Source organism: Zingiber officinale, chromosome 7B (genome assembly GCF_018446385.1).
Source record: "Zingiber officinale cultivar Zhangliang chromosome 7B, Zo_v1.1, whole genome shotgun sequence".
NCBI lineage: Eukaryota > Viridiplantae > Streptophyta > Magnoliopsida > Zingiberales > Zingiberaceae > Zingiber > Zingiber officinale.
Window position 1 is genome coordinate 63,383,992 of NC_055999.1, and position 71,130 is coordinate 63,455,121.

The 71,130-nt window shown below is 38.1% G+C and overlaps 1 protein-coding gene across 5 annotated transcripts; it reads left to right on the forward strand.

Moving 5' to 3' along the window:
* The first annotated feature begins 1,429 nt into the window (after nt 1-1,429).
* On the forward strand, nt 1,430-23,687 carry LOC122005887 (villin-2-like). Of its 5 annotated transcripts, XM_042561126.1 has the most exons (25): nt 1,453-1,612; nt 1,708-1,762; nt 1,855-1,917; nt 7,583-7,649; nt 7,774-7,873; nt 9,652-9,717; nt 9,793-10,029; nt 10,107-10,284; nt 10,380-10,512; nt 12,574-12,733; nt 12,814-12,979; nt 13,057-13,157; nt 13,235-13,393; nt 14,136-14,204; nt 14,277-14,345; nt 14,482-14,619; nt 16,478-16,606; nt 17,952-18,099; nt 18,229-18,239; nt 18,337-18,477; nt 18,541-18,666; nt 19,427-19,492; nt 21,554-22,034; nt 22,887-23,116; nt 23,230-23,687. In XM_042561126.1, exons 4-25 carry the CDS (start codon nt 7,594-7,596, stop codon nt 23,341-23,343), a joined length of 3,078 nt encoding a protein of 1,025 aa, XP_042417060.1. In that variant the 5' UTR covers nt 1,453-1,612; nt 1,708-1,762; nt 1,855-1,917; nt 7,583-7,593; the 3' UTR covers nt 23,344-23,687. The 5 variants fall into 5 exon arrangements, with proteins under 5 accessions (XP_042417062.1, XP_042417060.1, XP_042417059.1 ...); XM_042561128.1 differs by lacking the exons at nt 1,708-1,762; nt 1,855-1,917 and having other exon boundaries at nt 1,430-1,612; nt 7,774-7,835; nt 9,707-9,717; XM_042561125.1 differs by lacking the exons at nt 1,708-1,762; nt 1,855-1,917.
* The last annotated feature ends 47,443 nt before the right edge of the window (nt 23,688-71,130 follow it).

Consider the following 71,130-nt stretch of genomic DNA (forward strand, 5'->3'; position numbering starts at 1 on the left):
AATTCCCTTATTAATATTTGCCTATTTTCAGTATTTTACATTGATTGACTCAGCAAGACTTTCTCTCGATCTTCGGTTCTTCAGACCTCTTGATCTAACTGCAAGTGTTGGGTCCTCTCGACCCACTTGGTTTTTCTACTTGGATTCCATGATTTGCTAAGACTTCTCCTACCTAGCCTCCAACTAGGTTTTTCTCAATTGAGTAAATAACCTGCATACTTAGTCAACTTGTTAGATCACAACAAGACTTAACTTGAATCTTTAACAACATCAAAACTTAGATTTGATTATAGTGTAACTTGCACCAACACGAATCTTGGTAAATGCTTTCCTCATGAACCAGTCACTATTCCAATGGTTAGTCATCATCCATGATTTATTTTTTCTGTGTTGATCTTTGGACGAATTGTGGGGGCGCTAGGGTGAGGTAAATTGAGTTTGATTGTATTTAAATTTATTTATTTTTTTATGAAATATGTTAAAACTTAATTCTGAGTATCAATTGGTTGATTTTCTCCTCTTTCGTTTGCCCTTGTTTTTCAAACCATCAAACTTTTTGCCACATTGGAGAAATCTTCACAGACAACTCGTCTTTGAATATTTATATATATATATTTTTATTTTTTTAATGATAAATAAATGTCTTAACATTTTAAATATTTATTATCGTTATTGTTATCAGTATTAATGGATAACTTTTGATTGAGCTTTAAGTTAATTTAATTATATTTTTATTAAATGATAAATAAATGTTTTAACATTCTAAATATTTATATTAAAAAAAAGAAAATTTAATTTATATTATAATCACTCTTAAATATCTTGGAATCATCTCGACGATTATATTTTAATCATCTTTGTAATTTTAACACTCTTCGAATTTCTATAAGAATGTAGAGAATTGAGTTTGATTGTATTTAAATTTATTTATTTTTTATGACAAAATATTCAAATTTAATTTTATCGAACTTAAATTTTTTTATTAAATTAAACTAATAACGTTATTATTGTCCCATAAATGATTTAGTACATAAAACTTATATATTTATGGGTAATTTAAAATTTAAAAAACTATGAACCGGTGTTTGGCTCAGCCAACCAATCCCCGGTCCAATTTCAAAAACAGTTAGTGGGCCGGCGGTGAGTCCACTTCTCTTACCGGTGATCCATTTCTGGGTGACCGCAGGGCCCGGGCGGTCACTGGTTGGCGATTCGATTCCCTTAGCTGGCGTGGTCACGGTAGCAAAAGTTCACCGGCCGCCAGCTCGGAGAGCGGTTGACTCCTCCTCTAATCCGACGTTACTCCCGTCTCACACCCCAGCTACAAACCCACACAATACCCATCTCTCTCACACATGCTGGCCAGGGCCCACTCTTGAAGTTTTACCGAGCATGGGCCCCGCTCGGACGGCCGAAAGGGAAGCAGAGACTTCACGATCACACTGCCTTAACTGGCCGCCGCCACCCTCGGTTCCATTTCTATCGTATCATTCACATCGCGGAGGAAAAGGCGATCAGAACTCGCAGCAGCTTTTTGATCTTCCTTTCTCTCTCGATCCGTCGCACGCATCTCCTCGCCCGGCAGAAGATCTTCTTCTTGCTTGTTCCTCAGGTGCTCGATGATTCTATGATTCTTCTTCTTCGTCTTTTTTACTTTGTTATGCTTTCTTAGTAGTATAGTTGCTTTCGGAACCTATCTGGTTGCAGTTGGGCGAAGTTGTTCATGTTGGAAGTGGATGTGGATTCGTGTTAACGTCTGATGGTTCGCTTTCTTGTTTAGTTCGTCACTGAGATTCCTTGGTGGATTTGTTATTTTTTCTGGGGCTTATTGTTAATTAGAATTCGGATTTGCAGTTGGTATCATTGATTATTGGATGTGGAGGAAAAGAGATGACTTATACGAGTGATCCAGCAACGGTTAAGAACAGATCAAATAACTTGATTTTGTAGATATTTTATGTTGCCTTTTGTTTATATTAGTGAATTTTAGAAGATTATCATGTGAAAAATGACTGCTATTTTGTTCTAGACTCTTAGTTTGATGATATTTTTTATTTGGAGATTACTTCAGTTGAATGATCTCTTGTGTCCTTCAGTTTTGAACTCGTTTTTTTTTTTTTTGCATGTGGTTGTTGTTGATTGTTGCTCCTTAAGAGGAAAAAATAAAATTTTGACTGACAAAAAGTGAAACCTAGTTTGGCGCTCATGTAGATGCTCTTCAGTGTTTGTAAATTAAATTAAACAATACCAAAATCCTTAACGTTTTAGATTTCAGTGGGCTAGCAAGGCAGATGAATGCAGCTGCAAATGCAAGTCTGAATATGGTTAAGGAAAAAGTTTAGAATTTATGATCGGGTGAGGGAAAATAATAAGCTCGATGAAGGAGCTATCGAGAAGAACATTGACTCCAAAAAGAAATGAGCAAATGTTTGAAAACAATGACATACGTTCAAGACTAGAAAAGTTTTAATGATGAAAGAGATCTGATGCAGGAGGGGATCCAAATTGGATTTTTTTTTTAAGTAGTTATCTGTTAATTAAGTTTAGTTTATTTATTTTTAATTATATTTAATTTTGTCCTAAATCTTAAGGAACCAAGTCTTGTTAGTTAATTTATCCTAAATCTTAGAGAATAAGTCTTGTTAGTTAATATATCATAAATCTTAGGGAATAAATTTAATTGGTTATTTTTTTCCATTTAGATTTTTTTGAGAGTTTTGAAAGCTATATAAACCTATGCTTAGATGATGTTTAGGACAAGTTATTTTGATATTGAATCAATTGGTTTTGTTTAAGTCACATTATGACTACATCTCTTTTTCTTTGCACTCTTGATTTCATAATAGGTTTAAGCCTAATTTAGGCTATTCCTTTTTTTTGTGTGTTACTTTTCTCTTGTTTTCTTATTAATCCCTTTGCAACTTCACGCCCTAGAATAATATACATATTATGCTCGGTGTCAGCTAGTATCATAGCTCATTAAAATCCAATGGAGGGTCATCGTGGACGTGGTCGTGGTTGCAACAGGAAGGTTCCGAATGAGGAAGCCCAGCACCGTGATCGTAATATCCAAGATGTAATGATAATTGAGGATTTGCAAAAGCAAGTTCCGGAATTAACCTAGTGTTTGGCAGCACGAGATTTGGAAGATCGTGAGTCTTTGATCGTACTCTGACTCTACTTTTGAGAATTCATATCACCATCGTACTCGAGAGGAACAATATGGGGACTTTGGTTTCCGAGTTGATTTTCTTGAATTTTTTTGGCGCATTACAAGCAGAAGGCTTCATTGATTGGCTTAACGAAGTAGAGAGGATTTTTGAGTATAAGGAAGTACCTGATCACGTCAAAGTAAAATTGGTCGTTATCAAGTTCAAAGGTCAAGCCTCAGCATGGTGGGAGCAACTTCGGCGATCACGAGAGAGACAAGGTAAATCCAAAATCACCGATTGGGAAATATTGAAAAAATTGATGAGAACCCACTTTCTTCCCTTTAGTTACGCGCAAACGTTGTTTCAACGACTCCATACATTAAGGCATGGGGCTAGAACCGTCGACGACTATACAGAGGAATTCTATCAGCTTATTGCTAGGAATGATCTATCTGAGACCGAGGAGCAAATGACAGTGCGATATTTAGGGGGATTACGACAACCCTTACAAGTTTCCCTAGGCCTCCACTCACTCTAGACTGTTTTAGAGGCTTATCAGCGAGCTTTGACAGTTGAAAAACAGTTAAACCGTAGACCAACAAATAAGAGTGATCAAAACAATCGAGTTGTTCGCCCTTAGGAGTTGCACCCTTCTCAGGAGCTGCCACAAGATGACTCTAAGACCTCTATCAAGTGTTTTCAATGTGGTAAACAGGGGCTTCGAGCTTCAGATTATAAAAGATCCTTAAATTAAAAAAACAAAACCTTATTGGTTGAGGAAGACATAGAGGATGCACCCGAATAGATTGATGAGCCGATTTACGACGATGATATCAATGACGAGATTCTTAATGGAGATGGTCATAAGACTCTCGTCGTATGCAAGAGGCTACTGGTCCTAAGGAAGAATCGGAAGATAATTGGCTGAGAACTAGCATTTTTCACACAACTTGCACAATTGCAGACAAACTTTGCAAGATGATTATTGATAGTGGAAGCTGTGAAAATATTGTAACTAAAGAAGTTGTGCAAAAGCTGTAGTTGAAGACTAATCGTCATCTAAAACCCTACAAGTTGTCATGGCTGAGCAAAGGGAGTGAGGTAACCATAGATAGGTGTCTTATAACTTTTTCTGTTGGCAACAAGTATTATGATCGAGCATGGTGTGATGTTGTGTCAATGGACGCATGTCATGTATTGTTGGGATGACCTTGGCAATATGATCGTAGCGTCATCCACAATGGACGAAAGAACACTTACACACTCAGCATCAAAGGGAGGAACATCGTATTTGCTCCTCTACGAGAAGGAACCCCTTCAAATTTGGTAACCAATAATTCTACACTACTTTCTATGTCCAGATTTTTGAACGTAATGAAGCACGAAGACATGATCTATGCTTTGTTTTCTTACAAAAGCGATGAAATCGAGCTAGACTCGGATCTCTCGCTGAGGTACAACAACTCTTATCTATCTGACTTTGCTGATTTGATGGCTGAAGACCTTCCTCCAAGACTTCCCCCTATGAGAGACATTCAACATCAGATTGATCTCGTCCTGGGGTCAAGCTTACCTAACTAGATGATATACCGTCTTTTAGCCCTAAGGATGTCGAAGAACTATAATCACAAGTTGTGGAGTTATTGAGACGAGGGTATATTTGTAAGAGTATGAGCCCTTGTGCAATCCTTACCCTACTCGTGCTAAAAAAAGACGATTTGTGGTGCATGTGTATTGATAGCAGAGCTATCAACAAAATCACGATGAAATATATATTTCCGATTCCTTGCTTAGATGACATGTTGGATCAACTTTCCGGTTTAAAGATCTTCTTCAAGATCGATCTTAGGAGTGGATACCACAAGCCCGGAGATGAATGGAAGATCGCTTTTAAGAGACAACATGGGTTGTATGAGTGGATGGTCATGCCTTTCGGACTGTCCAATGGACCCAGTACATTCGTGAGATTTATGCATCAGGTCTTGCGACCTTTCATGGGAAGATTCGTAGTTGTATACTTTGACGACATCCTCATTTATAGTCCGACACGGGCTTTGCACCTTGATCACCTTGGTACTGTTTTTGAGAAGCTAAAGGTTGAACACTTGTTCATCGACAACAGGAAGTGTTCTTTCTTCACAACCTCAGTTTCGTTTCTTGGATTTATAGTGTCTCCCTTACCAATTCCCGAAGCCCCTTGGTGCAAGGTTAACATGAATTTCGTATTGGATTTACCCCACACCAAATGGATCACAGATTCTATTCTAGTGGTGGTGGATGATTCTCCAAGATGACTCACTTTGTGGTGTGCAGATAAATCATAGATGGTGTTCAGATTGCCACCTTCTTCTTCATAGAGATTGTTCATTTACATGGTATTCCATCGTGATACTAAATTTGTCAGTCAATTTTAAAAGACTTTATGGGGAAAGCTAGGGACAAAGCTAAACTTCAACAGCGCCTATCACTCTTAGATGAATGGTCAGACCGAGGTAGTGAACCAAAGCTTAGGAAATTTTTTGAGATGTCTCACAGGAACCAAACCGAAGTAATGGGATCTGGTTTTCAAGCAGAATTCGCATACAACATATCAAAAAATAGGACCACTGGTTTGAGTTCTTTCGAAGTTGTTTATGGACGAAACTCATCCGGCATACTAGATTTCATCCCTATTTCACATCTAGGACAAGCTAACCCTAAGGCTGAGGAGATGGCCGAGCATCTTCGAGTCATTCATGAGCAAGTTAAGCAGACTATTCAGGAAAGCAACACCGAGTACAAGATCAGGGCAGATCGACATCAATGTTAAGTTCCTTTTGACGTTGGTGATATGGTTTAAGTTGTATTAACTCGTCATCGTTTCCTTGTTGGTGAATACAACAAACTCAAAGATCGGAAGATTAGACCTTGTGTGATGCTAGAAACGATTAATGACAATACCTACAGGTTGTGACTTTTTAGTCATTTAAAATCTTCTGATGTTTTTAATGTAAAACACCTAAGTCATTGTACTCTGGAGTCGGATTCACCTACCATAAACTCGAGAACGAGTTCTCTTCAACTATACAGGAGGGGATCCAAATTTGGATTTTTTTTAAGTAGTTATCCATTAATTAAGTTTAGTTTATTTTTTTAATTATGTTTAATTTTGTCCTATCTTAGGGAACCAAGTCTTGTTAGTTAATTTATCCTAAATCTTAGAGAATAAGTCTTGTTAGTTAATTTATCCTAAATCTTAGGGAATAAGTTTAATTGGTTATTTTTTTTCCATTTAGATTTTTTTGAGAGTTTTGAGAGCTATATAAACCTATGCTTAGATGATGCTTAGGATTAAGTTATTTTGATATTGAATCAATTGGTTTTGTTTAAGCAACGTTACGGCTACATCTCTTTTTTTTGCGCTCTTGATTTCATAATAGCTTTAAGCCTAATTTAGGCTATTCCTTTCGTTTTGTGTTACTTTTCTCTTGTTTTCTTATTAATCCCTCCGTAACTTCACGTCCTAGAATAATATACATATTCTGTTTGGTGTCAAGATTCTTGTTCTCTGAGAGCCTGAAAAACAATGTACTAAGTAGAACGAGAGATTAAGGCAAGTATGGCCACATTCTAAGGTCGTAGGGGCTATAAGGTTATTCTCACTTGTGGGCAAAACTTAATGTATGGATGCCAGCTTGAGAAACTGTTTGAGCATGCCTTAAGCTCAAAACTTATGTTTATCTTCCACTTAGAGATATCATTTGAGTCTTTGCTTCATACTCAAACATGCTTATTATTTTATTGCTTGTATTTGAATTTAACTGTTTTGTATAGTTGATTTCCTAAGGAGATCCAATATTCAAACCACAAGAAAAGGACCCACAGGTTTTTTTCTTGACTACTCTATTATGGAGGACATATAGGATGTCCAAAAGGTTTCCTTATGATGTCAAATTCCCATCATTTGTAGCTTAAGGTCATGAATAATAATCTGTTGGAAGTTTACGAGATCTTCTCATAGCTATAAGAGCATATCGAGATTCTTCTTTAGAAGAGGATCACCCAAGTTAGAATTGGGATGGGATGATATAATTTATTGTAATTGCTGCCTCCAAAGATGTGACATTGGGTTGAGAGTTTGTGCCACAAATAAAGCTAGACAATTTTAAAAATAAACTGGTCAAGTAAAATAAACAGGTTAACGGTATAAATTTCATATTTCTACTTGATATAGGATATAATTTTGTTGCTTGTACTTTGATATTTCTAGCTTATCTAGTCTAACTTTGCTTGAAACTTAGAGACAATGACCTATCTGGTACTACCCCAGATAATCTTGTAATCTTGTAAGGGATTGAGTTTATGATTATAGTCATGTATAATTGCCAATCATGTTTTACATGCTCCGTATTTGACTTTTTAATCTGTAATTGCACCTTCTCAAATAACAGGTTGCTGCACTATGTCTAGTTCCACAAAAATTCTTGATCCTGCATTTCAGGGAGCTGGTCAAAGGGTGTATCCTTTCCTATTGTGCATTACAATGCACCAGCATAACATTTAAAGTAGTTTAGCTGATTTTCTAAGTTTTTCTTCTTATATTTTTTTTTTGGCTACTTGTCATATACTTGACATAACATAGTGGGCTGGAATTATGGCGTATTGAGAATTTTCAGCCTGTACCACTTCTGAAGTCTGATTATGGTAAATTTTATTCAGGAGATTCATACATAATCTTACAGGTACTATTTCTATATATTTTTTCTTTTCTTGGTTGAGTGACATCTATGCTGGCGAGAAAATAGCATATTACCTATAGAACATGGTAGGAAACTATTGCCATCTTTATTTAGTATTTTCATCATGGCTCTAGTTAGTTATATTTTGTCATTAAATATATTTTACTTTAACATATGCTGATTAAGAGTCTATTTCAGTACATCTGAGGGATGATTTCCTATTAACCTATAAAGCCATTTAGATTACTTTCTGTATTACATCAATGCAAACATTCTTAGTGATGTTAGGCTTCATTGTAGTCAACTTTTGCCTTGGATAATAAATCCTTTAGTTTCACATAAACTCCCACTATTTAGCTCATGTTAGGTTTCCAGTACACTGTCTTGTTTCTAGAGAGAAGTCCAGTGCTCTAGTGAATCTATCCCTGCCTTGAAATATCAGGATCATTTGACTTAGGACAATATATAAGACATCACTTTACTGTAAAGTGGTCCATAGAATGCATAATTACTTGAAATTCATCTGTCCTTTGACTTGACTACATGTCTAACTTGTTAAACTTGGTTAAAAGCCTAATTAGCATGGCAAACCCTAACAACTATGTAGTAATTCATAATTGACAACTATGCATTCTAACTTGTTAAAAGCCTATTTAGTCCTCCAAATGGGATTTGCAACTAAGGGATGTTGGGTTTCTCGGCTGTCCGCCGTAGGTTCTTCCTGATTTACCGCAGTGGCCGGTAGGAAACTTCCGTGGGGTCGACCAGTCACCCTAGACTCGATATTACCTGGCCCGGTTAATCATTTTTGCCCTCTCAGGACGGTGCGATGGTTAAGGCATGAGGTGTTGCCACATTAGGTCATGGAGTCGAAACTCGGCGCGTCCGAGCATGCCTTCCCTCATGCCTTGACCATTGCACTAATGGCTAGTAGCCACCCATGATTTACCTCCTCTGTGTTGGTCTAGGGACGGGTTGGCGGGGGCACTGGGGCAAATGAATCACCTTTTTTTGCCACAGAGGGACGGGTTGGCGGGGGCACTGGAGCAAATGAATCACCTTTTTTTGCCACATTGTTAAAAGCCTATTTAGGCTGGCCATTGAAGTTGCAACTATTCTTGAGGTCGCTTCTTCTTCGCAGGTTGGTCTTGCTCTGTACTACATTTCTCTTTCATATTCTTTACAAGAGAGGGGTTCCTTTGGCATCAATAACTTCTTCATAAGATACTGTGCACATCTGTCTCGTGTGCTTGTTGTGCTAATAGAGTGTGCTTGTTGTGCTAATAGAGAGGTGGTTTCTTGCTATCAAATTATGCCAATATTAATCAAAATTCTTGAGCCTATCAATTATGAGGACTTGAAAGTGCGGATTGATAATAGTCCACAGTACAATGAGAACATTAGTCACTTAGGAAGGCTTTGCAAAATGGTGAATTTTAAGTTCTGTGATTTAGCTTTTACTTTTCATGATTTTCTATATTATGAACACTTGATTACTCTCCAGATATTTCTTTAACAAACCTGATCTGTGAATTACAGAAACATGATTATAAAACTTAATGCTTTCTCTGACAAAATAGAAATAATGAGAGAAGGTGCAATCCAGGGTTTGAGAGGACTAAATAGCATATACTTACATATATGGCCTTTAACTTTGTTCACTACTATTTGAAAGCTTAATGGAGATTGTGTGTATATCTTGATTGATGCCTTACAGTATTGGTATTTTTCCTGTTTTCTTTTCGCACTTTCAGCAAACAAGTTTTTTGTTTTGTGTGCAGACAATTTCTAAAGGTGGTGCATATTCATATGACATTCACTTTTGGATTGGAAAAGATTCTAGTCAAGTATGTGCCTTTGACTTTCTGGTTAAAAATATCTTGTTAGTTGCTCATAAGATTGAATTTATGAATTATGCTTAGGATGAAGCAGGGACTGCTGCTATCAAGGCCGTCGAGCTGGATGCAGTACTTGGAGGTCGTGCTGTTCAGCACAGAGAACCTCAAGGCCATGAGTCTGACAAGTTCTTGTCATATTTCAAACCATGCATTATTCCATTAGAAGGAGGCTTTGCTTCTGGATTTAGAAAGCCGGAAGAAGAGAACTTCCAAACACGATTATATATCTGCAGAGGAAAACGTGTGGTCAGAATGAAACAGGTGATAATGCTATTTCCCTACCCTTCCACAGGTTTTAATGTTCAGACTAGTAAGGCATGTTGCTCCAAAATTGGTAGGTACCTTTTGCTCGTTCATCTTTGAATCATGATGACGTCTTTATACTGGACATGGAGAAGAAAATCTATCAATTTAATGGTGCTAATTCTAATATCCAAGAAAGAGCAAAAGCATTAGAAGTAGTTCAACATTTGAAAGAACAGTATCATGATGGGAAATGTGACGTTGCAATAATTGGTGAGACAAAAAAATTTATGTTGAATATCACACTTAGTTATGTGTTTCAGTATGATGTTTTTTCTTAATGTACTACTCTGCATGTACCAAGTCAGAAGATGGAAAACTTCAATCAGATTCAGACTCTGGTGAATTTTGGGTGCTATTTGGTGGTTTTGCACCGATAGCCAAGAAGCATTCTACTGAAGATGACTTTGCCCTGGAAATTGTTCCTGCAAAACTCTATAGGTGAATTAACTTACTTTGCTATGGTTGAATTATTGAAAAAAAAAATTCTTTATTTTATTTTATTAAGTACAATTTTTGTCAGAATCAGAAAAGAATTCCTTTTCCTTGTTTGATAAGTTGTTTCTATCAGTTTCATCTCTCTTTGACTTGCCAGCTTATTTTCCAATTAGACTAAGTTTCTGACCAAGAGAATGCAAGTACCTGTTCTATATAGTAAATTGCTATATAGTAAATGTGGAAGTCAGTTTCAAACTGGATCAAACCTCCTATTCTACACAAAAAGAATGAGAACATACAATTGCATTATAAGTAATAAAACATGGATATAACTAGAATATTCAAATACTCAGTATGATTTAGCTGAGCCGTAGCTTTGTACTTTAAGATATAGTACATATGATAGAAGGATAAGCTGATTCCAACCTCACAATTCTTTGACACGACAATTTTTCCTGTGACGAATGAAAGAGTCCAGCTCAAAGCTTTCGTCTCAGATGGTATAATATGATGAAACTGAATTTTCCCCTGGATTCTCTGGTCATATAAATATTTTCCCTTGTGGGTGCCAAAGTGAGCAAAGACTGGGAAGTGGTATATGTTTGCACTCCTAACAGTATGTAGATGTTCTGGTTTGGAAGAACACTTAGCATATGAATCATACCTTATCTTGGTTTATGTGATGGAATGACTATGACATTAATTACTGTGGCTTACCAAATATTAAAACCTCAAACAGCACATAATTCTCATGAGTTCCCAGTATTGGTACTATGCATAAATATAACAAATAATCCACATTTCCACCTGTCCCAAACAAGGCTTGAAATCTCATTCTGTGCAACAGTTGTGTTCCTTGGCATAATGAGACAGCTTTGTGCAGTATTAAAGCATGCTGAGACATGGTGCAAAAGGCTTTGAGGAGGGGAAAGAAATGGAGAGGAGGAAAAAGATTAGGAAGAAGAGAAAAGGGGAGACGAGAGGGAAGTCATTTGCATTCAAAATTCTAGCCTTTGTTGCAAATAGAGGAACAAGAAATCATGTTCACTGATGGGGAATGAAATGAGTTGTGTTAGGGAAGGATTCAGTAATTGCACTCCTTCATCAATTGAAGAGTAGTTATCTCGTCTTCTTAGTGAGACCAAAACCGTGCCTCCTGAGCAACATGAAATTTTTTGGTCCTTGTTCATACTTCATTGTCTCTTTTCTTTGTTTAGTACCTTATTATTTCTTCTATAATGTTCTTTTCCTCACAAGGGATTCACCGCTTGTCTATGTTGCTTGTGGAGGAGGAAATCTTTGTTTGGGAACTGCTGAGAAATAAAGAGAGGTATTTCAGCTTTTGCATGCCGGCTGTTGGGTTGAACAAAAAATTCTCACACTCGTCGACAAGCACACAAATGCATTTTAAACATTGATCCCAATTGCTCCATTTTGAATCTATTGCAAAATTCTATCATATCAAACCTCAATCCAATATTACATGAGTTTATCGATCTGCAGGATTGTAACAAGAACAGAAACTGGATTACCTCTAGTTCTTCATGCAGAAATTGAATGTAGAAATTTTATAACAAGCTCAAAGTAGTTCAGACTTTGTTTGGTATGATGTTATACTAGGATATTATTCATTTTATTTGAAATGCAGGTGTAACAGGTTGTACACTGTTTTTTAGTTGATTAGGACCTGTTTTACAATAGCTGCATGTGGAAAAATATGTTGATCATGTTCATGCAGAAATTCATTACTGGTCAGTAACTGCCTTTTGTTTCTTAAACTTAAATCTGCAAAACTTTGCTATATTATGATACTGTTGTCATTTGACATTTGTGACAAAATTGTACACTGATATTCTATTTTAGCCGTCAAAGGTCTGGTTATATGGTTAACAATTGTTGCTTTGACTTGTAATCTGCATTGGTATGTATATAGGTTGCCAAGGTGGCCTTCTTAACATTTCTGCTTCCATGTTGTCAAGCTCATGTGAAGTAGTTTTTCAGTCTAGAAAGGAAAAGATAATTTACAAACAATAACAATGACTGATGATTATATTTTTATGGCAGTATAAACGATGGCCAGTTAAAGCTAGAAGATAACAATCCTTCCAGAGCAAATTTGGAGAATAATGAATGCTATTTACTGGATTGTGGAGCTGAGATATTCATTTGGGTTGGTCGGGTAACTCAAGTTGATGAGAGAAAAGCTGCAAGCAAAGCTGCTGAGGTAAAAGTTGAATTCTTTTTCTTCTTTTTTAATTATGTGTTTTCTGTTTGTAAATTTTGTTTTAATGAATATTCTTTTAGGAGTTGATTATAAATCAAAATAGATCAAAGGCGACACGAATAACCCAAGTTATTCAAGGTTATGAGACACATTCATTTAAATCCCACTTTGAATCATGGCCAGCGGGCTCAGGATCTGGAGCAGAAACCCCTGGTGGAGAGGAGGCCCGAGGAAAAGTAGCTGGTGGTCAACTCTCTATTTCTAATCTTTAATATTTATTTGGTCCAGATTTGTGATCGTTTTATCTTTGATTATGCTGGTAGCTTTGCTAAAGCAGCAAGGTGTTGATGTTAAGGGAACATCCAAAGGACCAGTTTTAGGTGAGGAAATTCCCCCATTAATTGAAGGAGCAGAAAAACTCGAGGTGCACATAACATTAATTTGATCTTCTATTATCATATTGTCATTGGGCTTCAATTTTGTGAAAAAAAATGATTCAAGGTCTGGCTTATTAATGGTGGTGCAAAAAACCAAATTCCAAAAGAAGAGATTGGTAAATTCTACAGTGGAGATTGTTATATTGTACTCTGTACTTATCGTGCTGGTGAGAAAAAAGACGAATACTACCTGTGTTGTTGGATAGGAAAGGACAGTGTTCAGGTACGTTGAGAAAGTACCATTATGGATATCTGTGTAAGGTTGGAATTTATGAATCTGAATTTTCCATTTCTTTCTTTCTGAGTAGATTCACAGTTTTCATGAAGTCAATCAATATTAGATGATTGGAAGTGGTTAGAAGTGATTTGCATTCTTGACCATCTTTAAGTGCATACAAGATTATTTAATATTTCTTCCAATTGACTTACATGTCTTAATCTTTTCAAAGTTCATCGTCACAACAAAGCGCTACTCTTTTTATGTCAACTACTTGGTCATTTATTTATATTTTTGAGTTTTGTTAGATGATAAAATGAGAAAATGGACAAAATTATATGAAAGTGTTGAACAACAATTAGTTAGTTCTACAGTTATAGAAGGTGAACCAATTGAAGATGAAGGTGTGAGGGGTAGGGGGAGATCTAAGAAAATCCTACTTAACATGATTCAAAAGATTCAGCATTCAGAACAATTAGAGTTGAATGTGTGAGTTCCCAATACTTACTCGATTTAATTATTGAAACCTGCCAGTAGCTTTTCTGATCCAGTTTATGCGTTTAATGATCTTTTTTTGACACTTTACTATGTGTGTGGATCACAAGTTCCGGGGATTACAATGTATTTTTTGGTTCAATCTTGTGTTTCTTGCTTTTCTGATTCTAGTGCTTGCAGTTCCATACATTTAATTCAGCTTATTGATTTGCTTTTATTCAATGAATTTTACAATGAAATTTTTCTGTGCCAGGATGATCGTGCAACAGCAACTCGGTTGTCTAACTCAATTTGCAGCTCATTGAAAGGACGACCTGTTCAGGTACCCAGTTAACTTGGTTGTACCTTTGCATGTGACAAAAGAAAAGGCTTGATGAGTTGTTTTCTCCTGCAGGGCTTTGTCTTTCAAGGCAAAGAGCCACCTCAGTTTATTGCACTTTTTCAGCCTATGGTTGTCCTAAAGGTATTGCTTGATTGCCTTATTTTGCTTCCCATTTGCCAACCAACTATTTTCAATGAAGATTAATCTTGATTGTTTTGATATAGTGCTTGGTTAGATCAGTTTTTTTGTATTCTTCATTTCGACTTGTCTTGCTTAGGGTGGAATCAGCTCTGGCTACAAAAAGCTTTTAACAGAGAAAAACATCAATGATGAAACTTACACTTCAGACAGCATTGCACTTATTCAAGTATCTGGTACATCAGCCCATAACAGTAAATCAATTCAAGTTGATGCGGTATGCTTGTGTGGCTTTTCTTTCATTGGATTTCTTCTCAAGTTCTTATTTCAAAAATACTGTTACTTTTGAAAAATAATTAAAGCTTACTTTGCCTAAAACTCGACATGTAAAACATGGAAATGGAAAGAGTTAGAAATAGAGAATTTGTTTGTTTTATAGGAAAACTGCATGGGAACATTGTACATTTTAGAGTTTCAAGCACAAATCCTTGGTGTACTTTCTTTTATATCATTCCACTCAAGGGTTCCATGAAACAATAAGTGAGATCTTGTCTCACATTAAGGTTGCCAAGGATTTGTGACATGGAGATAATTTTGTTTTGCCTGTAATCCAATCCTATGTTTCCTGCAGCCTCTTGCATTTAGACCGACTTTGTTTTTTCCCAGATTCATATCCTCGTAAGCCTACTAGAACAACAACAACAACCAAGTTTTATCCCACTGGGTGAGGTCGGCTATATGGATCCTTTTTCGCCATTGAGCTTTACCTCGTACTATATCATCATCTATACTTAAATAAATTTTATTTGATTTTATTGTTTAACCAAGTCTTTTTTGGTCTTCCTCGTTTGGTATGCGTACTTGCCATTGTTTTACATTGCCTAACTTGAGCATATATTGGTCGTCTAAGTGCATGCCCGTACTATCTTAAATGTGTCTCCCGGAGTTTTTCCTCAATAGATGCAACTTTGACTTTCTCTCTAATGCTCTCATTTCTTATTCCGTCCATTCTTGTATGTCCACACATCCACTTTAATATCCTCATATCTACAACTCTCATCTTCTGCTCATGTGCTCGAGTCATAGCCCAACATTTAATTCAATATAATATAGCAGGTCTAACTGTGGTTTTGTAGAATCTTTCTTTAAGTTTTAGAGATATTTTATGGTCACATAAAACACCCAACGTTCTCCTTCATTTCAGCTATTCTGCTTGTATTCTATGTAAGACATCTCTGCAAAATGATCCTAAATATCTAAAGCTCTTTGTTTCGGGCAACTCGTCATCTCCTGTCGTAACAATTGTCTCATTATGTCTAATATTGCTAAACTTAAATTCCATATTTTCTGTCTTTATTCTACTAAGCCTAAAACCTTTCCTTTCTAGTATTTCCCACCAAGATTCTAGTTTAGCATTTACTCCTTCGCGTTTTTCATCTACCAAAATAATTTCATTTGCAAACAACATGCACCACTGTACTGTGTTTTGAATATGTGCGAGTTCGTCCATAATTAGTATAAAAAGATAGAGACTTAGAGTTGATCCTTAATGTAACCCTATCTTTATTAGAAATACTTCTGTTACTCCACCTGAAGTCTTTACTCTAGTCGTTACATTTTCGTACATATCCTTAATTAGTTCAATATATGCTACGCTAATACCTCTCTTTTCTAGAATTCTCCATGTAATTTCTTTTGGAATTCTATCATAAGCTTTTTCTAAGTAATACCATGTGTAGATCTTGAGGATTATAGAAATCGTTGAATGATTCTTTTGGGTAGCAATTTTTTTTTTTGACAAAGTTTCAATAAAATATCCGGTACCAGTACAAGAAATTAACAAGATAGCTGGATCACAATAAAGGGTAAGTTAACCCAAGTGTCAATTTTTTAGGTGTTTATACTTAATGACCATCACCTCAGCGTGTATTGAATATCAGCAGTGAAACAAACTGATATCTTAATCATCATTAAGTTGTGATATCATTGTCATTTAAGGTTGCTATATCTATAATATAATACCGCTTATTTTTCAGCAATCAAAATAACCTACTATCTTTTCCATTAGCTTTTAACATAGGAATGATTTTTAGCACTCTGAGACTAACTCATTTTCTTCTCTGCTTTGCATTAAGGTTGCAACATCCTTAACATCCAGTGAATGTTTCCTTTTACAATCTGGGAATTCTCTGTTTGCTTGGCATGGAAACTCAAGTACTTTGGAACAACAACAGTGGGCTGCAAGGGTTGCTGAGTTCATAAAGGTGATTGTCTACATGGTTTTAGTTTTCTTAGTCCTAGTTTGTGAATCTCCTTTGATACAGTTATTAATTTTTTGTGGAAGTCCATCAATCATAAGTGTCATGTCAGCATATTGTGCAGTTGAGACAGTTAGTAAAAGATTCAATGTATTTGCAAACAGCCAACCATTCTGTTACCAGATTGAATGTTTTATGTTTTCTATGGATTTTGAAGTTTCATTTAGTTTGTTGGGTAAATGGGACTTTGGAGAAGATATCATAAAAACCTGCAATCACTAGTTGCTGACATTGCAACTGAATATTGGATTTTATCATGGTCTTCTATTGAGAGTCATTAAACTGTGTGTGTTGTGTGCGCCAAATGTAATGGTTCTCTTTTAATCAATAAAACAATCCAACACAATTTTATCCCTCTAAATCAGATAAAATATCTAAGATCCAATGCGGCTAACACTATTTAGGAGCACTTATGATGCTCAAAATTGATGGTTGATCACAGAAACCAGTATGATAGGTATGTAGATTCAGTAAAACATTTAGAGAACACAAATCTTAGGATTATGATATTCACCTTTTTCTGGTTTCACAGTTTTGGTTTTCGATCAGATTGGTAGTACCAATGATAAGGCATTAAAGAGCATTTAAGTAGTAGATAGTAGCTACAAACCAGCACTTGTACAGTGATTTGTCCTTAGCTTACTGATACTTGCATTTATTGAAACATAGAGTATTACTAGTAGGAAATAAGATATCTCCTCATAATTTTGTTATTCTTTAGAAGGCTCTAATACCTGTATTTTCCTCCTCTTTTCCTTCTCTCATGTGTCATGACTTTTGGTTCACACTGATAGTTGGAAGTGTAGTTTATGCCATGCTTTTGACTCACATTAATAGTTGAGGACTTGAGGTGTAGTTTATGTCATGACTGCCAACCGGCAGTTCTTGTCGATCTCTTTTTTAGGTGAAAGAGAACATTTTGAGCAGTATTTTTCAGCTGGTTGTTGATGATATAAGCTAATTCATTGAAGCTTTTGTTTCAACCAATTGAAACTGCTCAGCATACAACCGTGTGTTGTGCTAGGCCTACTTCCTGGTATATAATTTTCTTTGAGATTTAAATTCTTCTCTTTAACGGTTGAAAAACATTATACTAAATCTTTCTTAAGGGACATATTAATTGTGTTTACATATTCCAATAATATGGGCATTGGCAATTGAATTAAAGATTGCATGAAATTCTGATTGGTTTGTCTGTGATTTCTTGTAAGTTCATCTCTCAGTTAATTCTATCTGCTTATAATGCAATTATTTTGTGTCGACAATTACTTACCAATTTCGTACCCAACAGCCAGGTGTTATACTGAAGCATACCAAGGAAGGGACAGAGAGCTCTGCTTTCTGGTTTGCTCTTGGTGGAAAGCATGACTATACTAGCAAAATAGTCGTTCAAGATATTGTTAAAGATCCTCACTTGTACACAATTTCATCCAATAAAGGTTGGTATTTTTTTCCAAATTAATTTTTTTTTTTGCTTGTGTGGCTTTTTATGTAACCATATATATGACAATATTCAATTTCATCACTGAACTCCTCAACATCTTCATGTTGTGTACCTGATGCTCCAGGAAAATTTGAGGTATGTTATCTATGCTGCCTTGATATGACCTGACATCTAAAACACTTTACTGGTAGTTTATTCATATTAATTAATGGGCACTTCATCTCTTTTGTAGTTCACTGAAGTTTTCAATTTTTCACAAGATGATTTACTGACTGAGGACATGTTGATACTTGATACACATGTTGAGATTTTTGTTTGGGTTGGCCAACACGTGGATTCCAAGGAGAAACAAAAGGCATTTATTGTAGGACAGGTATAGGTGCTAAATTTCCTAAACTTAGATGTTTCTTCTTTTTCTCATAATTCCATTTTTCAGAAATACATTGAGCATGGAGTGTCAGATGAGGGTCCATCTCCAGATGTTCCAATGTATATAGTCACTGAAGGTAATGAACCGTGTTTCTTCACAACATACTTCACTTGGAACAACACAAAGGCGATGGTTAGTTCTCTTGATTTTGATCATTTCTTTGCCTGCTCTTCTGATATATTAATTCATAAACATAACTGTAAATTATGGTACCTTAACTAGTACTCTCCTAGGAATGGAAATACTAGCTCAAGCTTGTTGTATTATTTATTGTATGCAATAAACATACATTAAATTAAAATATGATGTTACTAGTGATATAGTCCCATGCTAATTGGGAGATTAAATTCATAGTTACTAACACAAATTGATGCGTAGGAGTGATAATTCGTGTTGTATTAATCATGTTAGAAATGGGGTTGTCATTCATGTCAACAAAAAAACATATGAGAGAACATAAAATCCTATTTGGATAACATAAAACAATTATTTACATGGCATACAAGTTATTAATATTTTTAAAAATGATTTTCATTTTAAACGTGTCAATTGGTACCTCCTATTTATTTATATACTCAGATCCTGTCGTTTCATTTTAACATATGTCTCTGATGATCATGTTCTGGAATAGATTGGGCCGTGCCAAATATTGCCAATGGTATTGATGATAAACATTCATAAAATAGTAATATTTTACGAACTCATGTCATCCCAAGATAGCTTCATTCATCCATTTTTCTGTAATTGTCATGTAGCATTTATAGGCAATCTACTTGCTCAGTTGAAATGTTCAACTAAGTCATCTGTCCATTTGGTTTGCACATTTTGATGCATCATTGTATTATACAGACCAGTAAGTTGAATGATAAAAATCATTTTTCTGTAAAAACAGGTTCAAGGAAATTCTTTCCAGAAGAAGCTCTCGCTACTTTTTGGTACAGCGATGCATGCTCCACAGGTAAATGTTCTCTTGTCAAGTCTTTTAGTTCAGGAAAGATTAAGCAAAAATCTAACTTGATTTTTAGTTCCATGTTGTTTCTCTTGAAGATTATATATATGCTAAAAACTCACTATTATGCCAAGCAGTTTGTATAAATTTGGTTCCGATGGCCCCATTACACAATCATCTGTCCTCAGTTGATATGGTGGATTTAACTGTGCATATGTTTGCTTCCTGTATAAAATGTTATAAAACATTTCATTCATTCCCATTAGCACTATCTTTGAAACCTGAAGTGATGCCTCGACAGATTAAACTGCTCATAACAACCTACCACATTAACATCCTGATCATAGCTATATAAATTGAGCCCTTTCCTAATAGCTTATGCGTTTAGGAATTAGGATAGGATATTAGTTATCAAATAAAAAAAAATAACTGCTAGAGCTGATCTGCAGCCTGAATTAACTAGATAGTAGGTTGCTTTAACCTCTGACAACCAGTGGATTAATGCTAAGAATCTTATGAGCTTGAATTTCAATACTATTTGTTGTAAGACTAAATTTTCACTCACAAGTGGCATGAGGCACCTTCAAAATCTTATGAGCATGGATCTCAATTGTATTTGGTATAAGACTAGATTTTCACTTGTAAGTCACATGAGGTGCCTTCACCTTCACCACCCAAGTACTTGGATAGCCAAGGTGGGCTAAGCCAAGACATGAACCATGGCATTAGTGTTCCTCCTCTAGCGCACTTTTTGATCCAACAATTAGTTCCTGGATGTGATAAAACATAGCAAAGGGTATTTGATTGTTGTGAGTCTGTGCAAAGAATGTAGTCTAGCTTGTAGATTAGGATGGTAACTCAGAGAAAACTTTGAAGAAACGATTCCAATTTGTAGATGCGATTATTAGGAAAAGAATTAATTAAGTAAACAAAATGAGTTGAAGAAAAGAATAGAGAAACACATAATACGAGTTTTAAAATATAATATACAAATATTTATAAATGTGCATATTAAAAATGTGATACGTATTATGAAATTTTGAAACCATGATTGGAGGGCACTGAATTTGGCAAGTTAAATCAGAAAACTTCCAATTCCCTTCTCAGCCCAATCATTGTTGGAGTAGATTCAAATGGACACGTAGAGAGAGGGCATATGAGCAATACAAAGATGCACATGAAAGCTATAGATCTAGGGACATAAACAAAACGATAGGATAATTATAGATTTTCCTACATTTCTTTATCTTGCGATACTTTGCTACTTATTTTAGTGAAAAAAAAAATTATTAACATTTCATTTTTTTTTGTGGATGACAATAACCATAGTTCACTACAGTTCTCTCACATTACAAATATATAGCTTAGGGGAAGTAATAGCCAAGAGCATTTAAAAAGCTATAGCTTAAGGGAAATAAACAAAATGGTAGAGTAATTCTGGATCTTGCTACAGTCTATTATCATATCATGATTTTCTGTTCTCATTTGAAGAAATTAAGAGAAACATTTCATTGCCTACAAGGGTAACAATAATCATAGTCAGTTTTTTTCTCTCTCTTTTTCTGTTATCATAGACATCAAATTAGTGATGCTCGTTATATATGTTTTAAGTAGATGTTAAAAGATTAAGAATAATAGTGTTAGATTTTAATTGGTAAATCATAAATGAAGGAAGAAGTTTGGAATAAATTCATTGACAATATTGATGCCATATTAACTTTGATGGCAAATAAAACTAAAAATGTAGCAAGGCAAATTGTTGGAGAATCAAAAGATTAAAGTGTAATAGGGTTATTGTTTAAGAAAGTTCAGAAAAAGCTCCATCAGTAGAGATTTCAATTAGTAAAATCTTTTGCTATCAGACTGAGAATTCAATTTAAAATCTGAAGGATCTTTTATTTTCTCTTTTTTTTTTCTCAGTAGAAAAACATTATTTCGGTACATGTTTAAAACTAATGCTTTGAAAGTAAACTCTAAAATAACTAGGTGTCTCTTTCTCTCTCTCTCTCTCTATATATATATATTAAAACAATTTACGTCCTGAGTTAAGTTACTGCAATCTTTCTCCAGTCTAACAAGCCTGATAATGTGAGTCATAGTGGGCCTACTCAACGAGCATCAGCGTTAGCAGCCCTTTCTTCTGCATTCAATGCATCTTCAAGCAGTTCATCACAAGTCAGCAAGGCCAACGTTGTGAATCACAGTGGTGGACCCACTCAAAGAGCTTCAGCTTTAGCAGCCCTCTCCTCTGCATTCAATTCATCTCCGAATGATTCACTCCAGTCTAATAACAAAGTCTACACCGTGAATCAGAGTGGACCCACACAAAGAGCATCTGCTTTAGCAGCATTATCCACTGCATTCAATCCATCTTCAAGCACAAAAAATAGTGCGCCAAAGCACCCAGAACCAAGGAAACGGTCGCAGAGAGCAGCTGCCATTGCTGCCCTATCATCTGTTTTGACAGCTGAATCTACGAAAGGTGAGAATGAAATTTCCACAGCAAGAAGCAGTGGAAGCTCCTCTCCTGGCCCAGAAGCAGCTGGCACTGGTATAATTGTTTTGAACCTGAACCTTTAATTTGATGCTTCCCATTGTTGATCATGGATAATTTTCTTGTCTCACTGAAAAGTTTAACTGCCACATGATCAAATATTTAAGTGTTTGATTCATATGAAATTCTACTGCACTTGATCTGACCGCGAACTATGTAAGACTTAGATATATGTTTAGGTTATTGATAATTAATTTTTGAGAATGGAATATGCAGACATTTGAATTGAGCTCAGCCAATAAATTGGGTCCGATAGGCTCAGCCATGACCTCATTGTCAAATAAACTTATGGCTAGAACTATGGATTTCTCACCAGTTGAGTGTTCCAGAGCTTAGGAAATGTTGCGTGTTTGAAGGATGTAGAAAACTAACATGTAAAAAAGAGAATTTTCTTCTTGTAGTGTTTCTCTTGGTGCCCAGAGACGAGTAATAAGATTTTCCACTGATCTATCGGTGTTGAGAAAGAAGGCTTATGAGGATTAAGAGTCCACTTGTATAAGTTGTGGACATTGGTGATTTGCCTGGTTTTTATTGCGCTTATATTCTTTAGACTTGGATTCTCTTTATGCACCTAGGTTTACGTCGAAACACGTTAAATTGGTCATGCATCTTTGTGTTTTTTGTTATTCTACCAATGGAGTTGAAGATTCCATCATGTGGGTCTGTAGGCATTAGTTTATTTCGATCATTCAAGATATAGTCATGTCATGATGAATTGCTATCAACTTAAGACTACTAAGAGTATTTTTAGCCTTTCTACTGAGATCTGATTTTTTTTTTTTTTTTAACAAAACGTAGTAGCGGACTGTTTCTTAATAGTTCAACTCAAATGTGATGCTATTTTTGCAGTCCCCACAAGAACTCAAAGTTTCGAGTCTGGTCTGGAAGATCTTGTAGAAATTTCTACAGAAAAGGAAGACAATGCAGATGACCAAACATATGGGAGCCATGTGGTGGACTCAGAGGAAAAACGAGACCAGGATATAGTAGAATACGATGGCGAAAGTACATACAGTTACGAACGGCTGAAATCAAACTCAAGCTATCCTGTTCGTGGAATCGATTATAAACGAAGAGAGGTTTGTCATCCGGATTTCTTTTCAATTAATCCCTGTCACCAAATAAAAATAATCAAAACCTCTGCTTTCTTCTTTTCAATCCTTTACATTCATTCAATGCTCCACTTTAACAGGTCTACCTATCAGAATCCGAGTTCCAGACCGTGTTCGGTCTGACCCGAGAACTCTTCTATCAGCAACCCAAGTGGAAGCAGGACGCCCAGAAAAGAAAGAAGGATCTCTTCTAAGTATCTGAACTTTTTTATCCTTGATATATATATTATTTTTCAATTTGAAGTTTTTTTGCTGTGTGTTTACTAGCCCGAACACAGATTACTAAGGACTATTCTTTTAGAGGAAACAATAAGTGGGAGAGTGTGCCTTGTCGTTGTTGCTCTTTCTCATTCTCCTTCGCCAGTTGTGCCCATATGTACATATTTTAGGTCTCTTGTTGCATATGGACAGTAGTGCAAATGGAAGTGGTACCGATCAAACTTATACACATAAATTTGGTGGATGTAATGGTGCTTGTTTACTGTCAATGGCAAATTTGTTTACAGATTGAATAATGTTTATTCTCATATGTTGATGATAATTTGATCTCATTCTAATTTTGCTTGACTGAACTTAGCGAATGTCGCAATAGTATAAAAATTATTGATATTTGAGTTTGAGCTCAATAAATATGTGGGATATTTGAATTCGATTTGAAGTTTGAAGATATAAATGATTTTGTTTCGAGCTCGATCTGAAAATGAAATTTAAAGCTTATGTTCGGGTTGAGTTGTTTGAGTTTTGATTCGATCAAAATTATTATTTGAGTTTTGATTCGATCAAAATTGAACTATAGCTTGAAATGGTTTGAATTTTAATTTGAGCATATTCAAACAACTTATAGCTTGAGCAAGATCAAAAAGCTTGTGATCTTTTTGACATGTGAGATGACTATAAGTGAATTCCAGGATTTATTATCAAGGCATTTGAAGTGAGTGTAATCACTTTATTATTATAATAGTTTAAAAAGCTGGTTCAATTTGTTTGCACCCTTAGTTAATATTGTCAAACGAGTTAATCCGTGGTGGGATGACAGATGATGTGGGAAATCGTAAGTGCACGATTCTGTTGTCAAATAATAAAATATTGATTTACAAGGATTGTTGATTAAGTATTAGTTGGTTTCACACGTTGTAATATCTAGACGTTTGAAAGTTGATTTATGAGTGTTTGGAAGCTTAGAATTGAAAGAAGAGAGGGAGAAGGAAAGAGAGGGAGAGATAGTAGAAAGTAGAGAGAGAAGAGAGAGGGAAAAAAAATACAAGCACAAGTGAACAATGGGGAAGGTGAAATTGGATTTGGGGATGTCATAGGATTTCAGTTTCATTATAATGCTAGTTAATGTCTCTATATATTGTTCATCTACCTAACTCCATACTTACATTCTTGTAGGGCTTCTAACTAAAGTCCGGCACAGCCTTCCGAAGATGGTACTAGAGAGTTTACCCAATTTCTAACACCATTAAGTAATGAAGCAATCCTAGAAGGTTCGGTTAAAGGGTTACCCGAGGGCTTCTCGATCATACAATCACTAGAGTAATCCTATTTACTTTCTAATGATAGATTAATAACATTAAGTGGAAGAGGTAATATAGAAAGTCTGGTTAAAGGATTGTCCTTTGTCACTAAGGGCCCCAAGTCATACAATCACTAGATTATGCAAATCACTTCCTAACATTAATATGGAGAAAGCTCACAAACTCTAATTAGCTTCCCTTGTAGAGAATTGCCCTATGTTTCAAGAAGATGTCGTAGAAATTAAGGATACCCTCTGTCACATGGTTTCTGGACATACAATTCAAAGCCCCTCTTCTACATGGTGACCAAAACTCTATATCTATATGTATTCGCTCATCACACACAATTCATCAAATACATATAAGACACAACACACATAGAACATGTCAATAAATATATCATAGCACAAGAAAATATCTAAATACATAGTTCATACATCAAACATGTCTTACAATTACTTTCTACATCATAGATCTAGAGAACTACTCCATAACAAAGGTATTACAAACCAAAGACAATAATGATAGTATTCATACAATCAAATCAGAGAATAGAGTTAAGAGATGCTTAGGGGGAAGTCTTCGGAGTTGTTCCTTGCACCGAAGGTGGATGGAGTGTAGTTGATGAAAGTGATGACTCTAGGGTTTTCCCAAGAGGGGAAAACTCTCTCCCAAAGAGAAGGATCAAGTCCTCCCCCAAAAAAACCTTGTTTAATCAAATGAATCAGCTTTTGTAGTCGCTGGAGTAGGTCACTCGCCACAGGTCATGTTGCTGGGCATGACCGCCTGTGGCAAGACTCATTATGCTCAAATCTTGTGGGCACGGTCTGTGGAGTGGGCCACGATCGCTCGTGGCGTGGCGACCGAGCCTGTTGGCCACAACCGCCTATGGCAAGGCAGGGTTTCTTGCCTTGGTATTTTTGCTCCCTATATCACTCCAATCTTTGCTCCTATCATCCACAATAAACAAGAGCAGTATCTAGGAACAATAAAACATGAAAATGAAGCATAAAATCAAATTGTCGCAAATCATGCATATAAAAGTGGGTTAAATGTAGTGCGAAATATGATGAAAACCCTATATACTTCACACTTATCAGCAGACTCGCCATAAATTTATCTTATGGCTGGATGGGCTGGTCTGTCATCCTGATAGGCTAAGAAATTCCCAACCTAATTAAATCTAAGGTGATTTGCGAGTTAGGTGAGCCAGTCCACACCTGTCAAAAAATATTTAAAAAAATAGAAAAGGTTGAAAATTTTAAATTTGGGTTACAAATTAGGCAAATCAAGTCCACTAACCCATTGACTACTCTAGTTTTAAATTTTGATTTTTTTTCCTCAATTCACAGGTCAACTAGAGTTTGCCATGGATCAGCTCGTTTGGGCCCACAACCCGCACGAGTCAACCCGCCTGGATCCGTTTTAAAATATATTAATAAAATTTCAACTCAACCCATTTAAATTGTTTAGTAGAATAGATCAACCTGACAAACTCAATACAAATTAACAACTTTACTCCTAATCTTCATTACAATTTGAGTATGCTTGTGATCCGATTTATTCCAAATTGACGGTTCTATCCCTATGCTAAATCCAAATTGACGGCTCTATCCCAATGCCCTATTTACTCCGAAGCGTGGATTGGAAAAAGGATGAAATGCTCGATAGTCAAGATACTTTCTCGCTCTACATATACCAAAAAAAAAATAATGACAGACGTATTTCAGTTTTGTAAATGAATTAATTTTATCCCTTTTTGTCCCCTCAACATTGGATGGAAGCACAACAGAAGGAAGCACGGAAGAGAGAGGCGAGACCATCTCCTACATGTTGCCTTGCGCAACCTCAATATATCCTCTGTCTTCTCCTTGACTTCTCGACAAAGCACTCCACCTGAGCAAACTTCCCCATCCCCAGAGTCGATCATGTGTCGCCTCCTCTTCTCCTTCCCCCTCCCTCTCACTCCACCTCCACAACCTCAACCTCAACACTGATCACTCCCCATTAACCCCCATGCACACAAAAAACTCTACCACCATCATGATGACAAACTAATAAATATTGAGAAAGGATGAGATGAGAATATAGAAAGGGATAACAACGTAGACCACTTGCTTGGCGTAACATCGAAGGATCTAGAGGACTGAGAAGGCGATGGGGGCCAGGAAGAAGAAATATGACAACGAGGGTCTAGATGAGATCCTTCAAGAACAAGAAAGAAGAGAAAGAAGAAGGAAAGAAATTAGAGGAAGGGAGGATGCATGATGAGACATGGGAGGCGGTAGGGTTCTGAGAAGCTAAGGCTGATTGCACAAGGGCGAAAGTTACGATGCAAAAGAAGAGGAGTAGAGTTGGGATATCTCGGGGATGGCATCAGCCATAGTGGTAGGAGATGTGAGAGTATAACTTGTTGGTAGATGGGCTCAGAACGGAGGCATTGCCTCTCGCGATGACAATGGTGGGATCAACATCTCCCCTTTGAAAGGATTACTTTCCCTAGACCTGACCTTAGTTCAGAACTAACGATTCAACGGTTCCTATGTTGGGGAGCTCAATACGGTGCATGCTAAAACACATTTCAAAAACACACACAACAGAATTAAAAACATAATAATTTCTTATTATTACATTACATAGACTACACACATGCAAGGATAAAACACGACAAGACATGATCATAAAATAAAATTTCTTAAAATGACTTTTATTCTAGGTACACCTGGTAGATGATGTGAAGTGGAAAGGGCATCAACTAGCAAACCCAATGGAGTTTGCCTCTACTTGTATCCATGTCGAGTTATTGTTGAGACGACTTCATGAAGCCACTGTTGGAACCCCAAGATTGTTTTGGTGTGATCAACAAGTTAAGGTATGTCCTGTTTGTTTTAACCTTGTGTCTAAGTGTGCAGGAGCTTAGGAACACAGGTAGTCGAGCGGAAGACGCAGCTAGCGAGAAGGACGGCAGTCCGAGGGACGAGATGCTGCGGAAGAGTACATCGGTGGACGAGAAGGAAGCGTGCAGTGGTTCCGAGGGACGAAAGCCGGAGCGGAAGATTACTCGGGGAGCAAGAGACGCAGCTAGCGAGAAGGACGGCACGCGGTGCGTCTAAGGGACGAAGACTGCGGATGAGTACGCCGGCGGACGAGAAGGAAGCACGTGGCGATTCCGAGGGACGAGAAGCCGGAGGGAAGCCCGCTCGAGAAGACCGGAAGTTGGGTTCGGGTGAGCCTTATTCCGGATGTCAGAGATCACCCAAGCAAAGCGGAGCCGGAGCAGAAAGACCCGGACCAGAGGCGAGCTGAACCGGAGAAGAGAGCACGGACCAAAAGTCAACTGGGTTGACTTTTGGGTTCGGGGCGCCCGGAACTGTCCGGGGCGCCCGGAGCTGTCCGGGGCGCCCGGAACCCTTCCGGGCGCCCGGAAGTGACTTTTTCACAGGATCGAGCTTTAACTCGATCCAACCGTTGGGGGATAAATTTTATCCTCCCCAGGACGCCCAGAACCCTTCCAGGCGCCCCGACCAAGGCTATAAATATAGCCTTGGTCCAGAAGCTTTTCATCAGTTCAGAAATTGTAACAACACTTGTGTGCTTCCATTGCTTTGATTAGCTTCTTTCTTTTTGTGCCTGCACTGCTGTAAACGAGGCTTCTCCGCCTGAAGGAGTTCTTAGTGCAACCATCTTCCTTGGATTAACAACCTCCCCGGTTGTAACCAAGTCAAATCCGGTGTCTCGTTTTTATGCTTTATTTTCTGCTTAATCTATTTTTCAAGTGTTAGCTTAATTGTTCGAGAAAGGGTTGTGTTTTATTCAGGGCTATTCAACCCCCCCCTTCTAGCCGGCCCAACGGTCCTACAAGTGGTATCAGAGTCGAGGCGCTTCAGGAGGACTAACCGCCGAACGAAGCAACATGATGGCCGGACCAAGCATCCACCCGCCGAAATATGAAGGGGACTTCGCAACCTGGAAAAAACTGATGCAGGTATTTCTTACAACAGATATTGAATTATTTTTAACAATGAAATTTGACTTTGAAGCTCCAGAGGACAAGGAAATAGATAAATGGACAAAAAAGGAGCAGGCCGACTTCGTGGCGAACGGCAAAGCAGAGTACCATCTGCTAAGCGTTCTTCCGCCTCAAGAAGTCAACAGGATCGGTAAATACAACTCCGCAAAGGAACTTTGGGAGAAGTTCCTTGAGCTGCACGAAGGGACGTCCGAAGCCAAGCTCGCTAGACGAGATCTGCTTCGCAATCAGCTTACCAGCCTGCGACTTGGGGAAGACGAGACAATCGCACATCTACACTCCAGAATAAAAGAAATCATCACCGGACTCACGAATCTAGGAGAAAAGGTAAGTAACCGAGATTCGCTCAGGTACGCATTAAATTCATTTCCGAGAAATTCAAAATCGGCATCACTAGTAGATGCTTTTTACATTTCTAAGGACTTAGAAAAAATTTCATTAGAAGAATTTTTTTCAACATTTGAAGTCCATGAGTCAAGATGTGCAGGAATGAAGGAGTCCAAGAACAATGTCGCCCTCAAAGCTTCGAGAGACGAACCTGAGTCAGAATCCTCTCTCGACGACGAGGAAATGGTAATGATGGTAAGAAGATTTAAGAAACTTTGTAAATCTAGATCTACTAACCATCCGCAGGGAAAGAAGAAAAGGACGATCCGCTACTATCACTGCGACGAAGAAGGGCACGTCAAAGACAACTGCCCCAAGCTGAAGAACAAAGACAAGGAGAAGGGTAAGAAGCCTATCCAAAAATGAAAGGCTCTGAAGGCGACGTGGGACGATACGTCATCCGAATCAGAAGTCGAAGCATTTTCCGGACTCGCACTGATGGCGAGCCATCAAGACGACGACTGCGATTCAAGCTCTTCCGAAATGAGCATCGAGAGCATCGATGAAGGGGGAGACACGTCGGAAGAAAGCAGCAGCTCAGGGGGAGAAACGGATAACGAGATCGACAAGGTAAGTCAGGTACGATCTCTTCCTCCCGATAAAATGTTTAAGTTTGTTAAACTTTTAACAAAAGACTGTTGCAAATTAGAAAGTGAAAATAAAAATTTAAAAGTAATTCTAGCTAAGTCTTGTCTCTTAGAAGAATTAGATAAATTAAAATTGAAAAATGAAAAATTGGAATTAGAAAATCAAAATTTGAAAATTCAAATAGATAACTTAAAAAACTATGCATGTTCATTTAAAACCAATTTTAGAAGAAGTAATAATTTAAATTGGTACTTTAAATATCACCCGGAACAGATTAGGAACATTTCAAGAAAATATGTCCCTAAAAACTTTTTAGTTAATTCAGTAGGTTGGAACCTATATTGGGTTCCTAAATCATGCTTAAATTGATTTTTAAAAAAATTAGCGCTTTAAGTGAGAAAATTAAACAAAGAATTTCTTTATGAGGCTTTGTCTAAGGAAGTAGTTGTTACTCCAATAACCAAGAAGGCCTAGTGCCTCACCACGACCTGGAAGCCAAAATATTGAAATAAATGTTTAATTAACTTACCAATGAAGCATTAATACAAGAATTAATTAGTGCTTGAAAAAAGTTATTCAAAACATTTTATTTCAAATTAGAAATAGACTTACTTAGAAATTATTTTTTTTTGACTAAGTCATTTAAAAAAAAAATACTTAAAAATGTAAGTTAGGATTTTTTTTTCAAAATTTTTTTTTATACTTAGAAATATTCTCAAAAATCATTTTTTTCCTAAGTTAAGAACTTTTTTTGAAACTAGAAATCTCAGCTTAAATTACTTAGAAAATTTTTCTAAATTTCTTAAAAACTTAGAATTTTTTATTAGAAATACTTTTTCTAAGTCTTTTACCCTTAGATTGTTTTTCTTGGAACCCCATTTTTTTGTGATCAAAGGGGGAGAAGGGAAAGTATAAGTCTAGGGGGAGGTAGGTAGATGGATTTAATTTTTTTTTCTATCTTTTTGCACTTAAATTGCAATTTAAGTTAATTTACTTAATTCTATTTTATGTCTATTTTAACCAGCTTAACTTGGGTTGATCACACCAAAAAGGGGGAGATTGTTGGAACCCCAAGGTTGTTTTGGTGTGATCAACAAGTTAAGGTAGGTCCTGTTTGTTTTAACCTTGTGTCTAAGTGTGCAGGAGCTTAGGAACACAGGTAGTCGAGCGGAAGACGCAGCTAGCGAGAAGGACGGCAGTCCGAGGGACGAGATGCTGCGGAAGAGTACATCGGTGGACGAGAAGGAAGCGTGCAGTGGTTCCGAGGGACGAAAGCCGGAGCGGAAGATTACTCGGGGAGCAAGAGACGCAGCTAGCGAGAAGGACGGCACGCGGTGCGTCCAAGGGACGAAGACTGTGGATGAGTACGCCGGCGGACGAGAAGGAAGCACGTGGCGATTCCGAGGGACTAGAAGCCGGAGGGAAGCCCGCTCGAGAAGACCGGAAGTTGGGTTCGGGTGAGCCCTATTCCGGATGTCAGAGATCACCCAAGCAAAGCGGAGCCGGAGCAGAAAGACCCGGACCAGAGGCGAGCTGAACCGGAGAAGAGAGCACTGACCAAAAGTCAACTGGGTTGACTTTTGGCTCCGGGGCGCCCGGAGCTGTCCGGGGCGCCCGGAACCCTTCCGGGCGCCCGGAAGTGACTTTTTCACAGGATTGAGCTTTGACTCGATCCAACCGTTGGGGGATAAATTTTATCCCCCCAGGGCGCCCGGAACCCTTACAGGCGCCCCGACCAAGGCTATAAATATAGCCTTGGTCCAGAAGCTTTTCATCAGTTCAGAAATTATAACAACACTTGTGTGCTTCCATTGCTTTGATTAGATTCTTTCTTTTTGTGCCTACACTGCTGTAAACGAGGCTTCTTCGCCTGAAGGAGTTCTTAGTGCAACCATCTTCCTTGGATTAACAACCTCCCGGTTGTAACCAAGTCAAATCCGGTGTCTCGTTTTTATGCTTTATTTTCTGCTTAATCTATTTTTCAAGTGTTAGCTTAATTGTTCAAGAAAGGGTTGTGTTTTATTCAAGGCTATTCAACCCCCCCCTCTAGCCGGCCCAACGGTCCTACAGCCACGAGTCATTTGTCTCCGATAATTATTGTAACACCCCTAATTTTTTTTATTATATAAATACAAACTCTGGATGTCACTCGCCCATATTTCCATAGCGGGTTCTCAGTTCAATAAAATCACATAGACATAAAATATAACTGAAGGTAGAAATTAAAACTGGAAGGTCTTCGGGTTGTATTGTCATTGTCTCAAGCTGACTCACTGGTCAATACCTCTTGCCTCATTTGTCCCATTGTCTGGAAAAATAAAGGTTAAAGTCTATAAGTCGGGAGACTCATTATGTTCAAAATCGTGTTATGCAATAGTTATCGTCTATAACTTAGTGTACTAAGGGAAACTCATGCTAGGTAACTTAAGACTTAATTTCTGGCATACTCCAGATATGAACACAAGCATAGAGGTCATCATAAACATAAGAACATAAAATAAACTTAGGTATGTACATAAGCATACTTGCATGGTATAAACATACACAAATAAAAATAGATTAAATCCTGAACATATACATAGGCATCGACATAAGCATACTTGCATGACATAAATATACATATAAGAATAGGTTTAATCATGAGCATATACATAGACATACATGAGCATGGACATAGCATATCATGAACCTGTCATATTCATAGCATAACATGAACCTGAACATAACTTAAACATATTATTATGGTGGCTTAGTTGCATGTGGTCATATCATACCATAAGTTATTCATCAAACAACTACCCTAGTGCTAGGTTGGTGGAAACCTGTCCTTGGAATGAATCCCCTACTCATACATAATTTTGGCACGCACCTTAGGCTTAGGTCCCTGGTTCATCCCACCGTCCCAATTCATGAGGGTTCTTTGGCAAACTCCCCAGGCTTAGGTCCCCAGTTTATAACTTAATGCATAATAAGATTTGACAAGCTCCCCAGGCTTAGGTCCCCGATTTATAACTTAACCCATAATAAAATTTGGTAAACTCCTCAGGCTTAGGTCCTCGGTTCATAACTTTACCTATAATAAGATTTAGTAAGCTGCCCGGACTTAGGTCCCTATTTCATAACTTAACCTATAATAAGATTTGGTAAGCTCCCTGAGCTTAGGTCCCTGATTATACTCACCACGTTCATTTCATAAACACATACAATAGCATAACATAACATAACATAACATAACATAATCATGATCACTAAATAGGCAGGAATATAAACATGTACATAGACTTAAATATAATCCCTACATAGGCATGCATACAAACATATCCGTAAACATGATTACTGTAAGATACAACAAATTTAATAATAAGTGTTATTGGAAAAATAACCTTACTAGTTTTTTTTTTAGAATTTTTAAAAATTTTTCTGAATTTAAACGGAGTCCATATGACACATTTAAGAGGATAGACCTATTAGGCATGGGGAAAGCTTGTTTAGAATAACCATTTAAGTGAGAGTTGATTAAGAATTAACTTATGGTTTAATTAAATAAACCTAAGTTTATAAGCCATGCCCTAATTCCATTCATCTTTGTTTCCGATCCTTGCCCTCTTCTCTCGATCTTGCTGCTGCCAACCACCACTGTCGACGCTCGATCATCACCGTCGTCTGCCTCTTTCTCGACTTCTCTGAGTTGCCGACCCTCCTTCCTCACTCATTTTTCACAGACGATGCCACCCACCGCCTGGCATTGTAGTCACCTGAAGGGAGGAATAACGTCGCACCACCAATTGCCGTCGGTAGAGTAGCCCAGTGTCGCAGCTATCCGAGGGTCAGCCAGCCACCATCTCCCTCTTTCGATTTGCCGTCGTGCCCTAGCCGATTTATTCACTCGACACCGGCATCCCAGGTGTGCCCTCCTCACACGCTACTGTTAGGACCTTCGGATAGCGGCTAGAGAGGGGGGTGTGAATAGTAGACCCCAAATTCACGTTTCTTCCTACAATTTGAGTTAGCGCAGCGGAAATAAAGAGTAGGAACGAAAATGGAGAAGATCAAACCTCAAACGCGACGATATAACGAGGTTCGGAGATGATACTCCTACTCCTCAGCGTGTCCGTAAGGTGGACGAATCCTATCAATCCGTCGGTGGATGAGACCCCGGAAAACCGGCTAATAAATACTCCTTCTGGGTGGAGAAACCTCGCCACAATCTCTCTTGCAACAGCAAGATCGGAGTACAAGAAATACAGCAAGAAGCCAAGAACAATATGAATGTAAAACAGTAGTTTGCTTGCCTTCTCGTCGACTGGTGATAAAGAAACCACTTCACGCCAACAACAGCAGCAACTGATTAGTTGGAGTCCAGCCGAGGGAAGCTCACACGAAGCTTCAGTAATGGAGAGCTCAGCAAAGCTCTGATCGCAAAGAACAAGAAGCAGCAAGAAGAAGAGAAAAAAACTCTACTGTAGAGGCCCTTGATTTATATGAACCTGTGAAGAAGAAGAAAGAAGAAATCTAGCCGTTGTGTCTCAACGGCTAGACCTGGACTGATCAGGCTCCACCCTGATCGGTCCAGGATGGATCTGATCGGTCAGGGGACCGATCAGGCCCTAGGTTGATCGGTCCCCAGACCGATCCCAACTCTCTCACAGAGAGTTGGTTCCCGAAGCCTGATCGGTCTGTGGACCGATCAGGCCCTAGGCTGATCGGTCCCCAGACCGATCCCTCCTATTCCTTCTCCCAATCTGTTTGGTTATTGATCGGTCACGGGATCAGATGACCCGAATCGGATCGGTCAGCAGACCGATCCAATTTCCCAGCCTTAAACCCTAAAGCCTTCCTGATATAGAGAATGAGCTACTGAGCCCTCTCTGACCTAGTCCGGAGAACGAGCTACCGAGCCCTCTCCGACTTCCACGTCCGGTCCAGAGAACGAGCTACCGAGCCCTCTCCGACTTCCACGTCCGGTCCAGAGAACGAGCTACCGAGCCCTCTCTGGCCTAGTCCGGAGAACGAGCTACCGAGCCCTCTCTGACCTAGTCCGGAGAACGAGCTATCGAGCCCTCTCCGACTTCCACGTCCGGTCCAGAGAACGAGCTACCGAGCCCTCTCTGGCCTAGTCCGGAGAACGAGCTACCGAGCCCTCTCCGACTTCATCCAGTCCAGAGAACGAGTTACCGAGCCCTCTCCGACTTCGTTCGGTCCAGAGAACGAGCTACCGAGCCCTCTCTGGCCTAGTCCAGAGAACGAGCTACCGAGCCCTCTCTGACCTCCCATGCCAAGCTTCCATACTTGGACTTTTCCCCCGTGCCAATCTCCCTGCTTGGACTTTTCCCGTGCCAAGCTCCCTGCTTGGACTTTTCCGTGCCAAGTCTCCATACTTTGACTTTTCCACGTGCCAAGCTCCCTGCTTGGACTTTTCCCGTGCCAAGCTCCCTGCTTGGACTTTTCCGTGCCAATTCTCCATACTTGGACTTTTCCCGTGCCAAGCTCCCTTCTTGGACCTTTCCGTGCCAAGTCTCCATACTTGGACTTTTCCCGAATCAGGTCAACTCAAGTTGGGTCAACCAGATCAACCTTGACCAAAGGTTGCACCCACAATCCCCCAAGTTCCTATTCTTGTCAAACATCAAAATACAACTTCTCTATTCTTGTCAAACATCAAAATATACCTCGAGTCAGGTCAACTCGAGTCGGGTCACCCAGGTCAACCTTGACCTAAGGTTGCACCAACAATCTCCCCCTTTTTGATGTTTGACAAAATCATAATCAAGTTAGGTTAACCCGATAACCTAACTTAGGTTTTCCAATAGTTCTCCAATGTTCTTCCTTGAACATTCTCTGAACATTTTCTCCAAAATCCAATGTTCTTTCTTGAACATTCTCTGGACATTCTCCCCCTTTTTGACACACATCAAAAAGAGTGAATCAAGGTCAAGAGTTTCTTCCTAATGAAAGTCTCATACCTTTCATTGAAACCCTTAATTTCCCCCTTGATACTAAGATCCACAGTGAACTTAGTGATAATCCCATATCACTCATCCTCAGAAATCTTGACGAGTAAAAACTCCCCCAAAAAGTCAACTCCTCCTTGACCATTAGGTAAAACTCCCCCTAAAAGTCAACTCCTCCTTGACCTTTGCACCAACAATGTCTTGGAGAGTTTCAACCCTTTAGAAATCTAAAGCACCAACTTCCATAGCTGAAATTTTAGACAACAGTCGAAAATCAGCATTTTGGCACGCTCTGATCGGTCACCAGACCGATCAGGACTCCACTGGATCGGTCACCAGACCGATCCACACTGCCCTGGATCGCTCCAGTGACCGATCCAGACTTCCCTGGACCGATCAGGATCCTCTCTGATCGGTCCACAACTCTCTGATAAGAATTTCTGATTTTTCTCCCGAAATTCAGAAACCCCTAAAAAATTACAGAAAATTCCAAAAATTATAAAATTTTGAGGATACATTCCTCATAACATATATTATCATGGAAAAATAGTTTTCTATGAAAATAACTTCCATTTTTTAATCTTGATACAAAGTTCGAAAGACTTTGAAATAACTCAAGGTTAATCCATCTTTGTATCAACTTGCTCAATGATGAATGCTATCACTAGAAAAGCTTCATCAAGGTTTTTCAAATCAATTTTGAAATGATTTTAAACCATTCAATTTAGGACCACAATCTTAGGACTAAATGTACATGACTTGTACACAAGTTTTCCCTATGATCCTCAAATTCAAATTAGGCTCATCTAGGTACAAGAACTATGCATCTTGATCCTAACTCATAATCCTAATATCTCACACACATCTAAGGTGTATCAAACACATCCAAGTCAATTTTGATGTGAGATATGAGTTTAGGTCATCTTAAGCTAAGTTCTCATGCATTTTCTAAACTACAATTTGATCTCCATATCAAATTGTGTTTCTATCCTTAAATCAAATTAATTGATCATAAATGCAAGAGATGATGACATGGCATAAAATAATATCATAAGTGGAAACATGTGCCAATGTCATGATGTCATGGCATAAAGTATGAAACTTAAATAAGGCATGACATATAACTAACCTAAGCATTATCATGACATTTCAAATGATAATAAAATAAATATGATGTCATGACATGACATATGACAAACAATGTATGGCAAATAACATATAAAGGTATAGAAAATACCTAATTCTAGCCTTAGTTGCCATTTTTGATAATTTTGATCATTTTACCATAAATTCTATATTCCTAAGTGTAATAGACCTAAAATCATATACTAAAGATTTTTAGATCACTATGTGCCAATTAGATTGACCCTAGAAAACTCCTCAAATGTGGTTGGCACATCCTAATCACCTTAGGAATAATTTTTAATTTCATTTTCAAGGCTTGATTACACCTTGAAAATTCCTAAAATGCCACCTTTTGCCATGAGTAGGTTAACTACCTATCCATTTGAGGTTGGCACACCCTAAACCATCTAGCGTGAAGGAATCACGCTCCTAGGAACCCAATACCTATTTGAGCTCATTGGGTTCACTAAATATTCACTAGGGATGACTTCCCTAGCAACCCTCCTAATGACCCTTCTAGGCTTTAAAGCCTTGGTTATTTGGGACTCATCGAGATCAACTCTAGGAGTGACTCCCCTTGTGACCTTGGTGATGGTCTTCCTAGCCCTAGGTCTTGTTCCATAATCGAATGGAACATTATGATAAGCGGGCTTGACCACTTGAGACTTAGGTTTGTGACCCAAACCTCTCATGTCCTTGGGCTTTGGTTTTTGACCCTTAGACCCTAGAGTTGACTTCTCCAAATTCTTAAGAGTCTTTTCTAAAGTGTCAAGTCTTGACCTCAAGTCTTGATTTTCCTTCTTTAATACCACAAGCTTTAATTTGTCATTTTTCTTTGAGGTATTCCTAGGCATATGTCTATTTGTTTTGGGATTCCTATCTAGGTTTTCCTTAACCTTAGATGAGTTAACTCTAGGGTTGGCATTTCTAGCATTGTCCTTATCTAGGCTAACATGTTTGGCACCTAAGCACATGTATCGGTTTCTATGGTTATCATGCTTATCATTATTGACAATTGTAATAAAACTACTAGTATGTGTCTTATTAGAATTGCAAGAATGTGCCTTAAAGGATACCTTAGGGTTTGCCTTAGCTCCTCCCATAGATGTGCTTGGTCTCTTGTCCTTGTGAGGTTGCCTCCCCCTTGGACATTGACTCCTATAATGTCCCCTTTGCTTGCATTGGAAGCACACCACGTGCTCCTTGCCCCTGCGTATCGGGACTTCGGCTTCCTTGACTTTTGGTGCCGGTGGAGTCTTCCTAATCCTCTTTGGACATTTACTTTTGTAATGCCCATATTCCCTACACTCAAAGCATATTATATGTAATTTATTTGAAATTAAGTTGCTTGAGTTACCTAGGGTTGAGGATGGATATAAGCTCTCTCCTTCATCCCTTCCGGAGGTAGAGGCTTTTTCTTCTTGCTCCAGTCTTGAAGAAGAACTCTCCTCCTCTTCTTCCTTAGATGTTGAGTAGCCCTCAACTTCTAATTCCATACCTCCATGATGTGAGCTACTTGGCTCACTTGACTCCTCTTCATGACTTGAATTGGAGCTCTCCTCATGGAACTTAGCCAAGTTGTTCCACAACTCCTTGGCATTGTTGTATCCACCTATCTTACACAAGATATCATTAGGTAATGAAAATTCAAAGATTTTCGTTACCTCGTCGTTGATTATGGATTGGTGGATTTGTTCCTTCGTCCACTTCTTCTTCTCGAGAGGTTCTCCTTCTTTATCCACCGGAGGAATAAAACCTACTTGTACACAATTCTAATTTACTAGGTTAGCCATAAGAAAATACTTCATTCTTACCTTCCAATACGCGAAGTCGTCGCGATCGTAGAAGGGTGGAATCGTGACGTCTTCTCCAAGTTGATCCATTCTCTAGCTCGTGCTCCCCCGGGTGTTAATCCGACGAAGAGCGACCTCGCTCTGATACCACTTGTTAGGACCTTCGGATAGCGGCTAGAGAGGGGGGGGGTGTGAATAGCCGACCCCAAATTCACGTTTCTTCCTACAATTTGAGTTAGCGCAGCGGAAATAAAGAGTAGGAATGAAAATGGAGAAGATCAAACCTCAAACGCGACGATATAACGAGGTTCGGAGATGATACTCCTACTCCTCGGCGTGTCCATAAGGTGGACGAATCCTATCAATCCGTCGGTGGATGAGACCCCGGAAAACCGGCTAATAAATACTCCTTCTGGGTGGAGAAACCTCGCCACAATCTCTCTTGCAACAGCAAGATCGGAGTACAAGAAATACAGCAAGAAGCCAAGAACAATATGAATGTAAAACAGTAGTTTGCTTGCCTTCTCGTCGACTGGTGATGAAGCAACCACTTCACGCCAACAAAAGCAGCAACTGATTAGTTGGAGTCCAGCCGAGGGAAGCTCACACGAAGCTTCAGTAATGGAGAGCTCAGCAAAGCTCTGATCGCAAAGAACAAGAAGCAACAAGAAGAAGAGAAAAAAACTCTACTGTAGAGGCCCTTGATTTATATGAACCTGTGAAGAAGAAGAAAGAAGAAATCTAGCCGTTGTGTCTCAACGGCTAGACCTGGACCGATCAGGCTCCACCCTGATCGGTCCAGGATGGATCTGATCGGTCAGGGGACCGATCAGGCCCTAGGCTGATCGGTCCCCAAACCGATCCCAACTCTCTCACAGAGAGTTGGTTCCCGAAGCCTGATCGGTCTGTGGACCGATCAGGCCCTAGGCTGATCGGTCCCCAGACCGATCCTAACTCTCACAGAGAGTTGGTTGCCAGAGCCCTGATCGGTCTGTGGACCGATCAGGCCATTCCTTCTCCCAATCTGTTTGGTTACTGATCGGTCACCAGATCGATCAGATGACCCAGTGTATAACTGGATCGGTCAGCAGACCGATCCAATTTTCCAGCCTTAAACCCTAAAGCCTTCCTGATATAGAGAACGAGCTACTGAGCCCTCTCTGACCTAGTCCGGAGAACGAGCTACCGAGCCCTCTCCGACTTCCACGTCCGGTCCAGAGAACGAGCTACCGAGCCCTCTCTGATCTAGTCCGGAGAACGAGCTACCGAGCCCTCTCCGACTTCCACGTCCGGTCCAGAGAACGAGCTACCGAGCCCTCTCTGGCCTAGTCCGGAGAACGAGCTACCGAGCCATCTCCGACTTCATCCAGTCCAGAGAATGAGTTACCGAGCCCTCTCCGACTTCGTCCGGTCCAGAGAACGAGCTACCGAGCCCTCTCTAACCTAGTTCGGAGAACGAGCTACCGAGCCCTCTCTGACCTCCCATGCCAAGCTTCCATACTTGGACTTTTCCCCCGTGCCAAGCTCCCTGCTTGGACTTTTCCCGTGCCAAGCTCCCTGCTTGGACTTTTCCGTGCCAAGTCTCCATACTTGGACTTTTCCACGTGCCAAGCTCCCTGCTTGGACTTTTCCCGTGCCAAGCTCCCTGCTTGGACTTTTCCGTGCCAAGTCTCCATACTTGGACTTTTCCACGTGCCAAGCTCCCTGCTTGGACTTTTCCCGTGCCAAGCTCCCTGCTTGGACTTTTCCGTGCCAAGTCTCCATACTTGGACTTTTCCCGTGCCAAGCTCCCTGCTTGGACCTTTCCGTGCCAAGTCTCCATACTTGGACTTTTCCCGAATTAGGTCAACTCAAGTCGGGTCAACCAGATCAACCTTGACCAAATGTTGCACCCACAATCCCCTAAGTTCCTATTCTTGTCAAACATCAAAATACAACTTCTCTATTCTTGTCAAACATCAAAATATACCTCGAGTCAGGTCAACTCGAGTCGGGTCACCCAGGTCAACCTTGACCTAAGGTTGCACCAACAACTACTACTATGCCGATCATCGATCACCGATGCCAACATTTTAGGTGGGATGGTTGTCACCTGTGAGGCTCTCCCTCCACCATCGAGACAGATTCATCGTCGGTTGTGCTCTCTTCCTCCCCACTTCAGATTTCCTCTTTCTCTCCCGATCTGTCACTGATCTCCTTCAACTCGTGCCCTAGTTGTAGAGCTACAGTCGTTGCCTCCAATTGTGCCGAGGCTGACCATCGTTGGCTCTGATTGGGGGAGTAGAACGATTATCTTAAAGGTAATATGCTAAATTTAGTAGAAGATTTTAGGGTTGGATTTACTCTGGATACGAATTGAGGTTTCTCTTTTTTGAAGGATAGTGGTTTCATTTGGTACCGACCATTGTCATCGGTAGTGGGTTGCTCCAACCGTGAGCAGTGCATTGGATTTGGAGGTAATTTCTATACAAACTAAATTTGACTTAGTTGTGGAATGGTCAAGGTTTTTGAATTCAATCTAGTGATGGAAGAGATCAAATTGGTTAGGGAGATGGGGATTTGATTTCAATTTCTGGTGGCATTTGGATTGATTAGATGATTTAGATAATTTCATGGCCATTATTAGAATCATCAAATTGAGATGGATTGGTGGATATAGATTTGTATCAGATTATGTTAGAGATTTTGTAATCTGTTGTTGCTTAGATAATTAATGATTGGTAGATTTAGAAGGATTTATGATGAGATTTGATTAGTGATTGATTAGTAAGAAATAAGGAGTTTATTGGTGGATTAAGGATGGACTTATTATCTAACTGGATTTAGATCATTAGGTAGAATTAAACATGGTTACCTATTCGAACTAGGATTAGGTTTTGGGTTTAGCTAATTGTTCTATATGTGATAAGCTAAATTGTATATCATATAATTTGTAGTATGTTGATTTGAGACAAGCATCTCAACATGGGGGTTGTTTAGCACGAACGACAGATAAAGGTGGATATTACTTTCTTGGTCTCTTTAGTTCTTTGAACTTAGTGCATGGTTACTTTTTATTGATGGATTAGATTATTTTACCTTAAATCTATCCATATTGTTATCCTGCTTGATATTTCTGCTTGACCTTAAAGATGATCTATTTATTTCATAAACAGTCTTGATTTTTGAATATCTATACTCTATTGTGTATACATATTTAGAGTATATACCGTAGGGGAAAACTTATTGACTGAGTTATCATACTGATTATGCATATGATATCGGTGTACACATGATTGGTATGTGTTGCAAGAGTTTATTAGGTTAATTGTTCCTTTGCATGTGTGTGCACATGTGTCTGGTGTATATCATTGGAGGAAATATGTCGATAGTGCTTATATTGGTGATCATATGCATCTGGTGTGTTATTAGAGGTATCACGTTGATTATACCTACGTGTAGGGTGTGTATGTGTATGGTGTGTACGTGTTTAGAGGTGCTTCTTATTATTTTTATGGTTTAGTAGACACTAGTTGGATTTACTTATACCTATAGATATAGGTGTTAGATGAATCATTGTTCTGGAGGTGTTTATGATGATTGGGAGGTTGCTTGATGATGATCGTGTCAGTATCATGATTATTACATCATATTCATCATTGCTTTGCATGCTGACGATCATTTGCTCCCTTGTGATATGAGCTAGTTGCCAGTCATATATATATGCATGTTGATGACCACTTGCTCCCCTTTGGTATGAGCTAGTCATCAAATATGTTAACTGCCCATTCGGCCACTATGGGAGAGTGGTAGCTAGGAGTGGAGCTAGTCCTATCGTACTTACTTGGTCGCTCAGTGTTATACTCTGTCAACCTCGACCACTCATGAGTAGTGGTATCTGGAGGGTATAGTAGTCAGGGGGATAGAGATGTGAGTAGTCAGGGACCCTGATGCTATGTAGCTAGATAACTACTTAGTGAATTGTCCACCTCGACCACTCTATTTGTTAGACTGTATACTAAAAGTCTAATTTTTTGTATAAACATTTATTTTGAAATAAGAATCACGTTGGTCAAATGTCTACATTTATGTTAAGTGTAGTTGCCCATTTAATTTATATTGTAGATAACATGGTGTGTGGTGCCACACAGAAGATCATGTTATTAGTTTCTTATAAATTATAAATAGTAGCTCACAACCAAGATGGAATGGGACAAACCATTGGAGTGGTTGTAGTATAATTTGGTATTAGTTTATCTTGACTATAAAATTATACTAGTACACTATGAGTGTATTGAGCAAGACCATTTGAGGTAGTTTCTTTTTATACTGACTACATAAAAGAACAAAACCTCTGTTATTATGGAAGTACGTACTCTTAATCATGATATAATAACAAGCACGTATACTTAATATTTATTTTTTTAATTTATCAAAGGGTGAGATTTAGTTCGTTAAATCAATAGGCCGATAAGTTGGGAAGTGATATTATTTATATGGTGTGTTGTTGATTATAGAATGAAACTGTTGGAACCCCGAGGTGTTTTGATGTGATCAAACAAGTTAAGCTAGGTCCTGCGTTGTTTAACCCTTGTGTCTAAGTGTGCAGGAGCTTAGGAACACAGGAAGTCGAGCGGAAGACGCGGCTAACGAGAAGGACGACACGGGGAGAGAGTCGACGGGCTCGGTGCGTCTGAGGGACGAGGTGACCACGGAAGAGTACACCAGCGGACGAGAAGAACGTGCGCGGCGTTCGAGGGACGAGAAATCGGGAAGGAAGGCTGCTCGAGGAGAAGGCCGGAACATGGGTTCGGGTGAGCCCTATTCCGGAAGGCCAAGATCACCCAAGCAAACGGAGCCGGAGCGAACAGACCCGGACCGAGATGAGCTGGATCGAGACGAGCTGAACCGGAGTCGAAAAGTCAACTTATGTTGACCTTAGGGCTCCGGGCGCCCGGAACCCTTCCGGGCGCCCGGAATCGACTTTTCAATAGGATCGAGTTTTGACTCGATCCGACCGTTGGGGGATAAAATTTATCCCCCCAAGGGCGCCCGGAACCCTTCCAGGCGCCCGGACCAAGACTATAAATATAGCCTTGGTCCAGAAGCAATGATCAATCAAGAACAACTACTTGTAATCCAGTGCTTTCATTTGTGTTATTTCTTTCTGTGCTTTCAACGCTGTAAGAGGCTACTCCGCCCAGAGGAGAATCAATTAGTGCGCCTTCTTTGCCTTGGATTAGCAATCCTCTGATTGCAAACCAAGTAATTCCTCTGTGTCTATTTTCTGTTTTAATTAGTCTCTGCCTTTTTAATTACAAGTTCTTTTAAGTTAGTTGAATATCCGAGAAGGGTTTTTGGTTTTATTTTGTAGGGCAATTCACCCCTCCCCTCTTGCCGGCCTCCAAAGGGACCTACAAGTGGTATCAGAGCGAGGACGCTTCAGGAGGACTAACCGCCGATCGAAGCAACAAAGATGGCCGGACCAAGCATTGTTCCACCAAAATTCGAGGGGAACTTCGCAGACTGGAAGCGTCGTATGGAGGTATTCCTAAAAACAGATTTTGAAATTCGGTTTATTATAAAATATGGTTTTGTAGCTCCAATAGATAAAGATGGAAAAGAAAAAGAAGAGAGCGATTGGACAAAGAAGGAGCAGAATGAGTCGGTAGCAAACAGCCGTGCGGAACATCACCTGCTGAGCGTGTTACCGCCTCAAGAGGTCAACCGCATCGGAAACTATGTATCTGCTAAAGAACTTTGGGAGAAGTTCTTGGAACTCCACGAAGGAACGTCTGAAGCAAAGCTCGCTAGAAGGGACATCCTCCGCAACAAACTAATGAACATCCATCTGGAGAAAGGTGAGAAAGTAGCCGGTCTACATGCAAAGGTAAAAGAACTAGTTACTGGTCTCGAAAACCTTGGTGAAACGGTAACAAACCGGGACACTATACGCTACGCGCTCAACGTGTTTCCAAGAACTCCGGAGTGGATATCAATCGTCGATGCTTACTACATCTCAAAAGACCTGGAGGTAAGTATTTTAGAAGAGTTGTTTTCTACCCTTGAATTACACGAAGCTAGATGTGCAGAGATATCAAAGGACACAACCCAGACTATGGCGCTGAACGCAACCAATAAGGATGAACCCGAGTCAGACTCCGAAGACGATCAAGAAGCGTACATGGTAAGAAACTTTAAAAAGTTTTTTAGATCTAATAAATTTAAAATGCAGAATAAAAAGAATCAAGGTAGAAGAAAAGGTACGGTGCTACCAGTGTCAGAAGGAAGGACACCTAAGGGAAGACTGCCCAGAACTCAAGAAGGTCAAAATGAAGACACCCAAGAAACACAACATAAAAGCAACTTGGGATGACACTTCTTCATCTGAATCAGAAGCTCAAGAATATGCGGGGATTGCACTGATGGCAAGCCACGAAGGACAAAGCACATCAGAACCCAGCATCGATGAAGGGGGAGCGACGTCAGATGGAAGTAGCGAAGCAGAGGGAGATTCAGGCTTCAAGTCTGATATGGTAAGTGAGGTATGCCTCTTACCCCCTGATCAACTTTATTCCGGCATTAAGGCAATGACTAAATCCATGTATAAATTAGAAAATGAAAATATCAAATTAAAAAAATGATATTTTGGAAACAAAAAGAATTTTAGCAAAATCATGTCTTATAGAGGATTTTGATAAATTGAAAATTGAAAATGAAAAACTAAAAGAAGAAATAGAAAGATTGAAAAAATATAAAAGTTCAAATATTTCTACTTTTAGAAATTATAGAGGTTTAAATTGGTATTATAGATTTCATCAAAGTCAAATTAGAAATATATCAAAAATCTATGTACCTAGGAAATACTTGGTTAACCCTGTAGGTAGGAACCTCTACTGGGTTCCAAAACCATGTTTAATTTAAATTTAGACTTAGCATTTTCAGCAAGGAAATTGAACGACTAATTTCATTATGAGGCTTTGTCTAAAGAAGTGGTTGTTGCTCCAATAACCAAGAAGGCCTAGTGCCTCGCCACGACCTGGAAGCCAAGTATCGAAATGAAAAGTTTAATTGACTAACTGAAAAAGCATTAATTTAATTTACCTAATGCTTTAAAAGAGTTATTCAATGTGTGTTAGAAAATATTTAAAATTAATTTATAATTAAAAATAATAATAATTTTTTTTTGGAAAATAAATATTTTTTAATTAACTTAGAAATTTTTCTATGAATATTGTCTTATACATTTTTCCTTTGAAAATTGCCTTAGAAATCTTTTATGAAAAATAACTTAAATTTTTTTTTTTTTCTGAATATTGACTTAGAAATTTTTTTTTTTTAAACTAGATATTCTCTTTTGAAACATTGCCTTACAAATTGTTATTAATTGCCTTGGAAATTTTTTTCACTTAAAATTTTGTTTACCTTAGACTTGTTTAAAGAACCCCTATTTTTAATGTGATCAAAGGGGGAGAAGAATGTTAAGTCTAGGGGGAGGTATATAAATTTTTTATTTATGAAATATCTTTGGACTTAATTGCAAATAAATTGTTTTTATTGCATCTATTTTTCCCTATCTTAACTTGGGTTGCTCACATCAAAAAGGGGGAGATTGTTGGAACCCCGAGGTGTTTTGATGTGATCAAACAAGTTAAGCTAGGTCCTGCGTTGTTTAACCCTTGTGTCTAAGTGTGCAGGAGCTTAGGAACACAGGAAGTCGAGCGGAAGACGCGGCTAACGAGAAGGACGGCACGGGGAGAGAGCCGACGGGCTCGGTGCGTCCGAGGGACGAGGTGACCGCGGAAGAGTACACCGGCGGACGAGAAGAACGTGCGCGGCGTTAGAGGGACGAGAAACCGGGAAGGAAGACTGCTCGAGGAGAAGGCCGGAACATGGGTTCGGGTGAGCCCTATTCCGGAAGGCCAAGATCACCCAAGCAAACGGAGCCGGAGCGAACAGACCCGGACCGAGATGAGCTGGATCGAGACGAGCTGAACCGGAGTCGAAAAGTCAACTTATGTTGACCTTAGGGCTCCGGGCGCCCGGAACCGACCGGGGCGCCCGGAACCCTTCCGGGCGCCCGGAATTGACTTTTCAACAGGATCGAGTTTTGACTCGATCCGACCGTTGGGGGATAAAATTTATCCCCCCAAGGGCGCCCGGAACCCTTCCAGGCGCCCGGACCAAGACTATAAATATAGCCTTGGTCCAGAAGCAATGATCAATCAAGAACAACTACTTGTAATCCAGTGCTTTCATTTGTGTTATTTCTTTCTGTGCTTTCAACGCTGTAAGAGGCTACTCCGCCCAGCGGAGAATCAATTAGTGCGCCTTCTTTGCCTTGGATTAGCAATCCTCTGATTGCAAACCAAGTAATTCCTCTGTGTCTATTTTCTGTTTTAATTAGTCTCTGCCTTTTTAATTACAAGTTCTTTTAAGTTAGTTGAATATTCGAGAAGGGTTTTTGGTTTTATTTTGTAGGGCAATTCACCCCTCCCCTCTTGCCGGCCTCCAAAGGGACTTACAGAAACTGTGTCCTAGCAATCTAGGTCGGTGATGCCCCCTTGAGGAGCTCATAAGGATTGTCATGTAAACCCTGCAGGTGGACTTAGTCCGACATGACAATAAGGTTGAGTGGTACTACTCTTGGAGTTAGATATTAATTAAGTGAGTTGTCAGTAACTTATTTAATTAGTGGGCATTCGATATTTTAAACGCAGGGAGACTAACGCACTCATGATAAGAAGGAGCCCATATTGTATATGAGATTGGTGTGGTAGTGCAATAATAACTCTTTAGTGGTATGAGTTATTATTGATGAACTTGAGTTGGGTGTTCGGGGCGAACACGGGAAGCTCAAGCTCATCGGGAGATCAAAATCAATTATTCCTCTCGGTCCCTGTTGTAGCCTCTTATTTATAAAGCCTTATATCCACTTAAAGTCAAGCTTCTTACCCGTCTTGTTGTGGCCGGCCAAGCTAAGCTTGGATCCCAAGCTAGGGTCGGCCAATACAAAGGATGGAGCCAAGTTGTGGTCGACCAAGCTTGGAGCCCAAGCTAGGTGGTCAGCCACATAAAATATAAAAGGATATTTTAAATTTTAAAAATCTTTCTTTTTGTGGAAGCCATGGTTTTAAAAGAGAGTTTAAATTTTAAAATCTTTCCTTTTATAGCTTTCTACAAAGGATTAAGAGAGAGGTTTGATATCTTTCCTTATTTGTAGTTAAAAGAAAGATTTTAATTTTTTATAAGACTTTCCTTTTTTGTAACCATTCACATATTTTAAAAGAAAGATTTTAACTTATAAAATGTTCCTTTTATAACCAACAAGGGATTTAAAAGAGACATTTTTTATTTAAAATTTCTTACCGGAAACAAATAAGGAAGTTTTAATTTTATGTTTAAAACTTTCCTTTTTTGAAGCACATGTGTAGGGCCGGCCATGACAAGCATTAAAAGGAAGTTTTAATTTTTTGTTTTAAAACTTTCCTTTTTAGTCATTGGCAAGGAAAATAAGGAAGTTTTAATTATGTCTTTTTTGCCAAGACCAAGGATTATAAAAAAGATGAAGGGGGTGCCTCATGAGATAACACATCTTCTATTCCTCTCTTCCAATCCTTTAGTGGCCGACCCTTATCCTTTTCTCTTCTCCTTTTGTTTTCTCTCTTGGAGGCCGGCGGCATCAAGCATTGCTTTCTCTTGGTGGCCGGTTGCTTGAAGGAGAAGAAGGAGAGAAGGAAGCTCTCTTGTCTAGCATCCCTTGGAGGTTAGTTGGTGGCCGAATCTTGGAAACAAAGGAAGAAGCTTGGGTGGATTTCATCTTGGAAGATCATCACCCACACGATGTCCAAGAGAAGGAGAGGAATACAGCAGAAGATCAAGAGGTCTATAAGCTACAAAATGTATAACTAGTTATTAGTTTCCGCATCATAACTAGTTCATCTTTTGTATAGATCTTGAAAATCCAAACACAAGAGGTTATCGATTTTAGGTTATCGTTTTGTTATCGATTTTATTTTTCGATTTCATGTTTCGATATTGTGTTTTTATTGAGGTCTTTGTAGTTAAACCTAATTTACTGTAAGAAGTTAAATATCCGATTTCTTTGAAAGACTTTGTCTAGGAAGTGGTGGATGATCCCATACCCAAGAAGGCCTAGTGTCTCGCCATGTTTAACCCGGAAGCCGATCTTTGAAATAGATATTTGATTGACTTCTGTAATATGATTTAACTTAGGAAGATCACATCGGTTAAACTTGAAGTAAAAAATGTTAAGTATCGTTTCCAAATCAAGTTTAACTTATGAAGGACAATTTGGATTAATAATGTTAAGCATCGTTTGCAATCCAAATTTAACTTCAGTAGAGCACATGGGTAGCTAAGATAGTTCTATGCTTGTACAAAATTTTTGTACAGGAGAACTAGAACGGTATTCCGAGTAGCAACCAACACTATTGTGGTATCTAGAGGGTAGTACAGTTGTCACGGACCCAAGCCTCTCGGTCATACAAGGGTCGTGGTGTCTTGAGGGGTGGTGGGGGTAACCATATGGCATGCATGGACATTTGCATATGATGCGCGGTGCATCTGTGGAGACATATTTGCATACATGCCTAGTAGATACTAGCTACATGTGATTGTGATATGCTGCAATTGTTTGAGCTATGATTGTTGCATATGATTGTCATGCTGCATACATGTCTATGTTGTCGGTTATATTGCTCAGTTGTTACGAGCAAATCCGTTGCTAGTCCTCGGTGAGTTTACTGCTCATTATACAGTGTGTCGATTCCAGATTTGGTATACGTATTTATTATGTCATTTACGATCTTGATCTTATATGTTAGTATCAGGTTGGGTAGGTTCATTTACTATGACATTATGATTATGATATTATGTGTTGGATTTAGATTAGGTATATACATTCATTATGTCAGTTTATTATCATGTTCTTATTTCCCTAATGAAATTGTATACTTTGATCTTCATATTTTTGTATAGACCATGCAATATTTTATCTATTACCCGCTGAGTGACCCGCACTCACCACCACATTTGTAAATTATCTTTTTTTCTTAGGTAACAGGTAGATGATTGTGGAGTCGCTTGGAGTATTCTGTCTATCAGTCTCATGTCACATCTGAGGATGATTTTCTGGTTTAGTTTCCTACATTTCTTGTATTATGTATTTATAGTCTTGGCATTGTACACTTCGATTTTATTTTGGAGTTTTGCTATGTGGGTATCTTGTATTTGTCTTATTGTGGTTGTGTAAAGCCTGGCCGGGTAGCATTTCTGTGGTTTTGGTTTATAGGTTTTCCTTTTGTTTTTCGCTGTGTTTTTAGTATAGTCGTGTGAGCTGTTTATTATACAACTACTTGGTTGTAATCATTTTGTTCCAACCGAGTGGTTGTGTATATAACTGTGTGGTTATGTATGTTCTAGCCGTGTGAGCTGTTGATTATAGCTTGTGAGTAGCCTTGTGATATTGTATATATATGTTTCATATTGTCATAGTTACAGGGAAGATGCTATCCGTTTGTCGAGCAGGGACTCCTCTCGGGAGTGATAATTATTACATAAGCATAGAAAGTAAATATTAACAGTTGCATCATCGTAAGTTAGTCCATTTTATGAGCATTCAAGGTTATCAAAATGAGAAGCAAAGAATAACGACATAAACTTACTTAACCTAGAGATCCAAAATCTAGATGTAGCCTATATAGTCCACTAAATTACAATGATGTGATGAGCAAGAGTAAACTCAAACATACATACTAAATTATGAAGGTTTCAAGTTCTAGGAGCTATCATGATATTGACTTCTAAATAACAAAAGAGCATAGGAACCTATAAAATTCGAACCTTACAAATCCATAGAGGCTAATATCGTATCATTTTCTCAATACATACATACAAACCAAAACCGAAACTCATTTAGGGTACCTAAACATACATGAACTTGAGGAACTAAAATAAAGCATGCTATGAGAAAACATAAAAAAATCATAGAACAATATTATGATGAATAAGGCCCCTAAAACAGAATTTAAAAATGATTCTTATCATGTCCGAAACTTGCAAGAACTATAACATAATTTAAGCATGTATAGTTCTCTAGTTTCTAAGGGTAAATACATGGAAAACTTGAAGCAATGGTGGAGCGCACAACCTCTAAAATCAGTGAATAAAAGCCCCCTTTAAATAAATCTGAAACTTAGAATTCCTATACTATCATTTGGACATATCAAGTTTTCTAACTTCTAAGGGAAAACATCTAGCAAAAACATGAAGAAATTTTGTAGGAAAATCACATGGTGAATGAATCTCTAAATAGAATTTAAGCCAAGCCCTAAAGAATCTGAAACTTACTAGTCCTACAAATTCATGTGAGCATGAAAAGTTCCCCAACTTCTAAGGGTAACAAAAAGAAAAACATGAAATCATTGTGGAGCAACCTCATGATGAACAAACCCTTAACCAGAAATTAAAACCGCTTTATGAAATCCGAAGCTTAGGAGTTTAATAACATGATTTGGGCACACAAATTCTTTGATTTCTAAGGGGAAAATAATTAGAAATCATGAAGTCATTGTAAAGTGTTCATTAAGAGGACTAACTTCCCAAAACAGTGGTACATCTAAGATGAATGTATTCCATAAAAACAGAATTTGCAACTAAGTTGATTGCTCACAAAAATTGAATCTAGTTATGGTGGTGGAACACATAAAAACTTATTTAAAAAAGACCAAGGTACATGAACTAAACAAGAAGGTTAAAAACCCACATCCCATAACATCCAAAACCCACCCTCCATACAAACAATTTATAGCATAAGAAAGGAACCTCATCATGATGTCATTAGTAAGAAAACAAACCAATCATTACAAGTTATAGAATTTGAATTCTACAAGTTATAGAACCTAGCTAAAGCATCAACTAAGATAGGGAACATGTCTTAAGTAGTTAATTATCAATTCCTCTTCTTGTCTTCCCTTGAGGCTCTAGCACCAGTGGAGAACAATGGGGAGGGGGAGTTTCCTAGGGCCGAATCCTCCAAAACCAATATAGAGCTTTTGAAGATAAGGGTTTTAAAGGAAGAGGAAGATTAGGACTTTGTCTTTTTATGCTAAGTCATCAATGACATTAATTTCATGTGTGTGTATATATATATATACTAATTTCATATTTATATATCCATGTATATATCACATATACATGGTAATATATATAATTCATATTATAGTTTTTTAATACTAAGTCAGTGCATTAAATTTTGTATATATATATTCATTCGTATGTGGTAATATTGTATTTCTTAATATTATATATACAATATATATTTTACATGTTATACATATACACGCTAGGTATATAGGTTGATATATTAATTTTTATTTATATATTGATTAGATGAATAACTCATATAAAAATTCATACACTAAGTCTTTATAAATTTTGTATATTATATAATTGATTAATCTAACTTCCATAATAACTTCTTAATTAAATCTAACTTACTTAAATTTGTAGACCCTCTTAATTGAATGTTGAGGTTTTGGACACTATAGGTATTAGCCAAGCGTGAACACGAAGCAACCCGAGAGAACTCTCACATCATGATTTGGTGGGTGGCGCAACATCGAAATTGTTGACATTGAATATGTTGGCACCGAATTCATCGGTACCAAATTCGGTGGTTAAAGATAACTAGCGGTAACTCTTGGGAGGCAAGAGCTTAGGCGACGACTAGAGAGAGGGAGAGGGAGAAGAGGATGAGAAGAAAAGGTTGTTTAATCCTTGTTAGATTCAAATTTAGCTTTGAGTTCATTAGAAAGGAGTTTATAGGGTAAGTTTCTAAACTGTGGTGAGTTACAACTGACATCATTAGAGTAACCATATCTAAGATAACTTCCAAAAAAACAATCCTCTCAAAGAATTTAATACTAGGTTTTGGTCTAACTAGCTCATATTTGACATGCGTAGCTTCGGCTAGATCCACTAGGTCTAGTGCACCAGGTAGAACACATATGATTCAACCTAGATATGCCTTCGACAGAGTTTCCTTGGAGTACTATCATTTCAATCCATTCCGATGTTATATTATTAGGGTTTGTTAAACCTTTTTAACTAACATTCTAAGTTAAACAGAAAAGTAAATATAAACCTAAGTATGCATATTCAATCAATCAAATAGGATAAACAATTTTTCTATTTGCTCCCCCTAAGTTATAGCATAGATATGGTCTAAGAGATGGATTTTGTTGGGACCTTGACGTTCGCTAGAGGGGGAGGGTGAATAACGTCTCACTCAAAACGTTGCTTCCTACAATGGTTAGTGTTAGTATTAGCCCTAGTATCAATTATGAGATGATTGTAAAGAGCTCATTTTGTATCATATATCATTATTAATAAAAGGCAAAGTTGGTTATTATATTTATTTCAGTTCAGTACCAATTGAATAAGTATAATAATGTCCTTGGGTAGTAGGTTATTATCTACAGTATATCAATTGGTTGAATTGATAGTGAGATATTGTAGAGAACACTACTCTTAACTATTCCTAGTCGAGCATTAATATACAAGGACAATATTAATGTGTTGAGACTAGCATGTAGGTCAACGGATGACTTGATCTCACAAGTCATGGATATGAGATATCAGGTTGACACATGAGTATATATTAGAGAATATATACTGAATGACTCGTCATGAGAATGTTTCATGGATTATTATATGAGTGTCATAAACATTTTTATGTGACTATTGGTATGAATAGTCCTTAGACCTGAAGTCACTACGGTTCCCTACATAAGGAGTTGTGTACTTTGGTATTGGCAAACGTCACATGTAACAAGGTGGACAATAAAGTCGATCACTGGGTATGCAATGAATTATGCAGAGGAATGTCAGTGATGGAGATGAGATCTATCCCTTCCATATGAAAAAAGTGATATCTGTGGGCCTCTTGATTAGTAGAACACAAAGAAAGCATGACCATGCTCAAATGAGTCAATATAAGATATTGAGCTTATTTGATTGAGTATGTCTACTTAGAGATCAAGAAACACAAAGGTTGATAAGAGGATGACGCGGTCTATGCCTCATTGATCAATCTAGATATCAAAGATAGAGGGATCAAGTCATACAAGATAATAGCCATGGACAGGTTAGGTCGGATCTCGACTTTTTCGTCACTTGGGTAGCAATGATGTCTTGCTAGATGCCACTCATTGCTTATGTATCTAAATGTTGATTTGGGTACATTGCCAACGTTACGAGAACCTATTGGATCACACACAAAGAACAAGTAGATTTAGAGATGGGTTCATATGATGAATCATTGGATTAAGTCTAATCCGAATTGGATTTATCGAGTTAGACTCAATTGGATCTCGTTATTGGATCAAGTCCAATTCAAACTAGACTTGAGGAAGTCAATTCAAATTAATGAAATAGTGATTCATTGAATTTGAATTGCATGGGAATTAATTGAGTAAGACTCGATTGAATTAGACTTGAGTTAGACTCAAGTGAGTTATGCTTGAGTTAGACTTAAGTGAGGATAAATGAGAAGACATTCATTGAATTTTTGAAATTCAATGAATCATTATATTTAATTTTCGAAATTGAATGAAAAATGAGTAGTTTCAAAATGACCTTTAATGGAGAGTGAATACTCATTAAGGCTTATTAATGGAATTAATGGCATTAAGTGTTTTCATTGAATGAAAAATACTTAAGTCATTTTTACTCTCATTTTTCTTACTTTTCATTGTCCTTCCTCTTCTTCTTCCTCTCTTGGCCGAAATCACTCTTGGTTGATAGCACAACCATAAGTGTTTTTCTTCTCCATTTTTGTGAGTTTGTGAGACAAACGGAGGAACGCTTGTTCGTGTGGATACCGTAGAGGCGCGAGCATGAGATCGTGCTATGATCCGAGCTATCGGGAGTCCGTGAGCACGCTACAAAGGTATAATCTCTCATGTTCCTATGTATATTTAGTATATAATTATGTTTCCCTTCGCATGGATCTTCTGGAGGGAATAGGTTTTTCCGCTACTCGTTTGCGTGTTTAGCAACCTATTTCCTTATAGTTAGTACACACAGTGGAATATAAAAACAAATACTAACAATAGAAAGCAAACCAAACACATTGACTTAACATGGTTCGGAGATAAAGCTCCTACTCCACGGTTGTCCGTAAGGTGGACGATCCCAATCCGTCGGTGGATGATTCCCTGAAGAACTTTCAGCTAGCTCACGTAGCTCCTTGTGGACGGAGAAACCTCGCCAAACCTCGTACAAGCACACTAGATCACTTGGGCACTTGGAGACTCTAATTAGGGTCAACCACCACTAATTTCGTCAACTTTGGTCAAGCACCCCAAGCTCTATTAAATAGAGCTCGGGAGGAAAACACCTACTGTTTTTCCCACCACCAGTCGATTGGTCCTAAGTGAAATTTGACCGTTACAAGCCAACGGTCGGCTACCAGTCGGTTGATGAAAACACCAGTCGACTACTATAGTAACGCTACAGTACTGCTACAGTAATACTGCAGTACCGCTATAGTAAAATCTTAATCCTAGGATTTAACCCCCTAATACATTCACTCAGCACTCATCCTCGTCTGACCAACCTTGACCTATCCTTCTAGCCTTCTCCATCAACCTTGCGTCCCTCGAATGCCTCCCCATCCTTCACGTCTTGCCTTCTGAAGCTTCCATTGGCCTTGTCATTGTTGTCGGGTCTTCCTTTGCCAAAAGGTTGCGCCTTCAGGACTTCATTCATTGCCAAGTCACACTTAGACTTACATTGCCAAGACTACATGCTTGGACTTACATCGCCAAGACTCATCATTGGACTTTCCTCTTTTTTTCAGATCACACTTGGACATTCCTTATTGTGTCTATATCCTGCACACTCACAATGCATATCAAATACAACAATAAACCTAACTTAAACCTTAGGGCACCTAGATTGCTCCAACAATCTCCTCCTTTTTGATGTTTGGCAACCCTTTTAAGTTAAAGAAATAATATAGTAATACATATGCAAATAAACATACAATCTACACATGCATAAATTATAGAACCTAACCCTAGGCTCCCCTTCACCGAAGCTCCCCTTGAGCTAGGATTTCCTGCAAAGGTAAACTTCTCTCCCTCTGCCAATAAATGAGAAATCGCTCCCCCTTCACCTAAGCTCCCCCTTGAGTTAGGATTTCTTTCAAAGGTGTGTAGGTTTCCCACTTAAACCTAAACTTCTCCCCCTTTGCCATACATCAAAAAGAGCTCCAACAATATCCTTTGACCTCTAATGACCATAAACACCATGTATTAATCCCCTATAGGATTACATACATGTTTACTACTCTTTTGGTTATTTTCTAATGTTGAAAAATATTTTTAGATTGTATCAGTCGAATGACATAAGTCCTAGTCAACTGGAATAATCAAAATGAGCTTACAGAGACATTCTGTGCTCATGAACAATGTTACCAGTCGACTGATATAAGCCCCAGTCGACTACCCTCGTCAAAATGAGCTCATAGAGACTTTCTGTGCTCAAAAACACTATTACCAGTCGACTGGTACTCTATTTCTGCAAAAATCAACTTTTCTGACCCAACTTCATAAATGCACCAAAAATTCCACAAACCTCCAAAAAATTTCAAATTTTGTGGAGAGGTCTATTTTATCCATATCTACTTGGGAATATATATATATATATAAGATTGACATAAAATTCAAAACGATGTAAATGGTTTAATTGAATCTTGACCTAAAGTCCTAGTTTTGGCTTTCTCTTGATATATTTTCCCATACTAAACCACAATACATCCCTAGCATTGGTTTATATGGCATATATACATCCAAAACTAAATTTCATGCAATATGAAACCTTTTTCATGCATGATACTCAACTCAATTGTGTCAATTTCTTATATTTGAGACTCAAGTCTGTCTCTAAATCACTTTGGCACATTTGATGACCCATTTTGAGTCCCAAGCATGGTTTGCTTGAGATTCATTTGCCATATATCCCAAAGACTCTTTGAGCTCCCCCTAGAGATCTTAGTCTTAGCCACCTCTGTAGATGACTCATCCACTATGGCTAGGCCACTTCGGTACACCTTGGGTGACACTTGACCTATAAAACTCACCTTCTTAACTTTAGACGCTTTATCTTTGGTTAATTTCTTCTTGTCCTTAACCTTGGACACCTCATCCTTGTTGTAATTATATGTCACCCTAGCATATTCTTTCTTATTAGTCTTGGATGACTTTCTCTTGTCCTTGGTCACTTCTCCCTTACCAATGTCATGTGACACCTTAGCACTTGACCTCCTTTTAGTCTTGGAGGGATCCAATTTGACATTTTTGGATCTTTGACCACCCAAATACATGTCAAGTCCTTTAGGTCCAATAATAAACCTCTCTAGGACTTTCTCCATTTCCTCAAGCTTTGCCTTCAAGGCTTGATTTTCCAATTCTAGGGTTCTAATCCTAGAATTAACATGTCCATCATGGATATTTCTTGACCTACCCTTCTTAGGTATGTGTCTCCCCTTCTTAGGATTAGCGCATAATTTTTCAACCATCTTCTTCTCCTTAGGCAATATAGGTTGTTTCCTTTTAGGACTATCATTTGAAAATGATTTTCTAGGGTTATCACCTACATTAACCCTATTCCTATCATTATATCTAAAACCATAAATATGCATGGGCAAATAATTCATATTATTTCTAATATGCATGGAGGAATTTGAATTTGAACTTGAATTCAAGTTAGGGTTTACCTTCCTTACATCGAAGCTCTCTTCTTCTCCCACTTCTTTAAGTGCGCCAATTTCTCCAGCTCTCCTCTTCTTGGGCACTTTGTGTGGTAGTGACCCCACTCACCACATGTGAAGTATCGAATATGCTTCTTTTCCTTGACTCCATCCCTACAACCCACATTAGTTCTTAAAGCAACTTTACTAGATTTTGGGATTACCTCCTTTACCTTCTTGAGCGAAGAACACATATTCTTGTAGTGACCCATCTTACCACACTCAAAGCATTTGATGTGATCATTTGCACTCTTCTTGGTATTTGAGGTGGAGGGTTGAGCCTCCAAGATTTCCTCTTCCTTAGATTGCTCTTCTTCTTCTTCACTTGAAAATGTGGATGGTTCCATTTTTTCCTCCCTTGAAGATGTGGATGATACCTCCTCATCTTCCTTCTCCTCCTCGGATGTTGAACCCGTGTCAACATCCGATTGGTCCTTCTCTTCTTGGACTAATGAGTCTTTCTTCCTCCTCTTCTTGGATTCGTGTAGGTCTCTCATGACGTGCAATTATCTTTTTCCAAAGGTCGCTTGAGTTCTCGTATTCACCTACATTCAATACTACATTAAGAGGTAATAAATTAATTAAAATTCTAGTTACCTCCTTGTCTGTCTTCGATTTCTCCCTTTGCTCCTCGGTCCAATATCGAGGTCGGAGACGCTTTCCCTTTTTATCCGTTGGAGCTTTAAATGATTGCTCCAACGTAATCCATTGGTTCCAATTCATTTAGAACCACATCTCCATGCACTTCCTCCAATAGTCGAAGTCCTCGTGCTTGTATGGAGGTGGGATTCGGATGTCCCATCCGAGAGGTCCCTCCGACTCCATCTTCTTCCTCTAGCCGCTCGCTTGCCGATTCGTCCAACAAGAGCTAACCTCCCTCTGATACCAATTGTTGGGACCTTGACGTCCGCAAGAGGGAGGGTGAATAACGTCTCACCCAAAACATCGCTGCCTACAATGGTTAGTATGCACAGCAGAATACAAAAACAAATACTAATAATAGAAAGCAAATCTAACACGTTGATTTAACATGGTTCGGAGATAAAAGCTCCTACTCCACGGTTGTCTGTAAGGTGGACGATCCTGATCCGTCGATGGATGATTCCCCGGAGAACTTTCGACTAGCTTGCGTAGCTCCTTGTGGGTGGAGAAACCTCTCCACAACCTCGTACAAGCATGCTAGATCACTTGGGCACTTGGAGACTCTAATTAGGGTTAACCAACACTAATTTCATCAACCTTGGCCAAGCACCACGAGCTCTCTTAAATAGAGCTCGGGAGGAAAGCACCTACTATTTTTCCAGCCATCGGTCGACTAGTACAACCATCAGTCGATTGGTCCTAAGTGAAATTTGACTGTTGCAAGTCAACGGTCGGCTACCAGTCGATTGATGAAAACACTAGTCGACTGCTACAGTAAAACCCTAATCCCAGGATATAACCCCCTAGTACTTCACTCAGCACTCGTCCTCACCTGACCAACCTAGATCTAGCCTTCTAGCCTTTTCCATCAGCCTTGCGTCACTCGGATGTCTCTCCATCCTTCACGTCTTGCCTTCTGGAGCTTTTATCGACCTTGTCATTGTTGTCGGGTCTTCCTTTACCAAGAGGTTACACCTCCAGGACTTCATCCATTGCCAAGTCACACTTGGACTTATGTTGCCAAGACTACATGCTTGGACTTACATTGCCAAGACTCATCCTTGGACTTTCCTCCTTTTCCAAGATCACACTTGGACTTTTCTTATTGTGCCTACATCCTGCACATTCACAATGCATATTAAATACAATAATAAATCTAACTTAAACCTTTTCCTAAACATTAAAATCTAGGACACCTAGATTGCTCCAACAGAAGTGATCTTGGGAACCAAATATTGATCTGTTTCAATTTGTTTAGTTAAACATAATTTAGGTACCCATGCTTGGACTTATTTTCTAATATCTGACTAAGTAAAGACAGGTATGATTTGTTGGTTGCGTTTGATTTGTATTCGAGTCCGGATCTGTTGTACATGGCTCATTGTGATCCAAATACCATATTTAGACACTTAGATCCCAATTTCAACTTTTCCAACATCTTCTTGAGTCGCTCCACTTGACCTTTTAAGTTAGATTTTTCTTCCTCAAGTTTTGCAACTTGAGTTGAAGTTTCAACTTGAACTTAATCAGTTGAGTGATGGTGTCGACCTTTTTATATGTCACGAGGCGCTCCAAATTAATCAAAATTAAAATTCATTAAAATTAAGACAAATGTTGTAGTAACGAGTCTCGAGTCGTATTTTTTTCCAAGGATAACTAATAGGTGTGTGCATATCTTAGAATTAATTCAAATTGAGTTATTACATCAACAAGGTCAACCTAGCACTTCCCTTTAACTTTCAATTCAAATTGAATTCATCTAATACAATCAAGTGCAGATCCAAGAAAGGTCGATCTCTTCAAAACATGATCATCTTTATTTCAACAAATTAGCATCAATTAAATTTGGATTCTAATGCACCATTAAATCAAGAAAATCATTTATCAACTCTTCAATTCACAACCACAATCAAACTTAACAAGTAAACTCATAAGCTCAAACAAAATTATATGAAACAGAGGTAACAATCCAAACTAAAGTTAATCAGTCTTCATTCAAGCAAGATTACAAGTACAAAGATCAAAATCAGAGCAAGAATTACTAACTAAATCACAAAAAACCTACAACTATTAGTATCAGTATTGCAAGATAAACCTAACAGAACAAAGATCATTTGCCAAAATGTAGTAGGTCGGGGTTGTAAGAAAGAAATCAAAATTGGGATTACTAAAACTCAAACAAGAATCAAATTGCAATGTAAGGACTCAGATCTGAAGATCTGATCTAGTTCAAGCACGATTCAGAAAACAGAAATGAAGTAAACAAAACCCTAACATTCCTCAAACCAAACCCCGAACTCAACTCCTCAATAATCTGTCGTGAAGCAGAAATGCTCTTGGAACCCCTTAAGCATTCAACAAACAATCTCTGAGCTTCCAACTATTTCCAGAAGGCACTCACAGCTCTTAGAAACCTCTATATATCCAAGCTCCATCCAACTGGAAACCTCATCGCCGAAGAAACAGAGCAAGAATTCTGTGGATTGTAAAACTAAGTTGGTTGATCAGATCTACTTAGCTTCGCTGTGAAATGGAGATCGGAACAGGATCAGAAGCTCTCAGGAAACCTCCCTCGAAGCTCTGGTGGATGCGAAATTCGCTGATCGGGAAACCTCCCTCAGGAATGCGGCGGCAGAACAGAATCCAAGTCGCGACTGAGAAACCTCCCTATGCCACTATCTGATCACCGGAAGATGAACGCTGGAGGTTTGAGATTGTCGTCGTTGAAGAAGAAGAAGAACCGAATCTGGAATCGGGAATGGGAGCGTCGGCGTCGCGGCGGAGAAGATGAACACTGTAGCACAATCGTGAGGAAGCCGAGCTCACAAGACACTGTAGCTTCTCAAAGCTTTTAAACCTCTCCCAATCTGATCGGACGGTCCAGATTGATTTAGGCTGGATCAACGGTTGGATCATCTCGGATCTGAATCAAAACCCTTGGATCTTCATCTACGGCTATAATGTGTTTCCTCGTAGCTTGGATGGATCAGATCCTCGATGGATGACTCAGATCTCTCTGATCTTCAATGGACGGTCCATAATGCTCCAAGGTTTGATCACCTCGTTAAGCCCTTGATTTGAGCCCAAATGCGGTCTGATTTGATCGGGACCATAACCCTTTTGATGCCTACAAAATAATAAACAAATATTAGCATCAAATACCATGAAAATAGGCTAATTTGCAATTAGGTCCAAAATCATATGCAATTATGAAATATGATGTAAATGTGAGATTAAGCTATGAATAAACCAATAAAAATATGCATTATGATTCAAAATAATATAGCAAAATCATGGTTATCAAGTGACTCAATAACTTGCTCCTTAAGGTGATCTATTTCCTTAAGTAGTAAGTTATTTTATTCCTTAAACTTAGTTAATTTTTTAAATAAATATTTTACAACTTAGTAAGTTTGACTTAGAAGAAAATGTTACCATATCAAGACCTTCGAAAACGTATACGAATCTGTGACTTCTCTCGGACTCGATATTGGACTCTGACTCATACTCTTCCTCAAATTTAGATTCTTCCTTTTTTTTTCCATAAAAGCAAGGTGACTCGAGTTCTTTGGTTCTTCAATGTCGGTTTCCTTGGAAGACGATTCATCTCAAGTCGCTTAGAGAGATTTCTTTCTTTTTATGGATTTGGGCTTCTCCTCCTTTCGATTTGGGCACTCGTGTTTATAGTGACCTTTTTTGTTCCATCCATAGCAAGTTACTTCTAATTTGGTTAGATTCTGGTTGATTGGTACTTTCTTCATGCTTTTCTTGAACTTCCACTTGGTGAACATACTTCGGACCATGTTCACTAATTCTTCTTCATTTGTTGAGTCTGAGTTTGACTCATTTTCGGGTTCACTCTTGGTTCTAGAGTTTGTCTCCTTGCATGGTCTTGCATACAAGGTAATTCCTTTCTCGATTTGACTCAAGTTGGAATGTTCGTGCAATTCTAATTCACAAAAGACTTTATCTAACTTAATAATTGAAAAGTTCCTAGAAACTTTGTAGGCATCTACTATCGATGCCCATAATGTGTTTCGAGTGAAGGCGTTCAAGGCATACCTTATCATCTCGCGATTTTCTAGGTGATGTCTGATTAGGTGGAGGTTGTTAAGAATGTCTTTGAGTCATGCGTGCAATTAGGTGGCAGTTTTTCCAGGAAGCATTTTGATATTGAAAAGATTGTTCAACAAGAGATATCTTTTCGTTATCTTGGAGTCGTCGGTTCCCTCGTGTAATTTTACTAAGAGATTCCAAAGCTCTTTCACATTCTCATAAGGCTCGACTCGATTTAGCTCCTCCATGATTAAGTCGCACTGGATGGTATTTATGACTTTGTAGTTCATTTGTGCTTTCTTGATCATGGGGGAGTTCAATATTCCGGCTCTATAGACTTTCCATCTTGCATTGATGGTGTATATCCCTTCAGTATGGTAAACCAGAGCTTGATGTCGAACTTGAGGTAGTCCTCCATTCTATTCTTCTAGTAGCTAAAGTTTTCTCCCTTGAATAGTGGGAGACAAATCGTGTTGTATCCCTCTTGGTAGGAGTTTGACACTCTTGCACAAAGGAATTACCAAAAGAAGGCTTCCAAGACTCTTGTATTAAGATTAGTAGTGTGAGATAAAGAAAAAAAGAATATGACTAAGATTAAAGAAATACATTTGAAGAAAAAGAAACAAATTTTGAAATTGCTCAAAAGACTATTCAGTTATTGTAGAGTAAACTGCTCTGATACTAATTGAAGGATAAAAAATGTGATAGAAAGAGGGGGTTGAATATTGCACATTAAAAAATCTTTTCTTTTATCAAAGTAAGCAGTGGAATAGAATTGTAAAAGCAATACAAGTGACTCGATTGATTACTTAGTTCAGAGCCTATGTCGACTTCTACTTCAAGACCCATGATCCTTGATTGTACCATTGGATAATCCATTAAAAATTCCCTTTCTGAAACTTTCGGAGAAGAGGTAATTCATATAAGAGTTTTAAAAGAAATTATGCAAGCTAAACTTAAATTTACCGACAAATAATATTTAATATGAAGATCATCGGATCTTGTTTGTTGTCATAGCTTGCACACATAAGTGTAGAGTAGCAACATGAACATAGAAGAAGAAGATCAGAAGTTATGCAACATTATTCCATCACTCGGATCTCGAGGTCATTGTATAAGCTTTGTTCGGTCAGCTAAAAAGATATTCGGTTGACTGATCAATCAACTTTCCTTCTTCGTTGAGATCCAATCTTCATGTCATTAATGATATTAAATGTTCGATCGACTGATAACTTTGATCGGTCAACCGATCCACTTGTTTTACTTCTTTGCTAAGATTTGAATATACTTTGTCATTAATAATTTTATTGTTTGGTCGACTGATACTTGGGTTCAACCAATCGATACTTAGGTTCGGTCGACCGATAAGCCTAATTTCCAAGTTTGCTTCTGTGCGATCTGAACTCTGCCACATCAGCTACGTTTAGATGACTAAACCTCCTATTTAGTCGACTGATCATTTGATTTCTGTAAAATAGAGTTAGTTCGATATAACAATAATATTCCTGTAAAATAGAGTTAACACATTATGAAATATAAATAAGAAAGATAGTAAGACCTATCTTGATCTCAACTTGAAAATCTTTCAATTTCTTTAGTTGGATCAGCGACTTAGAATTTGTCCCTTCCTGGAACACGACCTCCCCGTCGCTCCTCTCCAGTTGCTTACCTCAACCTACCTACCAAACATCGGATCCTATAGACCTGTTTGGACTTTAACTTTATATCGGATCATCTCACCAAGGCTTCCTCTCATTATCTGGTCCTCCAGACCTATCGAGTCTAACTGCAAGTGTCAAGTCCTCGACCCACTTGGACTTCTTGTTTAGTTTTCATGATCTACTAAGACTTCCCTGCCAAGCCACGACTAGGGCTTTTTTGGTTGACTAAATAGCCTGTACACTTAGTCAATTCACAAAATCACAACAAGACTTACCTTAAACCTTTGACAACATTAAAACTCATGTTTGATTTTGGTGCACCCTACACTAACATAATTAACCATTAATTATGGAACAATCATAAGTGACATCTAATAATACATCATGATCCATAATTGACCAAAAAATCATAGTTGGTTTTAGAATCACTTCTGAACCTTTTAGCAACTACAATGAGTTGTGTCTCGTTCCTTTCACTCATTTTATATCCACTTAGTTCAGGACATAGTCTATGTGTCAGTCTCCACTAGACTGACTACGTCACACCTAGCCCAAGTAATATTTCTTCATCCTATGGATTTAAATTACTCGTACATGTGTCCAAGAGTACAATACTTTTAACATATGATGCTTTGGCCAAAAATTTTGAGTAACAATCTTGACAAGTGGTCATAAGGTATATATATACTTGTAAGGAGTGGTGAATCCTTTGTTGGCTATTTAAACACATTCGGACACTTCGACTTATGCCTAATCATCCCGAGTCCACACCTCCACGGATATGCTTGCTTAAAATGTAAAAGTATAAGCCTCCATAACCAAGGTGACTTGAACATTTCAAGTAGAAGGAAACTTGCACTCGAGCTGCAATAAGAGCTTCATTGGCATATCCATATATGTAGAGAATCATATAAAGTCTTACAGCAGGTCACTCCAATGAACTAGTTATCATAACTAGCATCCAAGTTTAACTTTCGATATCCTAATGTCTCCAACCAGTGAGTGATAACCATCATTTAGTCATAATATTTTAATTCATAAGTGAATGCTTTTATGATCTTCTCATAGGTTAAATTCATATTTACATCATATTTATGAATTGTATTTATTCTTGGAATTAATTACAAACTATCTCATTATGGTGATATTTAATGCTAATATTCGAATATGATCTTTGTAGGCATTAAAGAGCAAGGAATCGAGTTGAATCAACCTAGATTGAGCTTAAATCATGTTCAAATGAAGAAATTAAGCTCTGGAGTAATTTGGATCGTCCACCCAAGACTTTAGGAGATCTACACCATTTATCATGATCTAACCCATCCAACCTAAGGGAGAGTAGATCTGGACCTTTGATGAAGATTAACACCTTTAGATCAAATTTAGATCAAATGTCACCGTTGGATCATATGCATAAGAATCATAGCCGTCCGTTCAGATCTAGGATCAAGTTTAAAAGGGATGAGAAGTTACAGTGTTTGCTGTCATGATTTTGATGGAGGAGGAAGCACGTGATCACCGAATAGAGGAGTTTCTTTGACCTTCCGTCATCGGCCACCGCCCACTGGAGCTCCACCAACCATCGGAACAGGGTCAAGGGGGGTCCCTTCTCAATTCCTGATTCATCCTCCATCTTCATTCGTAAGCCACAAGCTCCGGGCACCATCTTCACTGTCCAGATGCACACCAATAGAGGAGATCTCAGTTTCTTCCTTCAAGAGCGCTGGCCTCCTCCGGCGATCTCTCCACTTAGACAAGGGGGTCCCTACCTAATTCCTTTATTTCCATCTCACGGATCATCCTCACAATGCCATCTCAGATCTGAACTGAAACATCTGACCATCATCTTCTTCGTCTGAACAACACTATTGAGTTCTTCTTATGTGTTGATTTTCATGTTTTGGATGAATTGCAATAGGTTAAATTCCCTATGTTTTAGATTTGATTCATATTTGAATGCTTAACGTTTCTTCATGTTTGATTGATTGTAATTTATGCTAGTTCCATGTTTAGGATTCTATGTACTTCGTTTGATTTGGTTGATGCCTATTGATGCTTGATGAAATTTCTCATTCAAGCACTTCGTTTGAATTGGTTTATGCAATTTAGATGCTCAAAATTTTGCATTGTTAGTTAATTCTTAGTTGCTTGTTATATCTCCATTTTGTTCAATCATTGAATGCTTGTAGGTTAGTTTAAAATAATTTGCTTATCGTTCATTTCAAGATTGTTTCATGCTTAGTGTAGTTTCCTTCATGTTAGTGACGTTTGTTACACATTTCAATTGGATTTCAAGCAGGTTAGATTAGAATAGAATACTTTCCCTTTATTAGTGTTAGCACTCAAAATCCAACCCCCATTTAAACTACAAATCCTCAAGCAATAAGTGAATCCTAGGATTATCAACCTATAGTTACATATCTTGTGAGAGACGACCCAAGTCATCTCTATATTACCTTAGTGTAGAGGGGTTCAGTAACTCTAAGGGTGCGTTTGGTTCAAGTTATCATGTATAACCTTGGTTATGTGATTATCAGGTAATCACATAACCAAGATCATGGGGAATAAAACATAACCAAATGTTGTTTGGTTCAATCTAGGTAATGCAACAAAAACATGTTTGCTGGAAGGTTTTAATGAATAAGCTAGTTTAGTATATTACTAGATTACCCTTAGTTACAAAACCAACTATACATAATAATAATAATAATAATAATAATAATAATAATAATAATATTATTATTATTATTATTATTATTATTTAAACTCTATTACATTTTACTATATTTTCATGTTTTTTTATATATATCTTTTTATTTTTTATTTTGTTTTTATGTTTTTAATTTTTTTTTACTTTTTAATTTTTTAGGTTTTTTAATTTTTTAGGGTTTTTTACATTTTTCTATTTTTTAATTTTTTTAATGTTTTTTAACATTTTTATTATTTTTTACTTTTTAAAATTTTTTACATTTTTTATTTTTTTGGTATTTTTTTAAAATTTTAATGTTTTTCCTATTTTTTTTAATTTTTTGCCTTTTTAATGCTTTTTCTATTTTTTTTTATTTTTTTTAAAAGTTTTTTACATTTTTTTTATTATTGTTTAATATTTTTTATTTTTTAAAATTTTTTATGTTTTTATTTTATTTTTTATATTTTTCATTTTCTTCTTTACATTTTCCTTTTTTTCCCATTTTTCTTTTATCCGAGGATATTTTGGGTAAAAAAAATTCGATAACTCCGGAATCAAGAAAAACCTCAGTTTTCCGAGGTTTTTCGATTCCTGATTGTATGCCCCTTTTGCTGACGTGTTGGACATGGAACATTACTCAGGAATCATCGATTACCTAAACCAAACAGGGTTTTTGTTGATAACCTTGGATGGATAACCAAGGTTATCAAAGATAACCCCCAACCAAACACACCCTAATTGTAATTTGATAAGCTCCTGTAATACAACACAAGAGAGCTTGTATCAATGAAAAACAACTGCTTGGTTATACCAAAAAGTATAACTCGTGCTAGTCTCACAGAATCAATGATTTTCGAACACATCAATTCGTCTAGTAGGGAAGATTTCAATATATTCATAATTATACATGTAAAGATGCTCACTAGTCGTGATCCAATCACAAATTCTCTCATAATATGAATCGTATTACATACATTCAGTAAATGAATTTAAGATCCAATCAAACACATATAAAATGTGTAAATACCCTAGGTTAGTATTGATGCGATCAATCTAGTTAAGTTAAGTCTATGTTGTTTTGATGTCTTGTTTCTAAGTGTGCAGGAACATAAGAAGTCAAGTGGAAGTCGTGATGAGCTAGAAGGATGATATAGGAAATGAGTCAATATGCTCGATGCATCCAAGGGATAAAAGGATACGAAAGAGTACACTGATAAATGAGAAAGATGCGCTAGGAGCATTCGAGGGACAAGAAGTCAGGGAGGAAGCTTGCTTAAGGAGAAAGTCGTAGTTTGGGTAAGCATAACTTTGGATGACTAGACCATCACCCAAAGAAGTGTGAGAAAGAGTTAACTGATTGTAGGTTAATTGGATGCCCTAAAGGAGCTAGGAGGCGCCCTGAAGAAGCTTAGAGGCACCCTGAAGGAGTTTGGAGGCGCCCTTATGGAGCTTGGAGGTGCCCTTGTGCCTCCGTTGGAGGTGCCCTGGAGCTTCCATTGAACATTAGTTGTCAGACTACCGTTGAGAAGAAGATAAACTTGTATACTCTTAGAGGCGCTATGGATCCCTTTGGAGGCACCTCCAAGCAACGGTAACTTTTTCTAAGAGGCTATAAAAAAACCTCCTGAAGCTAGGAATTAAACGACAATCATTGTATTCACTTTTCTACCTTTTTCTGAACATTCAAAGTCTGTAAGAGTCTACTCCGCCGATACGAAGGAGATTTTTCTTAGTAGAGCTTTCCACAACCTTAGATTAACAACTACCTAAATTGTAACCAAGTAAAAGTTCATTAGCCTTCTTACTTTTAGTTATTGCTTTTATATTAATTATTTGTGCTTAATTAATCTTATATCCTTGTTAAGTTAGAATGCAAAAGATTCTTCTAATTTATTTTCAGAGCTATTCACCCTCCTCTAATCGAGCTACACAGGACCTACAAGTGTTATCATAGCAAGATGCGCTTCAGAAGAACTAACCACTAGATGAAGTATCAAGGAGATGGCTAGAGCAAGCATTCATTCATCAAAGTTCGAGGGAAATTTTGCGATCTGGAAAAAGAAAATGGAGGTATTCTTTAAAACATATTTTAATATATTGCTTACTATTAAATATGGTTTTGTAACACTCATAGATCAACACAGAGCTGAAAAAGAAGAGTACTTGTGGAATAAGGAGTAAACTAAACTGACTTCATGGTAAACGTCAAAACAGAGTTCCATTTGCTAAGCCTTTTTAGCCTTATTTTCGAAAATCAGGAGGATAGATAGCTAGGTATTTTAAACAACACTTTTATAATTACTTGATTAACAACTTTTACAAAAATACATTATGTTATTTAAGTAGATAATCTTTTCCCCATTCAGAGGATAATTTTTCTCCGAAAATCACACACACACATCTATAAAAAAAGAGAGAGAAAGGGGAGACAAAAAAACCCTTAGGGCTCTTAGGTGAAGCCGCCACCCCCTCCCTATTTTCCCCAACCTTGAGGCTTTGAATTTCTGAGGATTTTCAATGGTGTTTGGTGTTCCATCGTCTCCTTTGCAGTCCCGCATCATCCTTGTAGTATGTTTTTCGATCAAGGCAAGTACAAGACCCTTTTTTTTTTTTGCACCTTTCATCCATAATATTGCATGGTTGCATGATCGGTTGTGTTTCCTTCATGTTTCATTTATTTATGATGTTAGTGTGAAGATTTATGATGGAGTCTCATGACAGGACTGCCTGGGCTCATGTGGGTTCAAGTAGGGAGTGATTTGGTCGAGAAACGAGTAAGTTATAATTTTTCTTTAGTGAACATGTTGTTTTTATTATTTTTGTTTGTGAGCAGTGGGCTTGTTGGTTTCGTGTAGGATGTTCCAAGTGGTTTGAGTGGCTCTAGTTGGTCACATAAGATAACCTATCGAGTTACGGTCGTGTGGGTTCAAGTAGGAAGTGATTTGGTTGAGAAACGAGTAAGTTATAATTTTTCTTCGATGAGTATGTTGTTTTTGTTTCTGTTTACGAGCAGTGGGCTTTTTGGTTTCGTGTAGGACATTCCAAGTGGTCTGAGTGACTCTGGTTGGTCACAAAAGATAACCCATCGAGTTAGGGTCATGTGGGTACAAGTAGGGAGTGATTTGGTTGAGAAATTAATAATTATAATTTTTCTTCGGTGCATATGCCATTTTTGTTTCTATGTGCAAGCAATGGGTTTGTTGGTTTCGTGCAGGGCGTTCCAAGTGGTCTGAGTTGCTCTAGTTGGTCACAGAAGATAGTCCATCGAGCTAGGGTCATGTGAGTTCAAGTAGGGAGTGATTGGTCGAGAAACGAATGAGTTACAATTTTCCTTTGGTTTAGTCACTCAGAGTGTGTCTCGTGGGATAAAATTCGTCAGGTTGAGCTTTTAGAGTCTTTAGGGCAGCCACCTGTCATGAACGATATCATGATGATTTTAAGCTCAATTTATGATGTTTAACCGTTTATTTCAAATTACTAATTATTATGATTTTTTATACGAGAAATTTTGTATGAAAGAAAATGACAAGGTTTTTGAGACAAGAAAGTTATTTTTAGGTTAATGTGACTTGATTGTGGTTGATCTATGACGGATATGGGGCCGAGAGACGTCTCGTTTGACCATATCAAACTGACGCATAATGGACTTCGGATAAGTGTCGGGGTGCCTGGTGTTAGCCATTTTGCATGTCACGTGGCACATCAAATTAATTAAAATTAGGAACTCAACTAAATTAAATAAAACTCGTGTAGTAAGGAGTCCCAAGTCGAATTTTTCCAAGGATAACTAGTAGGTGTGTGTGAATTCTAGAATTATTTCACAAATTGACTTCTTACATCCTCAAGCTAACAACAATTAAACATCATTGAATCAAATGAATCAATTACTTTCTCTCAAATTCACCATCACAGTATCAATAAAACTCATAAGCGCAAATTCACTTGAAAAGACTGAAATAATCTTGATTCCCCCATCGCAACCGAATTAAACTATTGAACTCAAGGGCTTAATCACAGTATCAACAAATCATTTGAATAGCACCAAGATTTGCTATCTAAATTACCAAAACTAAACAAACTTGTGACAATTGAACTTTTAATTTAAAACAGGAAATAGATTGCAAACTAAGTTAATAGCTAAGACAAGTATCCAATTGCAGAAATTCAAAGAAAATAGGAAACAAAACTGAGAAATCAAATCTGAATTGCAAAACTAGGTTAGTAGCGGAACATGATTGGGATTTCAGCAAAGAAAATCATATATGAATTGCAGTAACTTGAATCAAAGAAAAAAATGTAAGGAAAAGAAATCAGATCTTCAGATCTGAGCAAATTCGAGCACAATTCAAAGACAAAATCCAAGAAAACAAAAACCTAAATGGCATTCCACAACCAAACCCGAGCTTCAATTCCTCCTCTCTGTTGAAACACAAATGTAGCTCTGGGAATGCCCTTCGGGCAATCACCGGCTAACCACTAAATCCCCAGCACATTCAGGAGAAGTCCGAGGCTATAGGGAATGCCCTAACTAGCTTAGATTCATCTGAAATCACCAGCCGCCGAAGAACAGAGCAAATCTTGCTGAATCCGGAGACGCGAGGTGAAATGAAGATAGATAGCCCTCTGAAGAATCGGGGAACACCCTCAAATCCTCCAGTGAGTATGACAGCAGCTCAAATCGGGGAACGCCCTCAAATCTTGGCTTGGATGAAGCTCGCGGACAAC

Coding starts and splice junctions, on each gene's coding strand:
- LOC122005887 (XM_042561126.1), top strand. CDS start 7,594: ATGTCTAGTTCCACAAAAATTCTTGATCCTGCATTTCAGGGAGCTGGT. Junction 16,607..17,951: donor GGGTTGCTGAGTTCATAAAG/GTGATTGTCTAC, acceptor CGTACCCAACAG/CCAGGTGTTATACTGAAGCA. Junction 23,117..23,229: donor TCGATTATAAACGAAGAGAG/GTTTGTCATCCG, acceptor CCACTTTAACAG/GTCTACCTATCAGAATCCGA.